General features: G+C 50.1%; 2 protein-coding genes across 5 annotated transcripts; one reads left to right on the forward strand and one right to left on the reverse strand.

The window, feature by feature from the left end:
• The first annotated feature begins 2050 nt into the window (after window positions 1–2050).
• LOC147092873 (5'-3' exonuclease PLD3-like) lies at window positions 2051–52669 on the forward strand. Of its 3 annotated transcripts, XM_085976142.1 has the most exons (14): window positions 2051–3196; window positions 4376–4567; window positions 8628–8741; window positions 9470–9592; window positions 15615–15817; window positions 16910–17093; window positions 18246–18360; window positions 20433–20560; window positions 22032–22232; window positions 24284–24423; window positions 25631–25796; window positions 27051–27150; window positions 27519–27754; window positions 52312–52669. In XM_085976142.1, the coding sequence occupies exons 1-13, from the start codon at window positions 3131–3133 to the stop codon at window positions 27722–27724; spliced, it is 1938 nt and encodes a 645-aa protein (XP_085832268.1). In that variant the 5' UTR covers window positions 2051–3130; the 3' UTR covers window positions 27725–27754; window positions 52312–52669. The 3 variants fall into 3 exon arrangements, with proteins under 3 accessions (XP_085832268.1, XP_085832267.1, XP_085832269.1); XM_085976141.1 differs by lacking the exon at window positions 52312–52669 and having other exon boundaries at window positions 27519–31889; XM_085976143.1 differs by lacking the exons at window positions 2051–3196; window positions 52312–52669 and adding an exon at window positions 3198–3436 and having other exon boundaries at window positions 27519–31889.
• polr2g (RNA polymerase II subunit G) lies at window positions 35404–52799 on the reverse strand. Of its 2 annotated transcripts, none has more exons than XM_085976149.1 (8): window positions 52649–52799; window positions 49367–49476; window positions 43978–44137; window positions 42384–42434; window positions 39765–39830; window positions 37883–37954; window positions 37098–37131; window positions 35404–35787 (listed from the first exon to the last, which is right to left on the reverse strand). In XM_085976149.1, the coding sequence occupies exons 1-8, from the start codon at window positions 52658–52660 to the stop codon at window positions 35774–35776; spliced, it is 519 nt and encodes a 172-aa protein (XP_085832275.1). In that variant the 5' UTR covers window positions 52661–52799; the 3' UTR covers window positions 35404–35773. The 2 variants fall into 2 exon arrangements, with proteins under 2 accessions (XP_085832275.1, XP_085832274.1); XM_085976148.1 differs by lacking the exon at window positions 52649–52799 and adding an exon at window positions 51784–51945.
• Between the last annotated feature and the right edge of the window lie 8149 nt (window positions 52800–60948).

Raw genomic sequence — 60948 nt, forward strand, 5'->3', positions numbered from 1 at the left:
CTTTCTTAACTGCCTGCTGCACCTGCATGCTTACCTTCAGCGACTGGTGCACATGGACACCCAGGTCTCGTCGCACTTCCCCTTCTCCCAATCTATTGCCGTTCAGATAATAATCTGCCTTCCTGTTTTTGCCACCAAAGTGGATAACCTCGCATTTATCCACATTATACTGCATCTGCCATGCTTCTGCCCAATCACCCAACCTGTCCAAATCATACTGGAGTTTCTCGGCATCCTCCTCACAGCACACACGCCCACCCAGCTTTGTGTCGTCTGCAAACTTGGAGATATTACATCTAGTTCCCTCGTCTAGATCATTTATATATATTGTGAATAGCTGGGGTCCTAGGACCGATCCCTGCGGTACCACACTAGTCACTGCCTGCCACTCGGAAAAAGACCCGTTTATTCCAACTCTTTGCTTCCTGTCTGCCAACCAGTTCTCTATCCAAGTCAGTAACTTGCCCCCAATCCCATGTGCCTTAACTTTACACGCTAATCTCTTATGCGGGACCTTATCGAAAGCCTTCTGAAAGTCCAAATACACCACATCCACTGGTTCTCCCTTATCTATTCTACCAGTTACATCCTCAAAAAATTCCAGTAGATTAGTCAAGCACGATTTACCTTTTGTAAATCCATGTTGACTTTGTCTGATCCTGTCACTGTTTTCCAAGTGCTCTGCTATTACATTTCTTATAATGGACTCTAGCATTTTCCCCACTACCGATGTCAGGCTTACCGGTCTATAATTCCCCGTTTTCTCTCTACCACCTTTTTTGAATAGTGGGGTAACATTAGCTACCCTCCAATCCATGGGAACTGTTCCAGAGTCTATCGAATTTTGGAAGATGACCAGCAATGCATCTACTATTTCTAGGGCCACTTCCTTAAGTACCCTAGGATGTAGATTATCAGGCCCTGGGGATTTATCGGCCTTCAGGCCCTGGGGATTTATCGGCCTTCAATCCCGTCAATTTCCCTAACACCATTTCCCTACAAATACTGATTTCTTGTGTTCGCCTTTGTGAAGACAGAACCAAAGTATGTATTTAATTGGTCAGCCATTTCTTTGTTCCCCATTATAAATTCTCCTGATTTTGACTGCAAGGGACCTACGCTTGACTTCACCAATCTTTTTCTCTTCACATATCTATAAAAGCTTTTAGTCAGTTTTTAAGTTCCCTGCAAGCTTACTCTCATACTTTATTTTCCCCCTCTTAATTAATCCCTTTGTCCTCCTTTGCTGAATCCTAAACTGCTCCCAATCCTCAGGTTTACTGCTTTTTCTGGCCAATTTATATGTCCTCTCCTTGGATCTTATGCTATCCCTAATTTCCCTTGTTAGCCACAGTTGAGTCACCTTTTTTGTTTTATTTTTATGCCAAACAGGGATGAACAAATTCTGTAATTCATCCATGCGATCTTTGAATGTTTGCCATTGCCTATCCACCGTCAACCCTTTGAGTAATATTCCCCAATCAATCCTACCCAACTCGCGCCTCATACCATCGTAGTTTCCTTTATTTAAATTCAGGACCCTAGTCTCTGAGTCAACTACTTCACTCTCCATCTTAATGAAGAATTCTATCATATTATGATCGCACCGACCCAAGGGGCCTCGCACAACAAGATTGCTAATTAATCCTTTCTCATTACATAATACCCAGTCTAAGATGGCCTGATCTCTAGTTGGTTCCTCGACATATTAGTCCAGGAAACCATCCCGTATACACTCCAGGAATTCCTCCTCCACATTATTGTTACTAATTTGGTTAGCCCAATCTATATGTAGATTAAAGTCACCCATGATAACTGCTGTGCCCTTATTGCACGCTTCTCTAATTTCCTGTTTAATGCCATCCCCAACCTCTGCATTACTGTTTGGAGGTCTGTATACCACTCCTACTAACGTTTTCTGCCCCATGGTATTTCTCAGTTCTACCCATACAGATTCCACATCATCAGAGCTAATATCCTTCCTTTCAATTGTGTTAATCCCCTCTTTAACCAGCAATGCTACCCCACCTCTTTCCTTTTTGCCTATCTTTCCAGAATATTGAATACCCCTGGATGTTGAGTTCCCAGCCTTGGTCACCCTGGAGCCATGTTTCCGTAATCCCAATCATATCATATCCGTTTACCTCTATTTGCATAGCTAATTCATCCACCTTATTACGAATGCTCCTTGCATTAAGACACAAGGCCTTCAGGCTTGTTTTTTTAACACTCTTACACCTTTTAGAATTATTATTTACTGTGGCCATGTTTTATTTAAATCCTTGATTTCTCTGACTGCCACTTTTGTTTTTCCCCTTCCTGTCTTTTGCTTCTATCCTTGTTTCCCTTTCCTCTGTCTCCCTGCTCAGGTTCCCAACCCCCTGCCATTTTAGTTTAAACCCTCCCCCAGAGCACTAGCAAACACTCCCCCTAGGACACTCTCTCGTCAAACACTCCCAGGGCAGGTACAGCACGGGTTAGATACAGAGTAAAGCTCCCTCTACACTGGCCCATCCAACACTCCCAGGGCAGGTACAGTACGGGTTAGATACAGAGTAAAGCTCCCTCTACACTGCCCCAGCAAACACTCCCAGGGCAGGTACAGCACGGGTTAGATACAGAGTAAAGCTCCCACTACACTGTCCCATCAAACACTCCCAGGGCAGGTACAGCACGGGTTAGATACAGAGTAAAGCTCCCTCTACACTGTCCCAGCAAACACTCCCAGGGCAGGTACAGCACGGGTTAGATACAGAGTAAAGCTCCCTCTACACTGTCCTATCAAACACTCCCAGGGCAGGTACAGCACGGGTTAGATGGGGGACCATTGGTGATATACAGGGACAATCTGGGCAGTGTGGAGTCGCCACTGGGGGGCAGCCTTTCGCCCCTCAGCAGACACGAAAGCACAAACCCGCTCTAACTGACAACTGTTTGAATTCAAACTTTGCATCGTTGTTGGTTGACATTTTACGAGCAAGAAAAGTTTTGGTTTAAAAAAAAGGGGGCGGGATTTTCGCTCCGTGCATTGGGCTTTCTTGCAAAAAGCAGGTGCAAAGTTTACAAGGAAAACAATCGGCAACGGAGAGGGGGTGGGCCAAGATTTATTGTGGGTTGTTTTTTTATTGCAATGCCAAGAAAGGGCCTGGAACCCCGCAGGAGGTCGAAACGTCTCAAGGACCAGGAGCAGGAGCAGGTATGAGGTGGCGGAACTGATCCGGAGACAGAAAAGTCAAGGGAGGGTTAAAAAAAAGAGACATTGCGGTTGGGATGCACCCCTTCTAGAAATGCCTTTTACTTTGAGACCAAGCTGCAAGAATCTTTTTTGGAAATAACATCGGCAGCTGGTGGGTGACTTGTTTACTCTGTCCTGTTGGAAACACGACCGTCCACCTTCTCTCTGGGACCAGCTACTGACCCCAAGATGAAATGCGTGGTGAGGGCACTTAGCAATAATTTACAATTCATTTTAGTTGACAATATTTAATACTTTAAATACTTTATCGTGCATCACTTGCCCCCCTGTCCTCCAATTTGCAACAATTTAACTGTGTTAACCGGGGCGAAGTTTTGCAATTTAAAGTGCTCGTTGCTTTAAAATACATATTCGAAAGTATTTGTTACATTAATAGAGACAGCAAGACATTTTTGTTTGTGGGTGGGTGGGCATCCCCAACGCAAAACTGTTATCAATTCGCGCGTCTGCATTTTGGGGTTAAATAATGTGCGAGATGTTTTATAACCTGCTCTCCGCACCCAGGGGTTGGGCTGCAAGTGCCGGAACTGAATGCTGAATTAATAGGGATTTCACAGATTCAGTTTCCGAGCACTTTTGGCGCCGAAACGTGAACCGCAAATTTCCCCCCTTTTTGCGAAGTAAAAAGCGACTTGAAATTATTCAGATGTTGCGTTTAATTAATTCTTAATGTTGCATTATTCAAATGTTGCATTTAATTAATTCTTCATGTTGCATTATTCAAATGTTGCATGTAATTAATTCTTCATGTTGCACAGACCAGAAACTGTTACAGTTGAGCTACCGGGGTTGCAATTTTTAAGTTATTTTGTGCTCCTCTAATTCTGCCCTCTTGACCATCCCTGATTATAATCGCTCCACCATTGGTGGCCGTGCCTTCTGTTGCCTGGGCCCTAAGCTCTGGAATTCGCTCCCTAAACCTCTCCACCTCGCTACCTCTCTTTCCTCCTTTAAGACGCTCCTTAAAATCTACCTCTTTGACCAAGCTTTTGGTCACCTGCCCTAATTTATTCTTATGTGGCTCGGTGTCTCCTGTGTAGCGCCTTGGGACATTTTACTACGTTAAAGGCGCAATATAAATACACAAGTTGTTGTTGATGATGATGTTTTGGGTTGCAGGTTGTCAACCCAGAGTCGGTGGTTTCCAAGGAAGCTGTGGAGATGGAGCCCTTAGAGGAGGAGGAGGAGGAGAGGCAGGACTCTCAGTTCAAGGGATTCCTGATCCTGACTCCCAGGACTCCGATCCGCGGACAATCCCGCATCCCCAGGAGCAGCGTGGCCGGGAGGGTGGAGGAGGAGGAGGAGCCGCCGGTGAGTGCAAGGTGGGGGTGGGGAGAGACAGGGAGTTAGAATCATAGAATGGTTACAGCACAGAAGGAGGCCATTCGGCCCGTCGAGCCCATGCCAGCTCTCTGCAAGAGCACTTCAGCCAGTCTCACTCCCCCCGCCCTTTCCCCGTAGCCCTGCAAATATTTTTCCTTCAGGCACTTACCCAACTCCCTTTTGAAAGCCACGATTGAGTCTGCCTCCACCACCCTCTCAGGCCGTGCATTCCAGATCCGAACCACTCGCTGCATAAAAAAGAAAGTTTTTCCTCAGGTCGCCTTTGGTTCTAATGCCAATCACCTTAAATCTGTGTCCTCTGGTTCTCGACCCTTCCGCCAATGGGAACAGTTTCTCTCTATCTACTCTGTCCAGACCCCTCATGATTTTGAACACCTCTATCAAACCTTCTCTCAATCTTCCCTGCTCTAAGGAGAACAAGCCCAGCTTCTCCAGTCTATCCACGTAACTGAAGTCCCTCATCCCCTGGAACCATTCTGGTAAATCTTTTCTGCACCCTCTCTAAGGCCTTCACATCCTTCCTAAAGTACGGTGCTCAGAATTGGACACAATACTCCCGTTGAGGCCGGACCAGTGTTTTATACAGGTTCATTATAACCTCCTTGCTTTTGTACTCTGTCTCTATTTATGAAGCCCAGGATCCCATAAGCTTTATTAACCACTTTCTCAACCTGCCCTGCCACCTTTAACAATTTGTTCACACATACCCCCTGGTCTCTCTGTTCCTGCACCCCCTTTAGGATTGTACCCTTTAGTTTATATTTCCTCTCATTCTTTCTACCAAAATGTATCACTTTGCACTTTTCTGCATTAAATTTCATCTGCCACGTGTCCGCCCATTCCACCAGCCTGTCTATGTCTTCCTGAAGTTTATCACTCTCCTCCTCACTGTTCACTATACTTCCAAGTTTTGTGTCCTCTGCAAATTTTGAAATTATGCCCTGTACACCCACGTCCAAGTCATTAATATATATCGAGAAAAGCAGTGGTCCTAGAACCGACCCCTGGGGAACACCACTGTGTACCTTCCACCAGTCCGAAAAACAACCGTTCACCACTACTCTCTGTTTCCTGTCACTTAACCAATTTCGTATCCATGCTGTCACTGTCCCTTTTATTCCATGGGCTTCAACTTTGCTGGCAAGCCGATTATGTGGCACTTTATCAAACGCCTTTTAGAAGTCCATGTACACTACGTCAACCGCAGTGCCCTCATCAACCCTCTCTGATACCTCATCAAAAAACTCGATCAAGTTAGTTTATTGCATTTGCAGCCGCTTGGTGCTTTTAAGCCATTGCAAAGTGTCTGTTGCAGCAAAAAAGAAACACAAACACACACACACAACAAATTCGTCGTGAAATTACCGGGAATGGCTGGTGCCTGGGATGGCAGGAATGACATATGAGGAGAGATTGGGTCGATTAGGCTTATATTCGCTAGAGTTTAGAAGAATGAGAGGGGATCTGATTGAAACTTATAAAATTCTAACAGGACTAGATGCAGGAAGGATCTTCCCGATGGCGGGGGAGTCCAGAACCAGGGGTCACAGTCTAAGGATAAGGGGTAAGCCATTTAGGACAGAGATGAGGCATTTCTTCACCCAGAGAGTGGTGAACCTGTGGAATTCTCTACCACAGAAGGCAGTTGAGGCCAACTTATTAAATATATTCAAGAAGGAGTTAGATATATTTAAGGCTAAAGGGATATGGGGAGAAGGCAGGGACAGGGTACTGAATTTGGATGATCAGCCATGATCTCAATAAATGGCGGAACAGGCTCGAGGGGCCGAATGGCCTACGCCTGCTCCTATCTTTTTTTAAAGAGGGAAGTGTTGCCGATGAAGGCCCTGAAATTCCAGAGGTTTAAAAAGAAAGACTTGCATTTCTCCAGCGTCTTTCACGACCAGCGGACGTCCCAAAGCGCTTTACAGCCAATGAAGTACTTTTTGAAGAGCAGTCACTGTTGTAATGTAGGAAACGCAGCAGACAAAATGCAAACCGCAACGTGATAATGACCAGATGTTTTACTGATGTTGATTTGAGGGATAAATATTGTCCAAGACACTGGGGACAACGTCCCTGCTCTTCTTTGAAATATTGGCCGTGGAATCTTTTACGTCCACGGATGAAGTTGAATGAGGGTCTTGCAATTTTGATGGACTCTGTGCTGAACATGTCCAACCAATGCAGAGCGGCAATCAGCCACGCCACCAGAATATTGAACTACCCTATCTCCGTCGTCGCCTCCTCCAGCCCTACAATCCTCAGATCTCTGCGCTCCGCTAATTCTGGCCTCTTGAGCATCCCCCTGATTTTAATCGCTCCACCATTGGTGGCCGTGCCTTCAGCTGCCTGGGCCCTGAACTCTGGAATTCCCTCCCTAAACCTCTCCGCTCCTTTTTAAAACCTACCTCACCTGTCCTGATAGCTCCTGATGTGGCTCGGTGTCAGAGTTTGTGTGACTTGCGCTCCGGTGAGGTGCCTTGGGATGTTTCACGGTGTTAAAGGCCCTGTATAAATGCAATACTGTGCGTGGCTTTTTCCGTTCCGTAACATTCTCCGAATCTGTTCCTCTCTCACTTTAATATTGGCCCAGAAATTCGGGTCCCAGCGCGTGAGTACGCACGGGGTACTCGCGCGTAGGCCCAACGAACGTGCCGGTTTCGTGCATGCACTGCGAATGCGCGGGAAACCGGCACTTCAGTTCCCCTGAACGAAGGGGTTAAGAGGTGGAACGCGTGTGCCGGAGAAGCCTGCTTTTAACAAGGTAAGTGGTGAATTAATTAAAATTAAAACATTTTTTCCACAAGTTTATTATTTTTAAATACTTTAAAGAAAGGTAAGTTTATTTTTAGCCCCGTTAGAAAATGTAATTAATTTTTTCAAAAATTTAAATTATTGTTTAAAATAGTTATGTCATGTAATTTATAGTTATTTTAAAAATGTGATTTTTTTTTTTTAAATTGAGGTTTTAGTGATGTTTTGGGGCTTATAGTATTCATGGATTTGACAGCTCTTCCTGTCAAACTTATGAATGAAGCATTCCCTGCTCCGATTGGCTCCCCGTGGCCCACGTGATCCCAGGGGACGCATCGCACTAACTACGCCCCTGGGATACGCAAGCACTGCGCGCCGGCAGCTGGACCAGGCCCAGGATCGGAATCCCACACGGGGGCCCACAGCTCAACGGCCGGCGCGCTAGGTAAGTGCAGGTCGGAGGCTTGCACTCGCGGGAAGCCCCCGACCCGAATTTCTGGGGCCATTGTATCTCTTGAGAAGCGTCCTTTGTGAGCAGTGGGGGGGAGACAGTGCCACCTGCTGGATCGCCGCTGCAGCGCCGCCACTCGCCCGGGACCTGCTGCAATGTGTGGAAGGTGCCCTCTGCTGGTCTTTCGAGGTGTTGCTATCCTAAGAAAAGTGACAGATTCACCTCCCGACCGAGTCAGACGGCCGTGGGTTCAAGCCCCACTCCAGAGACTTGAGCCCATAATCCAAGCTGACGCACACCGTGCCAGCGCTGAGCGAGCGCCGCACTTTGTCGGAGGTGCCGCTTTCGGATGAGAAATTTTAAACCGCGGTCTCGGGTGGACGTAAAAGATCCCGCGGCCACTATTGGAAAGAAGAGCAGGGGGAGTTCTCCCCAGTGTCCCGGGGCCAATCTTTATCCCTGAACCAACATCGCTAAAACAGATTATCTGGTCGTTCTCTCCTTGTTGTTTGTGGGAGCTTGCTGTGCGCAAATCGGCTGCCGTGTTACAACAGCGACCACACTTCAAGAAGTACTTTGTTGGCTGTAAAGCACTTTGGGGGCGTCCCGAGGCCGTGATAGACGCTGTAGAACTTTGTCCAATCCCCCATTGGAGCCCAGAGTTTGGGGGTAGGAGAGGGGTGAGCTCGATGGGTTGACTGCTCCCTTCTGAGCCTTGACATTTTTCCCTGTATTCTGTTGTCCTGGGGTGGCGGGTTGTAAACGGAGAGAGAATTGTGGTCCTGGAGGCTGATTTCGGAATACGCCTTGTTTTATCAGATTAACGTGAAGCCGGTTCAGGTGATGCTGCGGAAAATGAAGGTAGAGCTGCCTCCAAAGCAGGAGGAGGAGACCGACACGCCCAGGAGCATCACACCCCCTCCAGTGGCCAAAGTTAGTACCACATCTACTGAATAAGAGCCGTGTGTTGGATTGAAGGGCGGATCCTGGACGGGAGAGGGGACTGGTTTTATTCACGTTCCGAGAGGGTTGTTATTAAGGCCAGGGCTTGTGCGTGGGGTGGGGGGCAGTAACTAGCGGAGTCCCGCGGGGGAATCTGTTAGAAATGTTGCCCTTGTAAATCAATAATGATCCAAACCTCTGCTGCCCCGTGTCCTAACTCGCACCAAGTCCCGTTCGCCCGTCATCCCACTGTGCTCGCTGACCTACATTGGCTCCCGGGCCGGCAACCCCTCGATTTTTAAAATTCTCATCCATGTTTTCGAATCCCTCCACGGCCCTCGCGGCTTCCAATCTCTGTAACCTCCTCCAGCCCCTACAACTCTCCAAGATCTCTGCGCTCCTCCAATTCTGGCCTCTTGATTATCCCCTGATTATAATCGCTCCACCATTGGCGGCCGTGCCTTCAGCTGCCTGGGCCCTAAGCTCTGGAATTCCCTCCCTAAACCTCTCCGCCTCTCTCCTCCTTTAAGACGCTCCTTAAAACTGACCTCTCTGACCAAGCTTTTGGTCACCTGTCCTAATATCTCCTTATGTGGCTCGGGGTCAAATTGTTTGATAATCGCTCCTGTGAAGCACCCTGGGATGTTTTACTACGTTAAAGGCGCTATATAAATGCATGTTGTTGCTGATGGTTTTTCCCCTCTTTTATTCCTGATCAGGAGGACCTGAGACCAGCGATGTCGAGCCTTCGGAAGCTGAGAGAGAGAATTTCAGAGGAGCCAAGGAAAAAGATTACACGGAGAGAAGTCGCAATGATCCCAACAGTGCGACCCGCACAGCAGGTTTCTCATTACTGTTCATTCTCCCTGTTGTTATGGAGGGGGCATCTCACCCGAACCGCTCCTTGTTAGATACAGAGCAAAGCTCCCTCTACACTGTCCCACCAAACACTCCCAGGGCAGGTACAGCACGGGTTAGATACAGAGTAAAGCTCCCTCTACACTGTCCCATCAAACACTCCCAGGGCAGGTACAGCATGGGTTAGATACAGAGTAAATCTCCCTCTACACTGTCCCATCAAACACTCCCAGGGCAGGTACAGCACGGGTTAGATACAGAGTGATGCACTATCAATTGCTACAAAAGACTGGAGATTGAGAAAGTAATAAACAGGCTTTTATTACCAAAGAACAGAGCATGCCTCTTGTGGTTGCCTGGTATCCAAAAGGGCCGGAGGCTTCTGAGCAGCGACCTTTATACCCAGCCATGAGGGTGGAGCCAGGGGCGGAGTCAGCTGAGGCATGCACAGACAAGTACAACAATATGCAAGAGTGAACAACAGTACTAACAGTGAACAACAATACTAACAACAGTGGTTTACCACATTCACCCCTTGTTTAGAATTGAGTCCGGCGGGGTGAAGTGCACTAAAAATTCGTGTACTGAAGTCTATCAGGAGGCCTTGTAAGCCGTCCTGAGCGTCGCAGCAGCGGCGGTGATGGTGCAGCATCCAACGGTGAACCCGGTGTCTCGTTCAGAGGAGGTGTAGCAGGTGGCGGACCCTGGGGCTGCTGCATGCCGTCTACAGGGGTCAGAGCATGGGTAATGGGAGGTAGCGATGGTGGTCTCTCAGAGGCACCCGAAGGTGCGAGGTCTCGTGCGGGGACTGTGTCCTGGGGGTAGGCAGGAGTAGCGGTGGGTGGCGAAGAGGGTGTTTCAGGAGCACCTGCAGGTGCGAGGTCTCGAATGGAGACTGTGTCCTCCCGCCCGTCCGGGTACACCACGTAAGCATACTGCGGGTTGGCGTGGAGGAGGCTCACCCTCTCGACCAGGGGGTCCGCCTTATGGGTCCTCACGTGCTTCCGCAGTAGGACGGGACCTGGAGAAGTCAGCCATGTTGGTAGCGAAATCCCCGACGTGGACTTCCTGGGGAAGGAGAACATTCTCTCGTGAGGAGTGGCATTGGTGGGTGTACAGAGCAGCGACCGAATGGAATGGAGCGCCGCAGGGAGGACCTCCTGCCAGCGGGAGGTCGGAAGGCCCTTAGATTTTAAGTTTAAAAGGACTGCCTTCCAGACTGTCGCATTCTCCCTTTCCACCTGGCCGTTACCCCGGGGGTTGTAGCTGGTGGTCCTGCTTGTAGCAATGCCTCTCGCGAGCAGGTACTGCCGAAGTTCGTCGCTCATAAAAGATGAGCCCCTGTCGCTATGGATATAGCTAGGGAAACCGAACAAGGCGAAGAGGTCATTCAGACATTTAATGACCGTGGTACTGGTCATGTCCGAGCAAGGGATGGCAAACGGGAAACGGGAGTACTCATCAATTATATTGAGGAAGTACACATTGCGGTCAGAGGAGGGGAGGGGCCCTTTAAAATCGATGCTCAGCCGCTCGAAGGGGCGCGTGGCTTTGATCAGGCTCGCTCTGTCTGGCCTATAAAAATGCGGCTTGCACTCGGCACAGATCTGGCAGTTCCTGGTCATGGTCCTGACCTCCTCGATGGAGTAGGGCAGGTTACGGGATTTGATAAAATGGAAGAACCTGGTGACCCCCGGGTGGCAGAGGTCATTGTGGAGGGTCTGTAGCCTATCAACCTGCGCGTTGGCGCACGTACCACGTGATAGGGCATCTGGGGGCTCATTGAGTTTCCCGGGCCGGTACAAGATATCGTAATTGTAGGTGGAGAGTTCGATTCTCCACCTTAAGATCTTGTCATTCTTGATTTTGCCCCGCTGCTTATTATGAAACATAAAAGCCACTGAACGCTGGTCAGTGAGCAGGGTAAATCGTTTTCCGGCCAGGTAATGCCGCCAATGTCGCACGGCTTCCACAATGGCCTGGGCCTCCTTTTCGACAGAGGAGTGTCGAATCTCGGGGCCCTGGAGGGTCCTTGAGAAAAAGGCCACGGGTCTCCCCGCCTGGTTAAGGGTTGCAGCTAGGGCAAAGTCGGATGCGTCGCTCTCCACTTGAAAAGGAAGGGACTCATCCACAGCGTGCATTGTGGCCTTCGCAATGTCTCCTTTTATGAGAGTGAAGGCTGCACAGGCCTCTGCTGTCAGGGGGAAGGAGGCGGACTTGATGAGGGGTCGGGCTTTATCCGCATAGTTGGGCACCCACTGAGCATAGTAAGAGAAAAACCCCAGGCATCTCTTCAGTGCTTTCTGGCAGTGGGGGAGGGGGAGCTCCATAAGGGGGCGCATTCTATCGGGGTCTGGGCCGATGACTCCGTTCTCCACTACGCAGCCAAGAATAGCAAGGCGCGTAGTACGAAACATACATTTGTCTTTGTTGTATGTGAGATTCAGCCGCTGGGCCGTCCGGAGGAATTTCTCTAGATTAACGTCGTGGTCCTGCTGGTCGTGGCCGCAGATGGTGACGTTGTCTAGATATGGGAAAGTGGCCTGGAGCGCGTTCTGGTCAACCATCCGGTCCATCTCCCGTTGGAAGACAGAAACTCCGTTGGTGACGCCGAAGGGAACTCTGAGAAAGTGATAGAGCCGACCGTCAGCTTCAAAAGCTGTGTACTGGCGGTCCTCAGCCCTGATGGGGAGCTGGTGGTATGCCGACTTCAGATCAATCGTCGAGAACACCCGGTATTGTGCTATCTGATTGACCATGTCAGATATGCGGGGGAGTGGGTATGCATCTAGTTGGGTGTAGCGATTGATCGTCTGGCTGTAGTCAATAACTAGGCGCTGTTTTTCGCCAGTCTTCACTACCACCACTTGTGCTCGCCATGGGCTGGTGCTACTTTCAATAATCCCTTCCTTCAGGAGTCTCGCTACCTCAGATTTAATGAAGCTCCTATCCCCAACACTGTAACGCCTGCTTTTGGTAGCGATGGGCTTACAGTCGCGGGTGAGGTTAGCGAACAAGGAGGGGGGGGGGACTTTAAGGGTGGAGAGGCTGCAAATGGTGCACGGCGGGCGATTTAAAAGCTGCTGGCTGCAGACTGTGAGTGGGGGGAGGGGTCCGTCATACGCTAATGTGACACTCTTAAGGTGGCACTGAAAATCCAACCCCAGTAGAACGGCAGCGCAGAGATGGGGCAGGACCAGAAGTTTAAAATTTTTGTATTCTGTGCCCCTTACTGAAAGGGTCACTACACAGTAGCCACCGACGTCCGCTGACTGGGCTTTGGAAGCCAAAGAGATCCGATGGCGCGTCGGCAGGACCGGGAGAGAGTAACTGCGCACCGTGTCGGGGTGGATAAAGCTCTCCGTGCTCCCGCTGTCAAAAAGGCAGGTAGTGGCGCGGCCGTTTACCGTAATATCCATCATGGACCTGGACAGTTGATGAGGGAGAGATTGGTCCAGCGTCACGGAGGCCAGCGTATGGTCGAGCGAGTCGATGTGGTCGTCAGATGAGGCGGTGGTTGAGTCCGGGTCCCCCGTGGTTGAAGTCGGAGGCGTCCAAGATGGCGGACAAAATGGCGGCGCCCACGGTCCCAATCCCCACGCGGCTGGGGGAGCCCAAGATGGCGGACAAGATGGCTGCGCCCACGGTTCGCACGCAGCGCTGCTGGCGTTAGCGGTCTTCCCTTTGCAGGCGCTAACGTAGTGACCTTTCTTCCCGCAGCCGGAGCAGGTAGCATTCTTCGCGGGGCAGCGTGCTCTAGGGTGTTTAGCTTGGCCACAAAAATAGCATTTTTGTGCCTTGGACATCGCTGCAGCAGTCGGAGGTGGCGGTCCCATGGCCCAAGATTGCGGCGTCCACGGCGCGGGGCGATGAGGGGAAAAAGCGTCCATATTTCTGTGGGCCGCGTCGAGCGAGAGCGCGAGGGACACTGCCTTTGTCAGGTCTATTTCACCCTTCTCCAGCAGCCTCTGCCGGGAGTAGTCGGACCTTAGACCCGCAACGAAAGCGTCTCGTATCAGTCCCTCCGCATGTGCCGCGGCCGATACTTCCTTGCAGTCGCAGCCGCGTCCGAGTACCCGCAGTGCCCGTAGGAAGGCTTCCACCGATTCCCCGGGCTGCTGTCTGCGAGATCTTAAAAGGTGCCTGGCATAGACCGTGTTAACCGGGCGTGCATACTGCCCTTTCAGTAGGTCGATAGCCGCCGCGTAGGTCGTCGCATCTTGGATTAAAGTATAGACTTGGTGGCTCACCTTCGAGGCCAGGATTTTCAGTTTATTTTCATCAAGAGTCACGGTCGAGGCTTCCAGATACGCCTCAAAGCAACGCAGCCATTGTGCGAATTTAGTCGACGAACCCGCTTCTTGGGGGTCTAGGTCCAGGCATGTTGGTCTGAGGGCTCGCAGCAGCGCCTGCTGCTCAGCGTTTTGCGCCATCGGTTGATCAGCATCCGCAGCCAACATTTAACTTTGGTAATAAAATTGATGCACTATCAATTGCTACAAAAGACTGGAGATTGAGAAAGTAATAAACAGGCTTTTATTACCAAAGAACAGAGCATGCCTCTTGTGGTTGCCTGGTATCCAAAAGGGCCGGAGGCTTCTGAGCAGCGACCTTTATACCCAGCCATGAGGGTGGAGCCAGGGGCGGAGTCAGCTGAGGCATGCACAGACAAGTACAACAATATGCAAGAGTGAACAACAGTACTAACAGTGAACAACAATACTAACAACAGTGGTTTACCACACAGAGTAAAGCTCCCTCTGCACTGTCCCATCAAACACTCCCAGGGCAGGTACAGCACGGGTTACAGAGTAAAGCTCCCTCTACACTGTCCCCATCAAACACTCCCAGGGCAGGTACAGCACGGGTTAGATACAGAGTAAAGCTCCCTCTACACTGTCCCATCAAACACTCCCAGGGCAGGTGCAGCACGGGTTAGATACAGAGTAAAGCTCCCTCTACACTGTCCCATCAAACACTCCCAGGGCAGGTGCAGCACGGGTTAGATACAGAGTAAAGCTCCCTCTACACTGTCCTAAGAGACTGTTGAAACACTTTGCACACAGGCCCCCTACAGTAGACAGAGGAGACTTTCCTGCCATCAGTCTGGTGCGGATTTGAGCCCAGAGATGACTGGCCAGTGTTCAACCCACCGAGTCACTCGCACCCTCCCAGTCATTTCTTTTAAACCGGTTATGTTGGATCCTTCGGGACAGTTCCATCCGGCGTGCTTGTGACAGAATTTTGCCGATCGATAAATCTGCCCCAATGTCGTGTCTCTGGTGCGGGAACGCAATAGAAATAACCTGCTCAGAGCCCAAAACAAAACAGAAAAATGTGGCAATCCGATGATCTCATGACCCCCCCTTGGCTTCCCCTCATGGAACCCCTTGGGCCTGGAGATGCAGGTTTGAAAACCTGTTGTTTTACATGGAAACTAAAGCACAGAAACAGGCCATTCGGCCCAACTGGTCCGTGCCGGTGTTTCTGCTCCACACCAGCCTCCTCCCACCCCTCTTCATCTAACTCAATGTTTGAAACTCCTAAAGCCCTGGTTCCCTCCCATGGCTCATTGGCTAAAAGCACCGACAGATGTGGGCACTGAGCCATGCGAGACTGGGGAAATCCCAGATTGGATCCCCCCCCCCCCCCCCCCCCCCCTGCTTCGCCCCTGCCCCGTCTGCGATGTTAGCTCTTCAATTGGCCTCAGTACCCACGATTAACGGGAGGGGGATTAAAATCAGTCCCTGCTCCTCAATCCCCATCCAGTCGTTCCCCCCTGGTGGATAGCGTGTTTGGGAGAGGCGCGGGATCAGGCTTGGCTGTGACGCCTCTGATGGTGGAAGTGCCCGCTGTCCTGCGATGCGGTGCGGAACAACTTCTCCTACTTTGTCCGCTGAGGCCGTTTCTTGGGCTGATGTCGGATCTGGCCGGTACCCCGCAGTACCACCGCCCGTGATATTCGTGGTCAGTGGGTTACAGAGTTCGTTCGTTCTCTCCTCGCAGGGAGCCCGAGGCCTGAGCGGTCCCTGCTGCCGCACGGTGCTCTGTTACCTCATCCCCGTCGCGCTGATCCTCACTCTCGGGAGCTGGTACCTCCTGGCCTCCAGACAGGTGGCTCTGACCTCGGGCCCAGTCAGGGAGCTGAAGATGGACTGGATTTACAGCTTGTTACCGTGGCAAGAGGAGGAATGCCAGGACCACTGCAGGTAGGCGTGGGGGGGGATCGGGGGTGAGGGAGGAGGGGTCCGGGTCGGGGGTGGTTGTGGGGGGGGGGGTATGGGGGTCAGGGAGGAAGTGGGGGGGTATGGGGGTCAGGGAGGAAGTGGGGGGCAGGGGGCAGGGAATCAAGGAGGAAGTGGGGGGGGTCGGGGAGGAAGTGGGGGGGGTCGGGGAGGAAGTGGGGGGGTGGCCGGGGGTCAGGGAGGAAGTGCGGGGGCGGGGATCAGGGAGGAAGTGGGGGGCAGGGAATCAAGGAGGAAGTGGGGGGGGTCGGGGAGGAAGTGGGGGGGTGGCCGGGGGTCAGGGAGCAAGTGGGTCGGGGAGGAAGTGGGGGGGTGGCTGGGGAGGAAGTGGGGGGGCGGGCGGGGATCGGGGAGGAAGTGGGGGGTCGGGGAGGAGGTGGGGGGGGCAGGCGGGGGTCGGGGTGGAGGTGGGGGGCGGGCAGGGGTCAGGGAGGAGGTGGGGGGCGGGCAGGGGTCAGGGAGGAAGTGGGGGGGGCGGGGATTAGGGAGGAAGTGGGGGGGGGGGTCGGGGAGGATGTGAGGGCTGGGTCGGGGGGAAGGGGTGGTCAGGGTTAGGGACGCAGAGGGGCCGGGATCAGAGATGCAGAGGGCCAGGGTCGGTGGTGGGTGGGGGAGCTCAGGGAGAGGGTGCCAGGATCAGGGAGGCGTAGGGGATCCGGGTCAAGGAGGTGGGAAGACAGCGGGCAGGTTGAGAGGAAGAACAAGAGGGAGCAAGAGGCCAGAATTGGAGGAGCGCAGAGATCTCGGCGGGGGGTGGGGGGGAGGGGTGGTTACAGAGATGGGGGGGGCGGGGGCATTGCCGGTCTGGGAGCCGATGCGGGTCAGTGAGCACGGGGTGATGGGTGAACGGGACTCGGTGCGAGTTAGGACACGGGGCGGCCGAGTTTTGGATGAGCTGAAGTTTGCGGAGGGAGGAATGTGAGAGACCGGCCGGGAGAGTGTCAGGATAGTCGAGCCCGGAGGGGACAAAGTTGAACAATAAAAACACACGCCCTGTTTTCCGTGCCGTTAATCCGGGCGAATCGCCTGTGGTTTTTTTTGTTTGTGGTGCTGTAGTTTGACGCTGGTGGAGAGTATCCCGATCGGCCTGCTGTACCCGAAAGAAGCCCCGCGCCACGCCTCGATCTACGGGGGCTGGATGAATCTGCTGAGCCAGGCCAACGAGACCGTGCAGATCGCGGCTTTTTACTTCACCCTGCGGGGCAGTGACATGAAGCTCGCGGACCCCTCGGCCTTAGAGGTGACCACTCCGCGCCGGCCTGTCTTCCTTGGGTGCAAAACCGGCGCGTGTCAACTTTTGAATGTTATCGGCGCCGCAGCAAGTTTTAAAACCCCCCGTCTGCCTTGATTCGCGCAAATTTCTCTCTTGCCCCGCCACAGGTGTAATACATTAAAAGTCTTGCACACAGTGCGGGCTGCCTGTGTCATACATACTTCCTGTAAGAACATAGGAAATAGGAGCAGGAGTCGGCCATACGGCCCCTCGAGCCTGCTCCACCATTCAATAAGGTCACGGCTGATCATCGACCTCAACTCCACTTTCCCGCCCGATCCCCATATCCCTCGATTCCCCGAGAGTCAAAAAATCTATCGATCTCCGCCTTGAATATACTCGATGACTGAGCCTCCACAGCCCTCTGGGGTAGAGAATTCCAAAGATTCACCACCCTCTGAGTGAAGAAATTCCTCCTCATCTCAGTCCTAAATGGCCGACCCCTTATCCTGAGACTGTGACCCCTGGTTCTAGACTCTCCAGCCAGGGGGAAACAGCCTCTCCGCATCTACCCTGTCAATCCCCCTCAGAATCTTATATGTTTCAATGAGATCGCCTCTCATTCTTCTAAACTCCAGAGAGTATCGGCCCAATCTCTCCTCATAGGGCAGCCCTCTCATCCCAGGGATCAGTCTAGTGAACCTTCGTTGCACTGCCTCCAAGGCAAGTAACGCTTTCCCCGTCATGAGACCCCTGTTGTTATAAAGTAGCGCAACATCTGTCTATATGAGCAGCACTACAGGACATCTGCCAGTTTTGTGTGTGTATTTTATATACATATTCTAGCGCACTTCTATCGAGCACCAGACGTCACATCAGTGTCACGCTTCCTTACAGATGCAATTACAGTTTTTAAGAGTAGGGCAGTCAGTGACCTGGAGCTTGAAATTTACCACCAGTTACGCCGGCCCTCTGATTAACCCCAGCAGTTTAAAGGCAGCTACAGTTACCTTGGATTTGCCGAATCTAAAGCAGTGGCCTTAAAGGGACGGGCCAGATTAGCAGCGAGACGTCACACAATCATGCTCCATCCTGGAGCAATGCCACGGTAGATCCACTAATGGTTCGCTGCCCCTCTGTCCGATGCGCCTCTCATTTTGAGTTCCGGTTCATGCGCAGGGCGAGATGGTGTTGAAGAGGTTGGCGGAATTGAAATCTCGAGGAATCAGGCTGAAAGTCGCAGTGAACAGCCCCCAGACGTCGGAAGAGGACACGACTTACCTGGAACAGAGTGGTGAGACCCAGGGCTATAATTAACACTTGTTTGGTTCTTTCCATTTTCTTGTTCATCTCCCCTTCCCCGCCCCGAGAAAGCGCTGACTCTCGCTGGGGAACGGTTACACAATGCCCCGGCCAATGTGGCTGTCCTCACCGTGAGTCTTTTCGACCACAGAACAGCATGACAGCTGAGCCCGATTCTGACATCGCCTCCCACACCAAACATACACCTTCCAGCAGGTGCGTCACTGACTCCCCTGGCCAATGGCAGCTACCTCGACTGTCGCCCTGGCCTGGTCTCCGCTAACACCGGACAGGCTCGGAATCGAACCTTCCTGCCCTGTGTAGCCGAGGGTTCCCCCCGCCAGACAGCGCACCCTTTAAGTGAGTTGCTGCGGCATCGTGATTTGCACACTTGCGGTGGGATGCATGGACTCGAGAAAAGAAATGATAGAATCGTGCAGCACAGAAAGGCCATTCGGCCCATCGTGCCTGTGCCGGCTCTTTGAAAGAGCTCTCCAATTAGTCCCGCTATCCCCTGCTTTTTCCTCATAGCTCTGCAAATATTTCCTTTTCAAGTATTTATCCAATTCTCCTTTTTGAAAGTTACTATTGAATCTGCTCCCACCGCCCTTTCAGGCAGCGTATTCCAGATCACAACAACTCGCTGCATAAAAAATTTCTCCTCCTCTTCCCCTCTGGTTCTTTTGCCAATTATTTTAAATCTGTGTGCTCTGGTTACCGACCCTCCTGCCAGTGGAAACAGCTTCCTATTCCTAAATTCTTCCTTTTTAAAAAAAAAAAAAAATTCATTTGAATAAAATTGCAGGAAACTCTCTTTTAACCGGCACCTAAATATCTGGAAATCTCTCTTAACCGGCAAAATTCAGGAGTAGGTTCAGGTAAGTTTTACTATATATTAGTGGCCGTGTAACTGGGATTCATGGATCGGTGGCTGTGTAACCGGGACTCCTGCACAAGTGCCGTGTAACCGGGGCTCCTGCACCTGTGGCTGTGTACGGGGCTCTCGTACCTTGGTAAGTATACCTCTCTGTAATCCGGACTTTTTGATCAACCGGCACCACGCCGGTCCCGTCGGTGCCGGATAAAAAAGAGTTTCCTGTACTTTCATATTCCCGATCTAAATACATTGAAACTTCAGCACGAGGCCATTTGGCCCACAATGTTTGTGCTTCACATTGGACTTCTGTACTGTAATCCCACTCTTTCCCTGCAGCCTCTATTATATTTCCTCTTCATATTTATCTCATTCCCTTTAAATGTTGCTTCAGTAGCCTCTTGTGACCATTTGGTCCAGATTCTACTCACAAGATAAAAAATCTTCTAAACCTCTTCCCTATGCTTTGAGTTTGAATCCTCAGTTTAAGGCTCCTTGTTGCCAGTTGAACTCCCAGTGGAAATCAACTTTACTATTTAGCCCCTTTGACACTTCAAACACTTCTGGTAGGCCCCCTTTAACCTTTCGGTCTTGATTTATCAATTCTCTCATCGTAACGCTATTTCTCATTCCTGGTATCTAGCGATAGAAAACAAAAAATCTTTTGTCTGCACGCATTTCCTTTTTACAAAATCTTGTTTCCTGTTGTCACATCTTTTTGTGTCATCTCTTTTCTCCATTATGAATTCCAACATCTGCATCTAGGCATAGGCAACCGCCTATGTAAACTGTCACGCTGTAATTACACTCTCCCACCAGTGGTGGCCCTGTAGCACCTCAGCCTGTACTGCAGCAGAACCTCTGCACTCCAACCAGCTCTGCTTCCCAAGTTTTGTTCTTGAAATAATGATATAAAATCCCAAGTATTATTTAAAAATGAGGGCAGAATGCGAGAGTTTAAAATGGGGAACCATCCTCGGCTTTCCAACCCTGCTTCGCCAGACATGGTCTCGATTTCCCGGAGGCAAGACCACAGGCGATCATTCCATTGCCCTAGTTGGTCCACGTCACATTATTCCACGGCTCCGAGGCCAACGTGTCCGGGGTCGCTTTGAGAGTCCAGTTCAGCGGCGGAGTGCGTCACGGGACGCGGCTTGTCTGTAACGTGACTGTGCCGTTTCGCTGTGCAGGTGCGGAGGTGAGGCGCGTGGACTTGAAGAATCTCACGGGCGGAATCGTTCACACCAAGCTCTGGGTGGTTGACGGAAGGCACGTCTACATAGGCAGCGCCAACATGGACTGGCGCTCGCTCACCCAGGTAACTGCCAGCGAGCGGACCCCAGTAAAGCTTGTGACTGCCCAAAGCTTTTCCTCCCTTTTATTTTGCTCCCCCATCCCCTCCTCTCCTTAAGGCGCTGATTCATGGTGGGGTGCGGTTACAAACGGGCGCCAGACACCCTCTGGTACCTGGGCCAAAGGGCCGGTCTTCATGCTCAAGATGAAATAGTGGTCCCAGCTGGGTCTCCCTGCTCCTGGGCTGGTTTGAGGGGAGGGGCAGGGGGAAGGGAGGAGGGCTGGGTGGGGAGGGAAATGATCGGTCAGGGCTCTTCCTACAGTTTTTTTTTACTATCCAGTGACTCCTACCGGAAAATGCACCTGTTTAGACATTGAGGACGGGGATCGGGATTGGCCGTGATGCCCCTCCCGTTCGATCAGCTCTGCACGCTCACCTCGGGGGGGTCAGAAGGTTGTGGGTTCACAGTCCCACTCCGGGGACTTGAGCACAAAAATCTAGGCTGACACTCCCAGTGCAGTGCTGAGGGAACACCGCACTGTCGGAGGGGCAGTGCTGAGGGAACGCAGCACTGTCGGAGGGGCAGTACTGAGGGAGTGTCGGAGGGGCGGTACTGAGGGAGCGCCGCACTGTCGGAGGGGCAGTACTGAGGGAGCGCCGCACTGTCGGAGGGGCAGTACCGAGGGAGCGCCGCACTGTCGGAGGGGCAGTACTGAGGGAGTGTCGGAGGGGCGGTACTGAGGGAGCGCCGCACTGTCGGAGGGGCAGTACTGAGGGAGCGCCACACTGTCGGAGGGGCAGTACTGAGGGAGCGCCGCACTGTCGGAGGGGCAGTACTGAGGGAGTGCCGCACTGTCGGAGGGGCAGTACTGAGGGAGTGCCGCACTGTCGGAGGGGCGGTACTGAGGGAGCGCCGCACTGTTGGAGGGGCAGTACTGAGGGAGTGCCGCACTGTCGGAGGGGCGGTACTGAGGGAGCACCGCACTGTCGGAGGGGCAGTACTGAGGGAGTGCCGCACTGTCGGAGGGGCAGTACTGAGGGAGTGCCGCACTGTCGGAGGGGCAGTACTGAGGGAGCGCCGCACTATCGGAGGAGCAGTGCTGAGGGAATGCCGCACTGTCGAAGGTGCCGTCTTTCGGATGAGACATTAAACCGAGGCCCCGTCTGCTCTCTCGGGTGGATGTCAAAGATCCCACGGGCACTATTTCAAAGAAGAGCAGGGGGAGTTCTCCCAGGTGTCCTGGGGCCAATATTTATCCCACAACCAACATCACTAAAACAGATGATCTGGTCATTATCACATTGCTGTTTGTGGGCTCTTGCTGTGCGCAAATTGCTGCGTTTCCTACATTACAACAGTGACCACATGTCAAAAAAAAAGTGCTTCATTGGCTGTAAAGCGCTTTGGGGTGTCCTGAGGTGGTGAAAGGCGCTGGAGAAATGCAAGATCTTTAATTTCTTTGCTGCCGTGACCACTCCCTCCCGCTCTGTCCAGGTGAAGGAGTTGGGAGTCGTGCTGTCTAACTGCAGCTGTCTGGCACGGGACGTGGAGAAGGTCTTCGAGGCGTACTGGCACCTGGGGGAGAAGGGGGCCGCCATCCCAGGACGGTGGCCCAGCCGGTACAACGCTCTGTCCAGCAAGCAGCACCCACTCCGGCTGAAGCTGAACGGCATCGAAGCACAAGTCTACGTGTCGGTGAGTATCCTGATCTCCATCATTACTTTTCTCCCCTTTTCCTGAAAGTCCCGAGTCACATCGGAAAGGGGGGCGGGTGGGGGAGGCTGCCGTTCCACCAGAGCTGGGAACCTGAGAACACAGGAACAGGAGGAGGCCATTCAGCCCCTCGAGCCTGTTCTGCCATTCAATGAGATCATGGCTGATCTGTATCTTAACTGTGGGTTCACAGTCCCACTCCAGGGACTTGAGCACAAAAATCTAGGCTGACACTCCCAGTGCAGTGCTGAGGCTCCATAGCCTTTGATACCCTTGGCCAAGAAAAATCTATCGATCTCCGAGGAGGACTGCGACAAAATACAGGACGACATTAATAAACTTGCAGAATGAGCGTGTAATTGGATAATAAACTTCAATATAGGGAAGTGTGAGGTGGTGCATTTGGTCGGAATACTGCTTGTATAGTAAGAGTCTAAATGGGGTCGAGGTACAGAGGAATTTGGGGATATAGATACACAAATCACTAAAAGTAACAACGCAGGTTAATAAGGCCATAAAAAAAGCAAACTAAGCACTGGGGTTCATTTCCAGAGGGATTGAATTGAAAAGCAGAGAAGTTCTGTTAAACTTGTATCGAACCTCGGTTAGACCACACTTGGAGCACTGTGCACAGTCCTGGTCTCCATATACCTTGGTTAGACCACACTTGGAGCACTGTGCACAGTTCTGGTCTCCACATACCTTGGTTAGACCACACTTGGAGCACTGTGCACAGTCCTGGTCTCCATATACCTCGGTTAGACCACACTTGGAGCACTGTGCACAGTCCTGGTCTCCATATACCTCGGTTAGACCACACTTGGAGCACTGTGCACAGTTCTGGTCTCCATATACCTTGGTTGGACCACACTTGGAGCACTGTGCACAGTCCTGGTCTCCATATACCTTGGTTGGACCACACTTGGAGCACTGTGCACAGTTCTGGTCTCCATATTATAAAAAGGATTATGGAGGCACTGAAGGTGCAAAAAAGATTTACTAGAATGATACCAGAACTGAGAGGTTATAATTATCAGGAAAGATTGAACAGGCCGGGGCTCTTTTCTCTAGAAAAGAGGCTGAGGGGTGACCTGATCGAGGTCTTTAAGATTATGAAGGGGTTCGATAGGGTAGACGTAGAGAAGATGTTTCCGTTTGTGGGTGTGTCCAAAGACTAGGGACCATCAATATAAGATAGACACTGATAAATCCAATTGGGAATTCAGGAGAAACTCCTTTCCCCAGAGTGGTGAGAATGTGGAACTCACCACCAGAGGGAGTGGTTGAGGCGAATAGTATAGATGCATTTAAGGGGAAGCTGGATACACACATGAGGGAGAAAGGAATAGAAGGATATGTTGATAAGGTGAGATGAAGTAGGATGGGAGGAGGCTGGTGTGGAGCATAAACACCGGCACGGAGCAGATGGGCCGAATGGCCTGTGTCTGTGCTGTAAATACTGTGCAATGCCCTATCAATTCCTTTCAAAATCCTAAAATTTTTAGTGTCTGTCAGCTGTGGCTCAGTGGGTAGCGCTCTCCTCCGAGTTAAAAGGTTGTGGGTTCGGTAGCGCTCTCTCCTCCGAGTTAAAAGGTTGTGGGTTCGGTAGCGCTCTCTCCTCCGAGTTAAAAGGTTGTGGGTTCGGTAGCGCTCTCCTCCGAGTTAAAAGGTTGTGGGTTCGGTAGCGCGCTCTCCTCCGAGTTAAAAGGTTGTGGGTTCGAGCCCGCACAAAAAATAAGTTGTCCTCTACTGCGTCAGTGAGAGATTTTCTGTTTCCCCACATTGACCATCCTGCTAATGCCAAGCCCACCAGGAGCAGCAGCTGGACTGCGACTGACCAAACACATTTCATATAGGCCAGTGGACGCAGAGACTTATCGCTGAACCAGCGCCCATGGGAAGTAGCTAACCCACTCTGCCACCCTAGTGTCTCGTGGAAATACGTCGTATTTTTGAATTCCTGTTCTGGATCTGGTGATGGGAGCACTAGACTTGTTTCGAGAGTGACTGTGAGCGTTCTCCGTCTTTCCCAGAGTGCTCCCCCGTCGCTCTGTGCTTCCGGGCGAACCACGGACCTCGATGCCATCCTGAGCGTCATCGACGATGCGAGAGAGTTCGTCTTCATCTCGGTCATGGATTTCCTTCCACTCTGCCGGTACTGCGACCCCCCGAGGTATGTGGACACGCGCAGGGCAGGCTACTGCTGACCCCGAGCATTTAACGCTGCAGATAGGTTCGGAGCCGAAGACGTTGGCTCCGAGGGTGAATCCCCATCTGTGACAAGCCAAGGTTCGATCTCGGGTCTGTGCTGAGTTAGCTGCTCGCGGGGGGAGATAGCTTGCTCTCTTGTGCCTCCTAGTGGCCAGAGCGCGCACAAAATCCAGGCTGACACTCCCAGAACAGCACTGAGGGAGCGCCGCACTGTCGGAGGGGCAGTACTGAGGGAGCGCCGCACTGACGGAGGGGCAGTGCTGAGGGAGCGCCGCACTGTCAGAGGGGCAGTACCGAGGGAGCGCCGCACTGTCGGCGGGGCAGTGCCGAGGGAGCGCCGCACTGTCGGAGGGGCAGTGCCGAGGGAGCGCCGCACTGTCGGAGGAGCAGTGCTGAGGGAGCGCCGCACTGTCGGAGGGGCAGTACTGAGGGAGCGCCGCACTGTCGGAGGGGCAGTACTGAGGGAGCGCCGCACTGTCGGAGGGGCAGTACTGAGGGAGGGGCAGTACTGAGGGAGCGCCGCACTGTCGGAGGGGCAGTACTGAGGGAGTGTCGGAGGGGCAGTGCTGAGGGAGCGCCGCACTGTTGGAGGGGCGGTACTGAGGGAACGCCGCACTGTCGGAGGGGCGGTACTGAGGGAACGCCGCACTGTCGGAGGGGCAGTACTGAGGGAGCGCCGCACTGTCGGAGGGGCGGTGCTGAGGGAGTGCCGCACTGTCGGAGGGGCGGTACTGAGGGAGCACCGCACTGTCGGAGGGGCAGTACTGAGGGAGTGCCGTCTTTTGGATGTGACGTTAAACCGAGGTCCCGTCTGCCCTCAGGTGGACGGGAAAGATCCCACGGCCACTATTGGAAGAGGAGCAGGGGGAGTTCTCCCCGGTGTCCTGGGCCCAATGTTTATCCCTCAACCAACATCACTAAAACAGATGATCTGGTCATTATCACATTGCTGTTTGTGGGAGCTTGCTGTGCGCAATTTGGCTGCTGCGTTTCCCACATTACAACAGTGACCACACTTCAAAAGTACTTCATTGGCTGTAAAGTGCTTTGGGACGTCCTGAGGTGGTGAAAGGCGCGGGAGAAATGGGAGACTTTCTTTAAACAAACGCCGGTTGTTTCTCATTCAGGTTGGGACAATTACTTTTTGTTTTTTCCGTGCACCCCTCCAGACTCTGGCCAGCGATTGAGGACCGGCTCCGCGAGGCGGCCTGCGAGCGGAAGGTGTCGGTCCGCCTGCTGATCAGTTGCTGGGCGCACTCGTACCCCCCCATGTTCATCTATCTGAAGTCGCTGAGCATCCTCGGCGAGGAACCCCTAAGCTGCCCGGTCCAGGTGGTGAGTCATCGGTCTTCAAAAAGTTGTTTTCATCGCTTCCTGCGTTTGGCTACCGCGCCAGTGGCGGCGAGACCAGTTTACCGCCTCGGTGGTGGGGGGGGAACCCCCTTTCAAAAACCGCCCTCCCCCAAGCCAGCCTGGAGTTCCCGCTCCTCATCAGCATCCAGCTGTGTGGTAACGATATCGGCCTCAATTCCGATGCCCACCCACTTGGTGGAATATTAAAACACTCGTTAGGCCACAGCTAGAATACTGTGCACAGTTCCTGTCACCACATTACAGGAAAGATGTGATTGCACTAGAGAGGAGATTTAAATCTCCCCTCAGCCTCCCCTGTTCCAAAGAAAACAACCCCAGCCTATCCAATCTTTCCTCACAGCTAAAAATTCTCCAGTCCTGGCAACATCCTCGCAAATCTAATTGAAGTGTATAAAATTATGAGGGGCCTAGATAGAGTGGATAGGAAGGACCTATTTCCCTTAGCGGCGAAGTCAGGGGGGCATTGATTTAAATTCATTGGTAGGTTTAGAGGGGATTTGAGGGAACATTTCTTCACCCAGAGGATTGTGGGGGTCTGGAACTCACTGCCTGAAAGGGTGGTAGAGGCAGAAACCCTCATCGCATTTAAAAAGTACTTGGATACGCCCTTGTAACCTACAGGGCTACGGACCAAGAGCTGGAAAGTGGGATTAGGCCGGAGAGCTCTTTGTCGGCCAGCGCGGACACAATGGGCCGAATGGCCTCCTTCTGTGCCGTAAATTTCTCTGATTCTGCCAGCACAACATCTGGGCTGACGGATAGAGCGTGGCCAATTTGGGCAGGGCACCAGAGGGTGCGCCCCCCCCACCCCCACCCACACCCACACACCTTTGGGAGCAGAGGTGGGTAACTGTTGAGCAATGAAAGCCGTCACATTTATCTCTGGGGTCACAAGGAAGATCTTGCACCATCAGTGGTGAGAATGTGGAACTCGCCACCACAGGGAGGGGTTGAGGCAAATAGTAAAGACGCATTTAAGGGGAAGCTGGATAAACACATGAGGGAGAAAGGAAGAGAAGGATATGCTGATCAGGTGAGATGAAGAAGGGTGGGAGGAGGCTCGTGTGGAGCATAAACACCGCTTTGAGCAGTTGGGCTGAATGGCCTGTAAAATTCTATGTGATTCTCTTAAGAGGTGCTGCTTTGACACTGACACTAAGATGTTGTTTCAAGAGCCTGTCCCCTTCCATCCACCCCCTTCTTTTCCTCTTGCAGAAGCTCTTTCAGGTTCCGGCCACAGAAGAACAGAAGAGAATTCCCTTCAGCCGAGTCAACCACAACAAGTACATGGTCACCGACCGCATCGCCTACATTGGTGAGTGTTGAGGGGGCGCTCCTGTGTTGGGTAAACTCGGGCCAAACCGGGGAAATCAGCGCAGTCCTTTCCCACACCCTGCTTTTCCTCTCATCCAGCTCTTGTCACTGGATAAAAGCTGCAGGAGGGGTCTAGCACCTCTACTGGTGGGAGGGTGTAATTACAGCGTGACATGATTACATAGGAAATTCCCATTTATAAATGTGGTTCTAGGAACTTGTATTGATGGGAAGTGCATGCAGATGTAACTTTTCTAATATAGCAATAGATGAATATAGATGTGCTGGGGGAGGGGTGAATCTGGAAAGGGGGTTACTGCGCAGTTGCTACAATGAACTAAACCTCCAATTTGCATTCTTTGCTTAAAGGGACATCCAACTGGTCCGAAGACTATTTCATCAGAACGGCTGGAGTGGGGCTGGTCATAAACCAGACCGGGGCTGCGCCTGGCAACCCGGGCACAGCGCAGAGCCAGCTGCGGGCGGTGTTTGAACGCGACTGGAACTCTGACCACGCATCGGATCTTGGCAGCGAAGATGTGAAGCACTGCTACCAGCATAGGGAGGGCGTGTAAGGAGCAGCGAGCATCACTTGCAGCCCGACGGTGCGAGGGGGGAATGGGGGACAACAGAGGCGGCGGGCAGTGGGTGGGGGGGGGGGTGGAAACAAGGAAGCAGTGGAGAGTCTCAGACTCCTTATTTTTGTCTCGACCTCCTTTTTTGTCTCGACTCCCTTTCACTCCTGTTATCACTTTCCCAGAGGTGGAGTGGCTTTTTAAAGTTATATTACCTGTTTTGGAACCCCCACCCCCACCACAAATTGGTTTCACCTTCCCTAACAACAAAAAACATTTCACACTCACAAATGAGGCACCAGGATTTGAGCACAATGTTGTGACGTAGAAACTGCCTGAATTTGCTTTTTTAATGTCGACCTTGTGTGGTATTGGATTTCGATGCTCGACGTTCAGCCCTCGATTTGCGCAGCAGTGTTAGTGTCGAGTACTTAACGAGTGCTCCCAAGTTCCGTCGACCGCCATCTTAATGGAGGCGTGTACCTGCTTTAACACAGCACGTTCCAACATCCACCTCGCAACAAATTCCACAAACACGTTTTAGCCTGTACAGTAGTAAGTGCGCAAGCTGTAGGACTTTAGTTTTTAACCGCCCTTCAGCCTTTATCGGGTACGGTAACATAGTGGTTATGTCACTGGACTAGTGATCCAGAGGCCTGGACTAATGATCTGGAGACTGAGAGTTCAAATCCCACCAATTTAAATTCAGTTAATAAATATATCTGGAATTTAAAAAAAAAAAAAGCTAGTATCAATAATGGTGACCATGAAACTACCGGATTGCTGTAAAAACCCACCTGGTTCACTAATGTCCTTTTTAGGGAAGGAAATCTGCCGCCCTTACCCGGTCTGGCCGATATGTGACTCCAGACCCACAGCAATGTGGTTGTCTCTTAACTGCCCTCTGAAATGGCCTAGCAAAGTCACTCAGTTGTATAAGGCAGCTCACCACCACCTTCTCTAGGGCAATTAGGAATGGGCAATAAATGCTGGCCTTGCTGGCGACGCCCACATCCCGTGAACAAATTTTAAAAAAAGCCTGTTTGCAGTTGTTGTTCCTCCTGGTAACATCGGAGATGGAAACCTGAAACTCGAGGGGGGGGCGGCGGTTGAGGTAGAACGAACAAGGACTGAGAAAAGGCTGGTATTTGGGGTGAGTTCAGCAACGTTACGTTTTTACACCTTCCATCTGACAGCAAGGTTAGAATCATACCGCGCAGAAGGAAATCGTCCGACCTGTCGTGCTGGAGTAGATTTCGGTCTAGTTTTCGTCCCATGGGTAACCCGTCCCCCTGACGGAGTAGATTTCGGTCTAGTTTTCGTCCCCTGATCTATTTGTGAAAGTCACTCGGAAAGCCGGCTTTGAATTTTAACCATCAGTCCCTGAAAAGCCCACACAAGGGCTAGCCTACCCCGCCTCGGAAAGGTGAATTAAGAACAGGATCAGGAAGCGCAGGGTCCCTGGTTCGAGATGCAAGCTCATCAGACTGGTCTTAACATAAATGCAACACCTCACATTAAACACCTCACTTTCTTCATCGCGACGTTCTTTTCTGCCGCCCCCCCCACCCCACAGAGGGGATTTTTAACAAAAAACTACAGTGGCTTTCCTGACCTCTGGATGTCCCAAAGCGCTTTACAGCCAATGAAGTACTTTTTGAAGTGTGGTCACTGTTGTAATGTAGGAAACGCGGCAGCCGATTTGCGCACAGCAAGCTCCCACAAACAGCAATGTGATGATGACCAGATCATCTGTTTTAGTGATGTTGGTTGAGGGATAAATATTGGCCCCAGGACATCGGGGGAGAACTCCCCCTGCTCTTCTTCCAAAAGTGCCCGTGGGATCTTTTCTGTCCACCCGAGGTGGGGGGAAAGACGGGACCTCGGTTTAAATGTCTCATCCGAGAGATGACAAATTGCTGAAATTACAGACCATCCGACGTCATGTTATACAGGCTTCCCTGGTGGTCCATTTGTACTGCTCAAAGTTGCTTCAACCCCCCTGTCGTCTGCAGTTAACCGATGACAGCTGGAGTGATGGAACAATTGGGAGCAACGTCCCTGGGCTTGGGGGGGGGGGGACCTGATCGCTATCTAGCCACCTCTGCTGGGGAGTCCCCATGTGCCGACATAAACAGGCCCCCTCCCCTCCCCCTCCAAACAGCTGCCACCTGTCGCATTGTCTGTGTTGACTCAAAGAATGGGTATGTGGGTGAGGTACAGGAGTGGGGGGGGGGGGTCAGTGCCAGTGTTCCTTTTAAGCTGCGCAGCTGTCTGGAGATCCCGCGCAGGGCGCTTGCCGGCTTTAGGATAACCCCTGCTTGCGCGGGGATTTGAATGGGCCGTGCAACCCGTTAAAGGGGCCGCCCATCCAAACAAAAAAAAATTAAAGGGAACATTGGTCAGCGCCCCATGGAACTCTACCCCGGCAAGAATCACTGGCTTTTGGAGGATCAGCCATAGCGGAGCAGGCCCGAGGGGCTGAATGGCCTCCTACTGTTCCTAGAAGAGAGAATTTAAAAAAAAAATGATGTATATTTTGTTATAATTCTATTTTTGACTTAATCTTTTGTACTGAAATGTAGCATTTATTTAGCTTGGAGATGGGATGATTATGCTTTGAGTCATCATTCTAAACATTTTTACGGGTTAAAGCGTCGTATTTTACGAGGACGAGTCCGTCTCCCACGTCGCTGAAGACGAGCGAGTCGAGTGCAGTCTTCCGGTGCAGTGGGGTTTGAAGGCGGAGAATATTGGGATCAGAGCGAGCTGCTGTAATAGAGCCCTCGTTTCAGTCCTGCATTCCGTCCTTCTTTCCATTATAAACTGCAATGTCCCCCATTTAAAATGGAAACTTGGCAGGCACTTCCGTCTCGGTGCAGCATTTCTACCAGTGGTGGGGCTTTATCTGGCAGGAGGGCTTAATGGCAGCGTGACAAGTTGACATAGCCAGTTTCCATTATAAATGGGGACATAATTTACAATGGGGAAAAAAGTTTGACAGGAAGTGTATGCGGGTATAATTGTTAATTTTCCACCCTCTCTTCCGTCACCTTTTTCCAGTATCAATTCCTATGGACGGATAATGCTCCTCTCTGACCAGGAAAAACTAAACACTGGAGGAGATTAGCTCCTGCAGCTTTACTCGGGCGCGATTTGCATTTTAAAAAAGCTTAGCAGTTCTTTTTTTTTTAAAAAGGAAGATTCCATATTCAGGAAACTTTGTGCTATCCGGCACCGACGGGACCGAGCTGTTGCCGTCCCATCAAAACTGCCGGACAAACCAGCGCTAATGTTGAAACATACGGAGATTTTGAGCTCCGTATCTGGCAACAAACCCTGTTGCTTAGCAACAGCTTCTAAACAGTCGGCCGTACCTTGCAAGCGTCTCTGTAGCTTAGCAACAGCTTCAGAGAGACCTTGCAGAGCCTGACTGGTGGGAAAAAAAGCAACGAAAAGAAAAAAAAACTAACGAAACGGCTCCTGATTTTTGCCGGTGGCTCGAGCATTCCGGACAGTTAACCTCCGGATAAACCAAAGTTTCCTGTTCTTGCCAAAAAGCGTGCAAAACTCCCAATTAATTTTTCCGGCCTGCTCCCAAGTGCGAGGGGCTCAGTCACGCACCCAACGCCGGCACCTGACGGGTGCCGTTGACTTCCATGCTTGCAGGTGAATTAAAAGCTCAAGAAGCTTCACGCCTCAAAGCCAGTGTGGAAAAAAAGGGTAAAAAAAACCACACGCCCGTACGGGAAACCCACGCAATCGCCCACGCCCGCCCTGGAAACGTGGAGTGTTCTTTATACCCTCACAATGCCCAAAGACTCGAGTGGATATATTGGGTGAGGGGGCAAGGGGTTAGGTGGCTGTGGCAGGTAAGAAATCGGGGAAATAAATCGGCCAGCGGACCCCGCCGTTTGCAGCCTGCAGGTGTGGACTTGAGCGAGGATGGGATTGGAACTGGCCTTTAAAGAAACGCTCGCTCATTGTGCTTTGGGGGGGGGGGGGCAGCAATATTCCCATCTTAACTGGAGAGCGGCTGTGGCAATTTTTCCTTTAAGTAAAAGCAGATACAATACATTAAGCCGCAGTGCAGAAAGCTGTTGAGTGCTTGTAAAAACAGTTTTGCTTCTGTTGAAATAAAATGATTTGAGCTTCTTACACGAAAGTCATAAACAGGTTTTGTTTGGATGATGAAATATTAAATTACAACCAATGTAGCCTCCTCCCAAACCTCTGGACTGGAAGAGAGCAAAGGAGGCAGCGGTGTTGTCTTTATTAGGCTTAATGTATTAATACCAATATACAGCGTACTGCGCCCCCAGTACTGTGCCCAGTGTTATACAGGGACAGACCTGTACCCCCAGTACTGTACCCAGTGTTATACAGTGACAGACCTGTACCCACCAGTACTGTACCCCAGTGTTACACAGTGACAGACCTGTACCCACCAGTACTGTACCAGCGTTATACAATGACAGACCTGTACCCACCAGTACTGTACCCCAGCGTTATACAGTGACAGACCTGTACCCACTAGTACTGTACCCCAGTGTTATACTGTTGACAGACCTGTACCCCACTGTTACACAGTGACATACCTGTACCCGCCAGTACTGTACCAGTGTTATACAATGACAGACCTGTACCCACCAGTACTGTACCCCAGTGTTATACAGTGACAGACCTGTACCCACTAGTACTGTACCCCAGTGTTATACTGTGACAGACCTGCACCCACCAGTACTGTACCCCAGTGTTATACAGTGACAGACTTGTGCCCACTAGTACTGTACCCCAGTGTTATACAGGGACAGACCTGTACCCACCAGTACTGTACCAGCGTTATACAATGACAGACCTGTACCCACCAGTACTGTACCCCAGCGTTATACAGTGACAGACCTGTACCCACTAGTACTGTACCCCAGTGTTATACTGTTGACAGACCTGTACCCCACTGTTACACAGTGACATACCTGTACCCGCCAGTACTGTACCAGTGTTATACAATGACAGACCTGTACCCACCAGTACTGTACCCCAGTGTTATACAGTGACAGACCTGTACCCACTAGTACTGTACCCCAGTGTTATACTGTGACAGACCTGCACCCACCAGTACTGTACCCCAGTGTTATACAGTGACAGACTTGTGCCCACTAGTACTGTACCCCAGTGTTATACAGGGACAGACCTGTACCCACCAGTACTGTACCAGTGTTATACAGTGACAGACCTGTACCCACCAGTACTGTACCCCAGTGTTATAGTGACAGACCTGTACCCACCAGTACTGTACCAGTGTTATACAGGGACAGACCTGTACCCACCAGTACTGTACCCGTGTTATACAGCGACAGACCTGTACCCACCAGTACTGCGCCCCAGTGTTATACAGGGACAGACCTGTACCCACCAGTACTGTACCCGTGTTATACAGTGACAGACCTGCACCCCCAGTGTTATACAGTGACGGGCCTGTACCCACCAGTACTGTACCCGTGTTATACGGTGACAGACCTGTACCCACCAGTACTGTACCCCAGTGTTCTACAGCGACAGACCTGTACCCACCAGTACTGTACCCCGGTGTTATAGTGACAGACCTGTACCTCTGTTATACAGCGACGGGCCTGTACCCACCAGTACTGTACCCCAGTGTTATAGAATGACAGACCTGTACCCACCAGTACTGTACCCCAGTGTTATACAGCGACAGACCTGTACCCACCAGTACTGTACCCGTGTTACAGTGACAGACCTGTACCCTCCAGTACTGTACCCCGGTGTTATACAGTGACAGACCTGTACCCACCAGTACTGTACCCCGGTGTTATACAGTGACAGACCTGTACCCACCAGTACTGTACCCCGGTGTTATACAGTGACAGACCTGTACCCACCAGTACTGTACCCCGGTGTTACAGTGACAGACCTGTACCCACCAGTACTGTACCCCAGTGTTAGTGACAGACCTGTACCCAGCAGTACTGTACCCCAGTGTTAGTGACAGACCTGTACCCACCAGTACTGTACCCCAGTTATACAGTGACAGACCTGTACCCACCAGTACTGTACCCGTGTTATACAGTGACAGACCTGTACCCTCCAGTACTGTACCCCGGTGTTATACAGTGACAGACCTGTACCCACCAGTACTGTACCCGTGTTATACAGTGACAGACCTGTACCCACCAGTACTGTACCCCAGTGTTATACAGCGACAGACCTGTACCCACCACTGTACCCCAGTGTTATAATGTGACACCTGTACCCACCAGTACTGTACCCCAGTGTTATACAGTGACAGACCTGTACCCACCAGTACTGTACCCCAGTGTTGTGACAGATTTGGACCCACCAGTACTGTACCCCAGTGTTATACTGTGACAGACCTATACCCAGCAGTACTGTACCAGTGTTATACAGTGACAGACCTGTACCCACCAGTACTGTACCCCAGTGTTATACAGGGACAGACCTGTACCCCCAGTACTGTACCCAGTGTTATACAGTGACAGACCTGTACCCACCAGTACTGTACCCCAGTGTTATACAGTGACAGACCTGTACCCACTAGTACTGTACCCCAGTGTTATACTGTGACAGACCTGTACCCACCAGTACTGTACCAGTGTTATACAGTGACAGACCTGTACCCACCAGTACTGTACCCCAGTGTTATACAGTGACAGACCTGTACCCACCAGTACTGTACCAGTGTTATACAGTGACAGACCTGTACCCACCAGTACTGTACCCCAGTGTTATAGTGACAGACCTGTACCCATCAGTACTGTACCAGTGTTATACAGGGACAGACCTGTACCCACCAGTACTGTACCCGTGTTACAGTGACAGACCTGTACCCACCAGTACTGTACCCCAGTGTTATACAGCGACAGACCTGTACCCAGCAGTACTGTACCCGTGTTATACAGTGACAGACCTGTACCCTCCAGTACTGTACCCCGTGTTATACAGCGACAGACCTGTACCCACCAGTACTGTACCCCAGTGTTATACAGCGACAGACCTGTACCCAGCAGTACTGTACCCCAGTGTTATACAGTGACAGATCTGTACCCACCAGTACTGTACCCCAGTGTTATACAGCGACAGACCTGTACCCAGCAGTACTGTACCCCAGTGTTATACAGTGACAGACCTATACCCACCAGTGCTGCACTACTCGTGTTTGGAAAGGCAGTGCTGAATGATGTTCTTCTGCAGTTCCAAGTAGACACAATACGAAAGGTTCCTACTGTTTACTTAAGAGTTGCAGTGACAACACAATAGGCCCGAGAGACCCCAGTGAACTCTTGCAAATCTGGACACACTCCTGGGACTAAAAAAAAAAGAAATCTGCATTTTGTTTTGAAGTATACAGCAACAGATGTGACCTGCCAGTAAGTCAACAAATACTGAAATCCGAACCACTGCAGAACTCCTGGTGTATGGGAACCCCCTTCTTGAATAATCACAATTGTTTAATACCCTATTTTCAGCACATTAATATGTTTGTGTTACATTCCTGCTGCACCATTTTAATCAGTTTACTGCAAATGTTTGTTAAACATGACGAAATTTAAACCAACAAGCTTAAAATTGCACGGCAGGAATGAAATCCCTTCTGTGTGCGAGACTTGGGTTTGAAACCAAACACACAACACACTAGGTTTCCGGTTCACCCAGGATTTCTTTATTCAGTAGCAAATGCTTATCTTGTCACATGAGACCTTGCGGCTAGATTATAATATACAAACAAAAAATACAAAGTGAGGATGTTTTTAAACTCGGGGAATCTTCCTGTTGGAAGTGTACCTTGTGGCGCTGTTGTTTCACAGAGCTGCTTAAAATAGGAGCTTCGGCTCGATCCTCAAACACAACCGCACCTGCTGGCCCGGCGCCCGTGACCAGACATGTTGATGTTGAGCAAGTGGAGAGGCAGGGTGGCACAGCAGGACAAGGTATCAGAGAAGAAAGAGATGATCTTTGGGCGCTCTCTTCTCCGCTCCCCACGGGGGCTTTGGACGGCCAACAGTAGCTTTAGCTCACAAGTCCTGTAAGGAAAAAAATTAACCATTAGAGGCCGAGACTTGTAACAAATAACAGAGCCAACCCCCGCCCCCGAGGCTGCTGGCAGTGTTTTGTTGCAAGTTTGCGGCTGTCTCCCGTTCGGTAAAGCTGACCTCTCTACCTGTGCTCACACGCACACACCAATCTTTGTTCACCAGCATTTCAACGCTGGTTCAATGTTGAGAGATTGAGTCAGCTCTTTCCCAACGTGTTGAGTTTTGAAACTTAAAAGGAAACTTAAACTAAAATGAGGAGGAATTTCTTCACCCAGAGAGTGGTGAACCTGTGGAATTCTCTACCACAGAAGGCAGTAGAGGCCAATACATTAAATATATATTCCAGAAGGAGTTAGATATATTTCTTAAGGCTAAAGGGATCAAGGGATATGGGGAGAAGGCAGGGACAGGGTACTGAGTTTGGATGATCAGCCATGATCGCATTGAATGGCGGAGCAGGCTCGAGGGGCCGAATGGCCTACTCCTGCTCCTATCTTCTGTTTCTAAAGGAACTTTTGAAAATTTGCTTCACATCAGCTGCAGTGTTGAATGTACGTTCCCCCACCCACCCCGACCACCTTTAGGGATCAACACCAAGCTATGCACATGACAACATGTGATCCTCAAGCCTACTTCCGAGCTAACCCTTTTACTCGTAGAAACGGTACACAACATAAGAATTAGGAGCAGGAGGAGGTCACACGGCCCCCTCGAGCCTGCTCCGCCATTCAATAAGATCATGGTTGATCATCGACCTCAACTCCACTTTCCCGCCCGATCCCCATATCCCTCGATTCCCCTAGAGTCCAAAAATCTATCGATCTCAGCTTTGAATATACTCAACGACTGAGGATCCACAGCCCTCTGGGGCAGAGAATTCCAAAGATTCACCACCCTCTGAGTGAAGAAATTTCTCATCAGTCCTAAATGGCCGACCCCTTATTCTGAGACTGTCAAGCCCTGTAAGAATTTTGTATGTTTCAATGAGATCACCTCTCATTCTTCTAAATTCTAGGGAATACAGGCCTAGTCTACTCAATCTCTCCTCATAGGACAATCTGCTGGTCCCAGGAATCAGTCACTGCACTCCCTCTAAGGCAAGTATATCCTTCCTTGGGTAATTAGTACAATCGGAACCTATGTTCACACCTAGCGACACAACACGCCTGCTCCCCCTCACACCCACTGCGGTGCCAAGCCTCGGCTATTACTCCTTACTGTGTAACCAGATCTAGCGGAGACATCCGCTGAATAAAACGGGTCTACACTACTGGACAGAGACAAGCAGTCGCACTTACCCAAGTAGTCATCCATCAGAGAGCCAATAGCGAACTGGAAGAGAAATGAGAGTACAGGTTATCAGAGACAACAGACCCCCCCGCCAAACTCAATCCTTGAACAGCAAGAATGGGTGTAAAAAGCCAGATCACCACCCCATGACCCTGACACATGCCACAGCACCAGGGCCCCTCGCCATTCTTCAGACTTGAGTCATGTGGGGAGGCACAGTTAGAATTAGTGCAGATGGTGGCCATTCAGCCCATCGAGCCTGTGCCGGCTCTTTGAAAGAGCTATCCAATTAGACCCACTCCCCCCCTGCTCCTTCCCCATAGCCCTGCAAACATTTTCCTTCTTGAGTATCCATCCAATTCCCTTCTGAAAGTTACTATTGAATCTGCGTCCACCGCCCTTTCAGGCAGTGTGCGCCAGATCATAACTCGCTGCGTAAAAAAAAATAAAAAAATTCTCTTCACTTCCTCCCCCCTCACTTTCCAGATATCCTCCCGCATGTGCACTTTTCCAGCAGAGTTCGACCGGATAGTGATCGGGAACAGGGTACATGGGCCGAGGTATCCCCCTTCCTAGCCCAGGATCACGGAGGCTAACTGTCGTGCCCCTTCCGGTTACTTCATGGGAGACCAGGAATCAAACCTGGGGCGTTCTGTGTGTGTGTGTATGTCTCGGTACATTTACCAACAAAGTTATTGGTGGGGCAAAAAATAAATAAATAAATCACTCGTACAACCCGATACGCCGGCAGCCATTATAAAATAACCCGCTAAGCATCGGGCTGTGTACTCACTATGTCGTTTTTGTCTACTCTGGTTCCGACCACCTTCAGCCGAATTTCATCATCTTGCTGGATGACTATGTCCTGGAAACAGACCCAGAGAGTTAGGAGGCCCTGGTTACATTAGGAGCTCTGCACACCCTTTACAAATATACAAAATCGACTGGCAGGAAAAGACCAGGTGGCGCATCGAGCTGGTAATCTGGGATGGGCAAGAAACCAGAGGGAAAACCCCAGGGCCAATAAGGGATGAAATACTCTGGGGAAAATTCCTCTCTCTCGACCCCCCCCTCTCAGGTGATCAAAACCCAGTCCAGGACCATGAGTTATTTGTAAAACCGCTTCCCTTCTACATGATGCGATCTCTGCCCCAGTCAAGAATCGGTCCAGTTTCCCTCTTGAAGGCATACAGAGATTCAGCAACCACCACACCAGCCGGCAAAGCATTCCGGAGGCCCACTGCTCTTGAAACCAGGAAATCTGTTGGGCGTTCCCACTTCTGGGCACGAGAGATAATCCCCATCAATGTTCCCTGTAATTTTGTTTGGCACCGCGCGGCCCTTTAAGGGGCTGCACGGGCCATTCAAAATCATAGAAAGTTACAGCACGGAAGGAGGCCATTTCGGCCCATCGTGTCCGCGCCGGCCAACAAAGAGCTGTGCAGCCTAATCCCACTTCCCAGCTCTTGGTCCATAGCCCTGCAGGTTACAGCATCCCAAGTGCACATCCAAGTACTTTTTAAATGTGGTTAGGGTTCCTGCCTCTACCACCCTTTCAGGCAGTGAGTTCCAGACCCCCACCACCCTCTGGGTGAAGAAATTTCCCCTCAAATCCCCTCTAAACCTTCCACCAATTACTAAAAATACCGCACATGCAAAGTTTTTCTCACTGAAAAGCCAGCTGCGCAGGGTCTTACAGGGAACATTGATCCCCATCCCATTATAGTAAATTTAGTGGCGGAGAGATCAATTGAGTACATACGAACATACGAATTAGGAGCAGGAGTCGGCCCCTCGAGCCTGCTCCGCCATTCAGTAAGATCACGGCTGGTCTGATTACTCCACATTCCCGCCTACCCCCGATAACCTTTCACCCCCTTGCTGATCAAGAATCTATCTACCTCTGCCTTAAAAATATTCAAAGACTCTGCTTCCACCACCCTCTGAGGAAGAGAGTTCCAAAGACTCATGACCCTCTGTGAGAAAACATTTCTCCTCATCTCCGTCTTGAATGGGCGACCCCTTATTTTTAAACAGTGACCCCCTAGTTCTAGATTCTCCCACAAGAGGAAACATCCTCTCCACATCCACCCTGTCCGGACCCCTCAGGATCTTATATGTTTCAACTTTATGGGTATCAGGAAGCTGTGCTTCTGGAAAGATTCAGTCACAACTCTGCTAAAACATTCTTCAGTATATATTCTTTTCCTTCAAGTTTTTTTTGGCCAAATTTTGCGACCCTCTTCTCAAGGGGTTGGCTCTTGCTGGGATACAGTTCTGTGGGGTGCAATCACCTTCCGCTACCTCATCCACACGTCTATTCTTCAAAGGGTGATGTTAGACGGCAGGTGTCGGAAGACTTTTCAAACATGGGCGGGGTGCATCAACGCGGAGCTCAATCCTTTCTCACCCAACATCCGCACAGACTCACTTTTCAGCAGTAGGGTTACTGGTTAGTGAGCGGAGTGGGGACCCAGTGTAATTCCACCACCTTCCTTGCCCGAGGCCACCTGTAGCATCTCTAATGCTACTTCAGTGGAGGTCAAGTAATTTGCGCACAGACTGAGGGACAAATGTGGGACCTTTCCCGCCGGCAACTACACGTTGCTCGAAGCAACTGAGCCCCGGGCGAAGCTTTCAGTATATGATTCACCACTCGTCAGCCATTTACATACCTCGTCACTGGTCTTGTAACAGGGAGGATTGGAATTGGGATCGAACTCCATTTCTGACGGAATAGACTGGGAAGAAAGAGAACACAGTGAAGGATGAATGACTCAAAGCAGACTCAGCAATTTTACCCCCTCCCAAAAGGTGCTGACTCATGAGGCCTTGAAATCTGCACACGAACAGCCATTCTTTATGCTTCAGCTCAGACAGAAGGTGCCAGCAGGCTATTTGACTGTGGGCAGCGTCATAACTCTCTTCACCTGAAACAGGAACATGTGGATTTCCAATTGGATGGCCATCAAAACCCCATTTTCCCTGCCAGGGGCAGATATACACCTACAGTATCTCCTCTCCACCCAGCATCTCCTGCCATTTTTAATATGGATGTGTCAAGAGATTACATTGAGTGTACAGCACAGAAACAGGCCATTCGGCCCAACTGCTCCGTGCCGGTGTTTCTGCTCCACACGGGCCTCCTCCCACCCCTCTTCATCTCACCCCGTCAGCATATCCTTCTATTCCTTTATCCCTCATGATTGGGTCGATTGGGCTTATACTCGCTGGAGTTTAGAAGAATGAGAGGGGATCTCATTGCAACTTATAAAATTCTAACAGGACTAGACAGACTAGATGCAGGAAGGATGTTCCCGATGGTAGGGGAGTCCAGAACCAGGGGTCACAGTCTAAGGATAAGGGGCAAGCCATTTAGGACAGAGATGAGGAGGAATTTCTTCACCCAGAGAGTGGTGAACCTGTGGAATTCTCTAGCACAGAAGGCAGTTGAGGCCAATTCATTAAATATATTCAAGAAGGAGTTAGATATATTTCTTAAGGCTAAAGCGATCAAGGGATATGGGGAGAAGGCAGGGACAGGGTACTAAATTTGGATGATCAGCCATGATCTCATTGAATGGCGGAGCAGGCTCGAGGGGCCGAATGGCCTACTCCTGCTCCTATCTTCTGTTTCTATGTATTTATCTAGCTTCCCCTTAAATGCATCTCTGCTATTCGCTTCAACCACTCCCTGTGGTAGCGAGTTCCACATTCTCACCACTCTCTGGGTAAAGAGGTTTCAACTGAATTCCCTGTTGGATTTATTAGTGACCATCTTATATTGATGACCTCTAGTTCTGGTCTCCCCCACAAGTGGAAACATTTTCTCTACGCCGAACGGATCGAACCCTTTCATAATTTTTAAAGATCTCTATCAGGTCACCCCTCAGCCCTCTCTTTTTTTTGGAGAAAAGAGCCCCGGCCTGTTCAGTGAACCGGGATCCCAGCAAAGTTTGAGGCCAAGAAGATTAACTCAAAAAAAAGAGCTGGATAAACACATGGTTGAGAGTGTGACTGCTGGCGATGGGTAGAAAAAAGGAAAAAAAAGATAGCGAATGCAGCTTTGTAAAGACAAATGACGGGGTTTATGATTCGGTATGGATCCTCAATCAAGAACTAGTAACTGGAAGATGAGAGAGGTTCGCAGTAGTGCTGAGCAAAAAAAAAAAAGTGGGGGAGGTGGGAGATAGAAGAGAACATGAGACTATCTACCCCGATCACTAGGGCTCCCGTCAGTGAGGGGTTAATGGGTGAAATAGCCAGCAAACAGGCTCTTTGAAAAGCTGGAAAAGGGTGAAAGTGGGCGGGTGATATGAAAAAGTTCCTAAGGTGACCAAACACCCGACATGAGTCAATACACTCTTTATTCATTTATTTATTTATTTAAAGTGTCCCCTGGGGTTTCCCCACAGGTCACTAGTCAGCAGATACAGGAAACTTTCGTTTAACCAGAGGTTAAAAGTCCGGAAAGCTCTATCTACCAGCAAAATTCAGGAGCCGTTTTCTATAAGTTTTTTTACTTCTCGTTGCTTTTTTTTCCCCAGTCAGGCTCTGCAAGGTCTGTAGCTAAGCAACAGCTTCAGCTAGAGACGCTTGCAGCTGCAGCCGACTGTTTTGAAGCTGTTGCTAAGCAACAGGGTTTGTTGATTCTCACGGAGCTGAAAAGCTCTGTATGTTTTAACATTAGCGCTGGTTTATACGGCAGTTTTGATCTAACGGCACCAGCTCGGTCCCGTCAGTGCCGGATACCAGAAAGTTTCCTGTAATAGACACCTCTCAGTCACAACAGCAGCTCACCCCAGGCCACAGGGGTTTTTTTTTTTAAACAGAAAAATAACTCTCTAGATGTGGGTGTCATTAGCGAGACCGGCATTTAGTGCCCACCCCTAGTTGTCCGGAGAAGGTGGCAGTGAGCCCTTCTTCTTGAACCGTTACAAGCGGTTTTGATACAACTGAGTGGCTCACTAGGCCACTTTAGAGAGTAGTTAAGAGTCAACCACGTTATGTGGGACTGGAGTCACGTGTAGTTGGCACCAAGGTTTCCTTCCCTAAAAGATATTACTGAACCAGTTGGGTTGTTACGACAATCCCGACAGCTTCACATTCACTTTTACTGATTTTTTAAATTTAATTTCCAGTTTTATTTTTAAAACCGAATTCAAATTCTCAAACTGCCATGATAGGATTTGAACTCACGTTCTCTGGATTTCGAGTCCAGTACCATAACCACCATAGTACCCTTAATAGACAAGAGCAGGTACAGCTTTAAATGTCAAGAAGTTGCAACTTACATGTCTGGAAATGAAGCAGGACATGGGTCCGATTTCAGTGAAGAGTCCAACCTGTGATATAAAAGGGGACAGAAATCAATAAACAAACAATCAGGAACTCCGTATAGTTACACAGTGAGTGACCCTTACCCTGAATAAACAGTGACTCTGTACAGTTACAGTGAGTGACCCTTACCCTGAATAAACAGTGACTCTGTACAGTTACACAGTGAGTGACCCTTACCCTGAATAAACAGTGACTCTGTACAGTTACAGTGAGTGACCCTTACCCTGAATAAACAGTGACTCTGTACAGTTACAGTGAGTGATCCTTACCCTGAATAAACAGTGACTCTGTACAGTTACACAGTGAGTGACCCTTACCCTGAATAAACAGTGACTCTGTACAGTTACACAGTGAGTGACCCTTACCCTGAATAAACAGTGACTCTGTACAGTTACACAGTGAGTGACCCTTACCCTGAATAAACAGTGACTCTGTACAGTTACACAGTGAGTGACCCTTACCCTGAATAAACAGTGACTCTGTACAGTTACAGTGAGTGACCCTTACCCTGAATAAACAGTGACTCTGTACAGTTACACAGTGAGTGACCCTTACCCTGAATAAACAGTGACTCTGTACAGTTACACGGTGAGTGACCCTTACCCTGCTCTATAACCAGGTACTCTGTACAGTTACAGTAGGTGACCCTTACACTGCTGAATAAAGAGAAACTGCACAGTTACACAGAGTGATCCTTAGCCTGATTTAACAAAGAGGAACTCTGTACCGTTACAGTGAGTAACCGTTACACTGCTCAATATCCAGACACTCCAGTGTAACACAATGTTTGCAACTATACACAGATATCACCGAGGCATGAAAGATTCTATCTGCACTGACAAGGTAGTTACAGTGAATAAGAATTATTATATCTATATTAACAATGAATGAAGTTGCATTTATATAGCACCTGATCATATCCTCAGTATGCCCCAAAGTGTTTCAGAACCAGATATAGATGTTTAAAATGGGGCCTGTTGTTAAGGGAGGAATGTTGGCCAGGCACCAGGAGAACTCCCTGCTCCTCCAATACTGCACTGGGATGCTTATAGTGTCTGAAGCAGATAATCAGGAGCTGGCCCCGTCCCTGGGAAGGCACCTCCGACAATGCAGCAGTTCCTCAGTACTGTATCGGACTGTCAGCTGTTGGATCTTGAGCTCAAACCTCAGTGTGGGGCTTGACCCCATCAACCCATAACCTTCTGGCTTAGGGGCAGGATTATTGCCAACTGAGCTAGGCCGACAGACACCCCCTTACTGTTTAAGGGTAAAACCAAGAATGGCTTCATACGAACATACAAAATCAACCGCAGGAAAAGCCCAGCTGGTCCATCAAGCCTGCCCCAAACCATGATGGCCAGAGCACCATGGCTAAACACTTCTTCCCTCTCCCCCACCTCCCACCCACCCTCTTCCAGTCATGTAATCTTTTGGGAGAGGCAAAAAAACCTGTAAAAACCTACGGCAAACAGGAAAAGAATATTGCATTTAACGGCTTTGTTTAACTGCATACAGGGGCTATGGTGATTAAATATACCCAGACGTTACCTTGTTGACCTGCGTGACCACAGCATCGACCACTTCCCCTTTAAATGGGCGGAAGACTATGGCCTTGTACTTGACAGGGTAGAGCACGAATCCCCGTCCTGGCTGAATTACACCGGCTCCGATGTTGTCTATGGTGGTCACGGCAATCACAAAACCATATCTGCAAGAAACAAGCGAGCATAAAAAGGTTGCCGCTTACAGACCAGAATACAGCCCATGAAACAGTCAGTACCATCACTAGGATCGGAGTAAAGCTCACCATTAATTCCGGGAAGATACTCTTCAATTGTTACAAGTCTGCTTTGATAATCTGCATCAATAGAATCATACAGCACAGAAGGAGGCCATTCGGTTCTTCGTGCCTATGCTGGCTCTCTGCAAGAGCTACCAATTAGTCATAGCGTTTACAGCACAGAAACAGGCCATTCGGCCCAATTGCTCCGTGCCGGTGTTTCTGCTCCACACGAGCCTCCTCCCACCCCTCTTCATCTCACCCCATCACCATATCCTTCTATTCCTTTCTCGCTCATGTGTTTATCCAGCTTCTCCTTAAATGCATCTATACTATTCGCCTCAACCACTCCCTGTGGTAGCGAGTTCCACATTCTCACCAATCTCTAGGTAAAGAAGTTTCTCCTGAATTCCCGATTGGATTTATTAGTGACGATCTTATATTGATGGCCCCTAGTTCTGGTCTCCCCCACAAGGGGAAACATCCTCACTAAGGCCACCGTATCAAACCCCTCCATAACTTTAAAGACCTCTATCAGGTCACCCCCCCGCCTTCTCTTCTCCAGAGGAAAGAGCCCCAGCCTGTTCAATCTTTCCTGATAGGTACAACCTCTCAGTCCTGGTATCATTCTAACAAAGCTTTATTTGCATACTGCCACTCCCCCTGCTCTTTCCCCAAAGCCTAACTGATGGAAAAACTGCAGTATCACTGGATCGCGAGAGGTTTTCTGGTTAAAAAAAGATTTTCTCCCCCAGAATATTTAAGTGCCATAACCACGCAAAAGGCTGGATATATCGCTTCATCGTTTCCTGGGTCAGAATCTGGGAATTTCCTACCCAACACCAACGTGAAAGTACCATTAGCACAAGGCCTGCAAAGTTTCAAGAAGGTCCACCACCGTGCATTAAATGTAGCTCTGCCATCATCTCCCACATTCAGTGAAGACAGTTCTGCTTGGGACGTGGGCGAGGCAGCATTTATTGCCCATCCCTAGTTGCCCTGAGAATCAGCAACATACTGTGGGACTGGAGTCACATAAGAATTAGGAGCAGGAGTCAGCCATTCGGCTCCTCAAGCCTGCTCCACCATTCAATAAGATCACGGCTGATCTTTGACCTCAACTCCACTTTCCCGCTCCGATCCCCATATCCCTTGATTCCCTTAAGAGTCCAAAAATATCTCGATTTTAGCCTTGAATCTACTCAACGACTGAGCCTCCACAGCCCTCTGGGGTAGAGAATTCCAAAGATTCACCACCCTCTGAGTGAAGAAATTCCTCCTCATCTCAGTCCTAAATGGCCGACCCCTTATCCTGAGACTGTGACCCCTGGTTCTAGACTCTCCAGCCAGGGGGAAACATCCTCCTTGCATCTACCCTGTCAATCTCCCTCAGAATCTTGTCAGTTTCAATGAGATCACCTCTCATTCTTCTAAACTCCAGAGAGTATCGACCCAATCTACTCAATCTCTCCTCATAGGACAACCCTCTCATCCCAGGAATCAATCATGTAGGCCAGGCCAGGCCAGGGATGGCAGGTTCCCTTCGCTGGAGGACAGTGACGAACCAGTTGGGGTTTTTACAACAATCCAGCAACTTGCCATGGTCGGATTTGAATTCACAACCTTTGCGCTGCTAGCCCAGTACCATGACCACTAGCCTACCATACCTCTGAACAAACGGAAGCAAGATTGTCTTAGGAATGACACAGATTCAAGCAACAGCAATTTAACAGAATATAGCGCTAAGATCTTATAGATCTCCGAGTTCTTGGACAAGACACCAATAGGCAGCAGCCAGTATGTTTGAGCAATAGATCAAGATTTATTAAGCATACAGCGTAATATGCTTAATATTAGGCGATAGTTTTAACGAGTAGCTCGCAGGCCTAGGTCTCTGGAACCTCTCGGACACAGATGATGTCGTCTTAAGTCTGTTCCTTTGTCCTCGCAGTACGTCCGTGTAAAGTTGCTCTTTGGGTATCGAGGTTTTAACCCTTCTCTTATCAAAAGTTGGTTTGGTCAGTGTCCATATATGGTCTTTAACAAAAATCACCTTTTTTAATTGGTTCTAATGGCCAAAATACCATTGTCACTCAGACTAAGGTAGCATTCCGCCTTTCCAGCATTTTTCCACCAACTTTGCCATGTTCAGTGTTATCTTGTTTATAGTTTTTCACCCCATTGGAATTTACTTTATCGCTTTCATTTCTAGCTTCCCTGGTACAAGGCCTTTCTATACCAAGGGCCCATATCAGCGCTGTTTCACTAGTCTTGAGGTATCCAAACTATCTCACTTTAATCGACCAGATAAATACCTTAACTTCCATGATCTCTCTCATTTTATGTCTTTATTCTAATTATCCTTTAAATATTGTTGCAATTAGTTTTGTTAAGTGAATTCTAATTTCTACTTAGCATCATAGTATGTTATTTAATGATTTAACCTTCACTAGCAGTCTGTGGCTGTTTGTTATCCAAACTGCTTTTGACTGTGCAGCTACATTTTGAACAAGTTTTCTAGTTACCCAGGAGTAATTATGGGTAATATTATTTGGTCAATGGCTACACTTGAAGTTATACATATATGATGCTCGCCTACTAAATATCTTTAAATATCAGCCTTTCGTACAGCTGTTTATTATCGATTTGGAGATGTTACTTTGGAAAGGACAGGGGCATGGTTTGCCAGTATGTACAATGTACAACTGTCATCACCAACAAAACCACCAACAATCCGTGAAGGAGAAAGACCGGGGCACTTCTCACCAGTACACTGCACCACTACCATCACCACCAAAACAGGGAGAGTGTTGTCACTGCGATTTCAATAGAGGTTACTGATGGACACGTGAAACTTTCACGTGGTGCAATTACAGAATCTGCCCTTCCAAAATTTACATAGTATGTACAGCACAGAAGCATCAGCAACAGGGAGCGACAGAAGAATCCCCAAGGAATGTGGTTATGCAAAGCTTGCAGTAGATATCACGTATCGACCTGCATAGTCACCAACGCACCAATCTATCATGAACATTCGGCCCAACTGCTCTGTGCCGGTGTTTCTGCTCCACACGAGCCTCCTCCCACCCCTCTTCATCTCACCCCATCAACATATCCTTCTATTCCTTTCTCCCTCGTGTGTTTATCCAGCTTCTCCATAAATGCATCTGTGCTATTCGCCTCAAGCACTCCCTGTGGTGGCGAGTTCCACATTCTCACCACTCTCTGGGTAAAGAAGTTTCTCCTGAATTCCCTATTGGATTTATTGGTGGCTGTCTTATAGTTATGGCCCCTAGTTTTGGATTAATTTGGGATGTGTGGCGAGGGCACTTGGAGTCAGATAACACTGGGGTGAGCGACTGGTGATGCTGGGGAGCATCACGCAAGCAGGGTATTGCACATCATTGAGGTGCACTGGCTGCAGTGCAATTTTTCTAATTAGTAGCTGCTCTTCCACCGCAACCAGGGAGTCAAGACCAACCGTAGTCATCAGGTGAAGTGAGGGCACGGCATAATTGCGCAGAGGTATTTTAAAGTTAGACATTCTGTCCTGATTTGAACATACTTTGATTTTTTAAAAAATATTTATTCTAAGGATATGGATGTCGCTGGCAAGACCCAGCATTTATTGCCCATCCCTAGTTGCCCTTGAGAAGGTGGTGGTGAGCTGTCTTCTTGAACCGCTGCAGTCCGTGTGGTGAAGGTGCTCCCACAGTGCTGTTAGGGAGTTCCAGGATTCTGACCCAGCGACGATGAAGGAACAGCGATGTTTGTTCAAATTGGGTTGGTGTATGACTTGGAGGGGAACCTGGAAGTCCCCATGCACCCGCTGCCCTTGTCCTTCTAGCTGGAAGAGGTCGCGGGTTTGGGAGGTGCTGTCGAAGAAGCCTTGGCGAGTTGCTGCAGTGCATTTTGTAGATGGTGCACACTGCAGCCACGGTGCGCCGGTGGTGAAGGGAGTGAATGTTTAAGGTGGTGGATGGGGTGCCAATCAAGTGGACTGCTTCGACATGTTTCTATTAAAGGGATCAAGGGATATGGGGAAAAAGCAGGGACAGGGTACTGAATTTGGAAGATCAGCCATGATCTCATTAAATGGTGGAACAGGCTTGAGGGGCCGAATGGCCTACTCCTGCTCCTATCTTCTAGGTTTCTATTATTTATATAGTTAAACAGCAAAACTTAGGGCAATTTGAGCAACAGAGTTGGTTGGAGGACAGGGGTTTTCCTGTAGTCCAGGCTGAGGAGTGGTCATCTTCCGATTAGGCACTTTACAGCCTTCCGGACTCAATATCGAGTTCAACAATTTCAGATCATAACCTCGGCCCCCATTACATTTTTACTTATATTTTTTATCCACACCTTTGTTTTGGCCCTCCCCCCCTTTTTCTCTCTCCCACATGGCAGCTGTCTCCCATTCTGCCAGCGCATTTCACACCTAATCTAGAGCCATCTTTTGTCTCCACTAGTCCTGTCACCATCTCGTCTCGTTTTGAACACCTCTTAATGTCTCTTCACTTCTCTTTTGTTCTCTCCCAGCCTGGCCTTTTAATCTGTTTCATTTCCTGTGCTTTTTCAGTCTTGACAAAGGGTTTCGACCTGTAACGTTGACTCTGTTTCTCTCTCCACGGATGTTGCCTGGCCTGCTGAGTTTTTCCAGCATCTTCTGTTGTTATTTTGGATTTCCAGCATCTGCAGTATTTTGCTATCGTACTGAGGAGTGGAATGACACAAAACTGAGGCAGTACAGCATTGCCACTGGAGGGAGGATGCAATCATTCATCGTCGCTGGGTCAGAACCTTGTAACTCCCTACCGAACAGCACTGTGGGAGCACCTTCACCACACAGACTGCAGCGGTTCAAGGCGGCTCACCACCACCTTCTCGAGGGGCAACTGGGAACGGGCAATTAACGCCGGCCTGGCCAGCGACGGCTACGTCCCAAGAATGAATAAAGAAAAGAAAAATCACAGCAGGACAAGGTTGCATAGGAAATTTTCATGATAATTGTGGACATATAGCAACTTGTAAATGGAGAAAGGTGATGGGAAAGCGTGGAAAAAAGGTGACAGGCTATTGTAGACGAGAAGTGTGCAGACGCAAGTTTTATCACATTTCTTGGATACAGATTTTACATAGGGCGAGTGGGTCACTCACTTTCCAGTGCAGGTTCCCTCCACCTCAGTGAAGAGCTTCTGTTTGACGGTGTTGAGGAGGTTAGGGCCAAAGTACCGAGGATGCAGCAGGATCTCGTGTTCCAAAGAAATCTATTTATATTAAAAAAAGAGAAAAAGATAGATCTTTAAAAATGACGCAAGTATGCTTTTTGTCTATAGTGACTGGGATTTCAGAAGAGCACAAGAACGAGGAGCAGGAGGAGGCCATTCGGCCCCTCGAGCCTGCTCCGCCATTCAATAAGATCATGGCTGATCATCGACCTCAACTCCACTTTCCCGCCCCAAAAATCTATCGATCTCAGTCTTGAATATACTCAACGACTGAGCCTCCACAGCCCTCTGGGGCATAGAATTCCAAAGATTCACCACCCTCTGAGTGAAGAAATTCCTCCTCATCTCAGTCCTCCTAAATGGCCGACCCCTTATCCTGAGACTGTGACCCCTGGTTCGAGACTCTCCAGCCAGGGGGAAAACAGCCTCTCAGCATCTAGTCTGTCAAGCCCTCTAAGAATTTTATACAATTCAATGAGACCACTTCTCATTCTTCTAAACTCCCAGAGAATATAGGTATTTCTACTCAGTCAGTAGGTCGTGGGTTCAAGTCCCGCTCCAGAGACTTGAGCACAATGATCCAGGCCGACATTCCCAGTGCAGCACGGTCGGAGATGCCGTCATTAGGATGAGACGTTAAACGCCTGCTCTCTCGGGTGGATGTAAAAGATCCCACGGCCACTATCGGAAGAGCAGGGGAGTTCTCCCCGGTGTCCCTCAACCAACATCACTAAAAACAGATGATCTGGTCATTATCACATTGCTGTTTGTGGGAGCTTGCTGTGCGCAAATTGGCTGCTGTGTTTCCCACATTACAACAGTGGCCACACTTCAAAAAGTACTTCATTGGCTGTAAAGTGCTTTGAAACGCCTTGAGGTCGTGAAAGGCGCTATAAAAATGCAAGTCTTCCCTTTTGTTCGTTCCCTGCTCCTGCACTTACTTAAAACCTGTTACATCTCTAACTTTTTCCAGTTCTGACGAAAGGTCATCGACCTGAAACGTTAACTCTGTTTCTCTCGTCACAGATGCTGCCCGACCTGCTGAGTGTTTCCAGCATTTTCTGTTTCTATTTCAGACTTTCAGCATCCGCAATCATTTTGCTTTCGTATGAAGAACATTACGGTACTAGGGACGCTATTTCCTCCGCCGCTGCCCCCCAACATGAACCTCCTTTGCCATTGGTGCAAATAGCTGCCAATCATACAAAAAACACCCACCACACACAGTGGATAGGCTGTCACCGCAGTCAATCAAGAGACATCAGCACACAGCACACGGTCAATCACAAGATGTCACCACGTAGCACCAGGTCCATCAATAGATGTCACCACGTAGCACCAGGTCCATCAATAGACGTCACCATGTAGCACCAGGTCCATCAATAGACATCACCACACAGCACCAGGTCCATCAATAGACATCACCACACAGCACCAGGTCCATCAATAGACGTCACCATGTAGCACCAGGTCCATCAATAGACATCACCACACAGCACCAGGTCCATCAACAAACGTCACCACGCAGCACCAGGTCCATCAACAAACGTCACCACACAGCACCAGATCCATCAATAGACGTCACCACACAGCACCAGGTCCATCAATAAACGTCACCACGCAGCACCAGGTCCATCAACAAACGTCACCACACAGCACCAGATCCATCAATAGACATCACCACACAGCACCAGATCCATCAATAGACATCACCACACAGCACCAGATCCATCTAGAGACATCACCACGCAGCACCAGGTCCATCTAGAGACATCACCACGTAGCACCAGGTCCATCAAGAGACATCACCACGCAGCACCAGGTCCATCTAGAGACGTCACCACACAGCACCAGGTCCATCAATAGACATCACCACACAGCACCAGGTCCATCAATAGACATCACCACACAGCACCAGGTCCATCAATAGACATCACCACACAGCACCAGGTCCATCAATAGACGTCACCACACAGCACCAGGTCCATCAATAGACATCACCACACAGCACCAGGTCCATCAATAGACGTCACCACACAGCACCAGGTCCATCAATAGACATCACCACACAGCACCAGGTCCATCAATAGACGTCACCACGCAGCACCAGGTCCATCAATAGACATCACCACACAGCACCAGGTCCATCAATAGACGTCACCACACAGCACCAGGTCCATCAAGAAACATCACCACACAGCAATATGCTATGTTGGCCTTCATTGCAAGAGGATTAGAGTACAGGAGCAAGGATGTCTTACTACAGTTATACAGGGCCTTGGTGAGACCACATCTGGAGTACTGTGTGCAGTTTAGGTCTCCTGACCTAAGAAAGAATATACTTGCCATAGAGGGAGTGCAGCGAAGGTTCACCAGACTGATTCCTGGGATGGCAGGACTGTCGGATGAGGAGCGATTGGGTCGACTAGGCCTGTATTCACTAGCGTTTAGAAGAACGAGAGGAGATTTCATTGAAACGTTTAAAATTCTGGGACACGGCTAGACAGACTGGATGCAGGGAGGATGTTTCCCCTGGCTGGGGGGGGGGGGTCTAGAATGAGGGGTCACAGTCTCAGGATACGGGGTAGGACATTTAGGACTGAGATGAGGAGAAATGTCTTCACTCAGAGGGTGGTGAACCTGTGGAATTCTCTACCACAGAAGGCTGTGGAGGCCAAGTCACTGAATATATTTAAGAAGGAGATAGATAGATTTGTAGACACAAAAGGCATCAAGGGGTATGGGGAGAGAGCGGGAATATAGTATTGAGATAAAGGATCAGCCATGATCATATTGAATGGCAGAGCAGGCTCGAACGGCCGAATGGCCAACTCCTGCTCCTATTTTCAATGTTCTATGTTTTTTTCTGTGCAGCACCAGGTCGATCAAGAGACGTCACCACGTAGCACCAGGTCCACCAAGAGACGTCACCACGTAGCACCAGGTCCACCAAGAGACGTCACCACGTTGCACCAGGTCCACCAAGAGACGTCACCACGTAGCACCAGGTCCACCGAGACGTCACCACGTAGCACCAGGTCCACCAAGAGACGTCACCACGTAGCACCAGGTCCACCAAGAGACGTCACCACGCAGCCAACCAAGAGACGGCAACCGTTTCTCGACAAACCATTTACTTTTAAACTCACCGACTGTTGCCGTCTTTGGCCGCTCTCCCTTGACACTCATTTAAAATAAATAAACTACTCACATGATAAAACATCGCTGCGAGTGATGATTGGCAAACACCGGGAATATTTTAAAAGAAAAAAAGCGTCTTCGGTTAGCACGCCCGCCCGATCCAGACGAGCAATGGACAACCGCCTGGGCCGGGGAGATGGACGTGATGACGCACCACCGTGCGCCGTGACGTCACGGGTGACGGCCAGACCACGCCCTCCGCGTGCGGCAGCCGTTGGTCTTCCCGCCTTTCCCTCCCTCCCCTAGCAGAGCTGTCCGTCGGTCGTCGAGAGGCCTCGAAGATTGCCCCACACACAGAGCTCCGACAACTTGTAGGAAGACCAGAGCATCAATTGACAATGACACCAGCGCAGCACAGTCGGAGGGTCAGTATTGTACGAGCACCGCACTGTTGGAGGGGCGGTACTGAGGGAGCGCCGCACTGTCGGAGGGACGGTACTGAGGGAGCGCCGCACTGTCGGAGGGGCGGTACTGAGGGAGCGCCGCACTGTCGGAGGGACAGTACTGAGGGAGCGCCGCACTGTCGGAGGGGCGGTACTGAGGGAGCGCCGCACTGTCGGAGGGGCGGTACTGAGGGAGCGCCGCACTGTCGGAGGGGCAGTGCTGAGGGAGCGCCGCACTGTCGGAGGGGCTGTACTGAGGGAGCGCCGCACTGTCAGAGGGGCAGTACTGAGGGAGCGCGGCACTGTCGGAGGGGCGGTACTGAGGGAGCGCCGCACTGTCGGAGGGGCGGTACTGAGGGAGCGCCGCACTGTCGGAGGGGCAGTGCTGAGGGAGCGCCGCACTGTCAGAGGGGCAGTACTGAGGGAGCGCCGCACTGTCGGAGGGGCTGCACTGAGGGAGCGCCGCACTGTCGGAGGGGCTGTACTGAGGGAGCACTGCACTGTCGGAGGGGCAGTACTGATGGAGCGCCGCACTGTCTGAAGCGCTTTGGAATTTCCTACAGTCGTGAAAGGCTCTACATTAACGCAAGTGTTTTTCTTTTTTTCGACCCACCAGCAACCATGTCATCTGTGAGAGAGGCAAAAAAAAAGCACCAGATAAAAACCCAAGGTAAAGTAAGAAAACAATCTGGAAAGTTCCTCTCCAACCCTCTCAGAGCTAGTCCAGGAGACCACGTCAACCATGCTTATATTACCTGGTATTCTCCGCCCCAGCTAGCAGCTGGTCCAGCTCCCTTAAAATCACAGAATGATACAACTATTTATAAAGCACATTTAACCTAGTAAACTGTCCCAAGGCGCTTAAGAAGAGCGATAGCAATAACAAACAAGTTTGACACTGAGCCACATAAGGAGATATTAGGGCAGGTGACCAAAAGCTTGGTCAAAGAGGTCGGTTTTAAGGAGCGAATTAAAGGAGGAGAGAGAGGCGGAGAGGTTTAGGGAGGGAATTCCAGAGCTTAGGGCCCAGGCAGCTGAAAGCACTCTCGCTGCACTCTCTCCATGGCAAGAACATCCTTCCTCAGATAAGGCGACCAAAACTGCACACAATACTCAAGGTGTGGTCTCACCAAGGCCCTGTACAACTGCAGCAAGACATCCTTGCTCCTGTACTCGAATCCTCTCGCTATGAAGGCCAACATACCATTTGCCTTCTTAACCACCTGCTGCACCTGCATGCTTACCATCAGCGACTGGTGCACAAGGACACCCAGGTCTCGTTGCACTTCCCCTTTTCCCAATCTATTGCCGTTCAGATAATAAGCTGTCTTCCTGTTTTTGCCACCGAAGTGGATAACCTCACATTTATCCACATTATACTGCATTTGCCATGCATCTGCCCAATCACCCAACCTGTCCAAATCATACTGGAGTTTCTCTGCATCCTCCTGACAGCACACACTCCCACCCAGCTTTGTGTCGTCTGCAAACTTGGAGATATTACATCTAGTTCCCTCGTCTAGATCATTTATATATATTGTGAATAGCTGGGGTCCTAGCACCAATCCCTGCGGTACCCCACTAGTCACTGCCTGCCACTCGGAAAAAGACCTGTTTATTCCAACTCTTTGCTTCCTGTCTGCCAACCAGTTCTCTATCCAAGACAGTACCTTACCCCCAATCCCATGTGCTTTAACTTTGCACGCTAATCTCTTATGCGGGACCTTATCAAAAGCCTTCTGAAAGTCCAAATACACCATATCCACTGGTTCTCCCTTATCTAGTCTACCAGTTACATCCTCAAAAAATTCCAGTAGATTAGTCAAGCATGATTTACCTTTTGTAATTCCATGTTGACTTTGTCCGATCCTGTCACTGTTTTCCAAGTGCTCTGCTATTACATCTTTTATAATGGACTCTAGCATTTCCCCCACTACTGATGTCAGGCTTACCGGTCTATAATTCCCTGTTTTCTCTCTACCACCCTTTTTAAATAGTGGGGTTACATTAGCTATCCTCCAATCCATGGGAACTGTTCCAGAGTCTATCGAATTTTGGAAGATGACCAGCAATGCATCTACTATTTCTCGGGCCACTTCCTTAAGTACCCTAGGATGTAGATTATCAGGCCCTGGGGATTTATCGGCCTTCAATCCCGTCAATTTCCCTAACACCATTTCCCTACAAATACTGATTTCATTCAATTCCTCCCTCTCATTAGACCCTATGTTCCCCGACATCTCTGGGAGGTTATTTGTTTCCTCCTTTGTGATGACAGAACCAAAGTATATATTTAATTGGTCTGCCATTGCTTTGTTCCCCATTATAAATTCCCCTAATTCTGACTGCAAGGGACCTACACTTGACTTCACCAATCTTTTTGTCTTCACATATGTATAGAAGCTTTTACAGTCAGTTTTTATGTTCCCTGCAAGCTTACTCTCGTAATCTATTTTCTCCCTCTTAATTAATCCCTTTGTCCTCCTTTACTGAATCCTAAACTGCTCCCAATCCTCAGGTTTGCTGCTTTTTCTGGCCAAATTATATGTCCTCTCCTTGGATCTTATGCTACCCCTAATTTGCCTCGTTAGCCACGGTTGAGTCACCTTTTTTGTTTTATTTTTATGCCAAACAGGGATGAACAAATTCTGTAGTTCATCCATGCGACCTTTAAATGTTTGCCATTGCCTATCCACCGTCAACCCTTTAAGCAACGTTCCCTAATCCATCCTAGCCAACTCGTGCCTCATACCATCGTAGTTTCCTTTTATTTAAATTCAGGACCGTAGTCTCTGAGTCAACTACTTCACTCTCCATTTTAATGAAGAATTCTATCATATTATGATTGCTCCTCCCCAAGGGGCTTCGCACAACAAGATTGCTAATTAATCCTTTCTCATTGCATAATACCCAGTCTAAGATGGCCTGATCTCTAGTTGGTTCCTCGACATATTGGTCCAGGAAACCATCCCGTATACACTCTAGGAATTCCTCCTCCACAGTATTGTTACTAATTTGGTTAGCCCAATCTATATGTAGATTAAAGTCACCCATGATAATCGCTGTGCCCTTATTGCACGCCGTTCTAATTTCCCGTTTAATGCCATCCCCAACCTCCGCATTACTGTTTGGGGGTCTGTATACAACTCCCACTAACGTTTTCTGCCCCTTGGTATTTCTCAGCTCTGCCCATACAGATTCCACATCATCAGAGCTAATATCCTTCCTTACTATTGTGTTAATCCCTTTAACCAGCAATGCTACCCCACCTCCTTTTCCTTTTTTCCTGTCCTTCCTGAATATTGAATACCCCTGGATGTTGAATTCCCAGTCTTGGTCACCCTGGAGCCATGTCTCCATAATCCCAATTATATCATATCCTTTTACATCTATTTGCACAGCTAATTCATCCACCTTATTACGAATGCTCCTCGCATTAAGACACAAAGGGGGGGATTTTAACTCAGGTGCGGGATGGTGTCGTGTTGTCCAAATTTCGTGTTTCCCACACGAATCTAAATGGATGTGGGAGATTGATGCAATTTTAACTGAATTGGCCAATTGATTTCCAATGTGTGGGAAGCCTTTGCAAATAGGTTTTTCATGACTGAAAGTCGCCTCCGATGACGTCATCATTGCTGCTGCATTTAAGGTCCACAGCAAGCCTTGCTTCTTCTGCAGACTGCCAAGCTTCTTGACTGTGCAGTGTGAGGGAGCTGCAGCAAATATGACAAGCGGGAGGGTCAGATGAGCTCCTCGCTTTGACGAGGTGGCACTGCAGGCATTAGTGGATGGGGCTAGGGCCAACAGGGAGGTGCTCTTCCCTTCATCAGGGAGGAAGAGGCCTCCCACTCAGACCAAGGCAGTGTGGATGCAGGTGGCTGAGGAGGTCAACTCCTTGGGAGTCACCCACAGAACCTGGATACAGTGCAGGAAAAGATTTCATGACCTTCAGCGCACTGGAAAAGTGAGTATGAATTTCCTATCACCCTCAATCTGATCCCCATTGCCTTTCCTCACCAGCATTCAGCTTTAGCAATCTCTTCCTCCACATCCCACTTGACACTGACATCCACGCACCCTTACCCATTCCCCCTCTCTCTATGCTCACATTCACATAACTATTCGACCATGCGGCCCTCACACTCCCTATCACTCTGATGCTTTGAACACATCTGACAACACACAGAGAGGGCCCTTGGTTTTGTAACCTCACTCCATCTTTGTCTCCTTCTAAGTATCTATGCTATGCAATCTCTACACTCACTCCTTCATTCTCACTCAACCTCCACTTGTCTCCCTCATTGCAGGAAAAGAGAGCTCACAACAAAAGAGAGCGAGCCAGGACAGGAGGAGGGACAGCCTCAATAGCCCATCTGACCCCCTGGGAGGAGGCCGTCCTGGAAATGATGGGAACAGAGGATGATTCGCGCATGGGGGACGGACAGACGGGTGTAACACAGCAAGCTGGTGACAGAAAAGTTTCCCATCTCTCTCTTTGACATTGCATGAGTCGCTGATAATGATTGTGAAGCTGTAACAGATGGACTTATGAGCATCTGCAAAAAGCTATGTAGCCTTTGCATCACATCTATGACTCCTTTACTCCCCCACAGGACCATCACAAGCATCCGTCCCCCCTAGCCAGGAAGAAGAGGCTGAGCAGCCAGACTCCTCAGAGGAAGCTGCAACCTCTGAGGGCGCAGCGTCAGCAGAATTCAGCAAACCCAGCACCAGCACAGACACTCACACCTCGGTGGGACTTTCGGGACATAGAGTAGTGTTGTCACCTGGTGTATCACAGCTCACGAGTGAGCATCAGCAGATTGTGGAGACAGTGACAGCAGTGGAGAGTCCTAGTCGGAGGGCGCAGGACTCTGCCAGCTCGGCTCAGCAGCATGTTGACCCTCTGCCTCTAGGTCCATCCATAAGATCAGAGGTGATGGAACTCCAGGCACAGATGCAGGAATCTCTGGCGGGTTTTGTTTCTAGGGTCGCTGCGAGTGTGGAGCGAATGGAGGAGTCCATAGCGAACATGAGCGGAGTCATTGGCGCATGAACGCATCACTACGGAAAGGATGGCTACCTCCGTGGAAACAATTGCTACCTCCGTGGTAAGGCTGGCTACCATAGAGGAGAGGATGGCTACAGTAGAGGAGAGGATGGCAACGGCCATGGAGGAGCTTAGTCGCCAGGGTATGGAAAACATGGTCATTGTTCAGAATAGAATGACATCTCTTGAGGAGCGATGGGCATCTATTGAACAGAAACCAGACCTTCATGGAAGCCCTTCTGAGTAGGACTGCTATTGCAGATACGGGTCCCCAAGGCCCCCCTGATGTGCAGCAAGGTGCTCTCCAGCCACTTGCAGGTGCTGAGGGGGGCCTGACCCATGAGAGGGAGGTTGGTGGCAGACCTCAAGGAAGTGGGGGCTCCTCTCCAAGCGCTCACACTTCCATGCCACTGCAGAGCCCTCGGTCAGAGCCCCACCGGAGTCCACACCCAAGTGAGGTAGACGTCTCAACCCCTGCACAGCCACAGGAGCAGCAGACTGTTGACGAGCCCTCACAGGCTCGCAACCCCAGACGACGCCCGCCAAAGGTGTCGAGACAGGAGCAGCAGGAAAGTGAGCAAGGGGCCTCCACATCTGCTGAAGCCACAGGGGAGGCACCACGTAGGAGCACGCGTAAGAGGAAAATTCTGCACAAATAGTCACAAGGGTAGTCACTTGGGTGCAATTTTGTGTTTATTGTAAAAATGCCATCACGTTGTTATTGAACATAAAAATTCTGATGGCAAATGTTGCAGTTGTGGCGTCTGTCATGTCATTTCGCTATTGGGACTTCCACATTGAGGCCTTAGGAATACTTGCAACTGTCAGTATGGTGGTCAGAGTGCTAGGAATCCTCTGGTTCTTGGCCATTGTCAAAGCTCTGGTAAGAAGCAGCGAGGCAAAAGTGTTTGATTGACTAGGCTAAGCAAATCTGGCCAGGAGGAGTGCGTTCCTTGCATCCCGGGCAGCAATGTTCTCGCGTAATGCTGCCGCTGGTTGATGGACCTCTGCAGGATGTTTGTTTTCGCCCTCCTCCTCCTCCTCATCTAAGGAGGATATGTGAGGAGCCACTTGGTCCTCAGGAATCTGCAAGCCACGACACTGTGCCATGTTGTGAGACCCTGGCTGCTGAGTACTGTAGGGCTCCACCTGATCTATCCAGGCATCTGAAGCGCATCTTCAGCAAACCGGTTTGCTTGATAATGGATCTGGTGGAAATGTGGCTGGAGTTGTAGCACTCCTCAGCTTCGTTGGCTGGCCTCCTCAATGGCGTCATTAGCCACGTCCTCAGGGGATAGCCCTTGTCTCCAAGTAGCCATCCGTTAAGTTGGTCTGGCGGACTGAATAGCGGAGGCGCACTAGACTGGCGCAGTATGAAGGAATCATGGCAACTGCCAGGGTACATGGCACAAACATGCAAAATTTCCTTCTTGTGGTCACACACCAGCTGAACGTTGAGGGAGTGGAAGTCCTTGTGGTTGACAAAAATACCTGGATTGCGATGGGGTGCCCTAAGGGCCACGTGTGCAGTCAACGACGCCCTGCACCCTTGGAAAGCCTGCCAGATGAACTAATCCAACCGCTCGCGCCGTGACACTTGCTCGATCCTTGGTGAAATGGATGTGATTGTGCGTGAGGGCAAAGAGGGCATTGGTTACCTGTGTGATGCAAGTGTGTGCGGCCGCCTGAGAGATGCCGCTGATGTCTGCTGCTGATCCCTGGAATGAGCTGAGGCAAAAAAGTTGATTGCGGTGGTGACTTTGATGGCCACTGGTAATGCTTGTCCACCTGGTCCTCTGAGCTGCAGGTCTTGCTGTAGCATTGCGCAGATGTCAGTCACTACCTCTCGCGAAAGTTGGCGCCGCCTTTGGCACTGCTGCTCAGACATGTTGAGGTAGCTGACTCTGCGTCTGTAGACCCTGTTTGGGGGCTATCTCCTGCGCCGACGAGCTTCTAGGCGCCGGCCCCTTCTGGCCTGTGCAGCTTCAGGTGGGTGAGCAGCAGCCTATTGCTGGTGCTGCTGTTGTTCCTGGTTCTGCTGCTGCTGCTGCCATGGCTGGTGCTCGAGCTCCTCTAATGCCCAGATGGGAAGGAAATAAATGGCTCCCATGCTTCTGGTATATGCCTCCGTTGAGGAAGCGCTGAGTGAAGGTGGCGAGAGGGGTTTCCCAGGAGGCCACACTGGAGATGGGTGTGAGGCTCCAACCTTCCACAGGTGTGGTTAAACCTTCTAAAAGTTGCCCCAGACCTGAGATCACTAAGTCCTGCCACCTGCAAATCATGGCTGATCAAATCTCCTCTTTAATGGTTGACCTGTAGTTGATAGTCAGCAATCCCGTAGTGCTCCCGCCAGGTTTCACATTTGTGTTTCCCACCAGACTTCTTTCACGTGGGAAAAGGGTTAAATTCGCAAGGGCCTTTCAAAATAGGATTATAGAGGCCATTTAGTGGTTTTTAAGGGCCTTAACGACCAGTCCCGCCTGTTGGATGCGACTAAGTTAAAATTGCTCGAAGTCGGGAACCAGGCCGGGGGAGTGGGGGGGTCCGCCCGCCAGTTTTTGCAATTTTAACCCCCCGCACACCTCCAAGCCCGCCTCTACAGCTCAATGAAAATCGAGGCCAAAGCCTTCAGGCTTGATTTTTTATCACTCTTAGTCCTTTAGAATTATTATGTACTGTGGCCCTGTTTGATTTACACCCTTGATTTCTCTGCCTTCCACTTTTGCTTTTCTCCTTCCTGTCTTTTGTTTCTATCCTTGTTTCCCTTTCCTTTGTCTCCCTGCACAGGTTCCCAACCCCCTGCCATTTTAGTTTAAACCCTCCCCAACAGCACTAGCAAGCACTCCCACTAGGACATCAGTTCCGGTCCCGCCC

Source organism: Somniosus microcephalus, unplaced genomic scaffold (assembly GCF_052327205.1).
Source record: "Somniosus microcephalus isolate GS21.2 unplaced genomic scaffold, FLI_Smic_1.0 unresolved_chr2, whole genome shotgun sequence".
Lineage (NCBI taxonomy): Eukaryota > Metazoa > Chordata > Chondrichthyes > Squaliformes > Somniosidae > Somniosus > Somniosus microcephalus.

Bases quoted from the DNA above. Each gene is read 5' to 3' on its own strand.
- polr2g (XM_085976148.1), bottom strand. From the start codon at position 51,909: ATGAAATCTCCTCTCGTTCTTCTAAACGCTAGTGAATACAGGCCTAGT. The intron at 37,955-39,764 runs GTATGTAAATGG...GTCTGTTTCCAG, and splicing joins GTTACAAGACCAGTGACGAG to GACATAGTCATCCAGCAAGA. The intron at 37,132-37,882 runs GTGAGTACACAG...TTTCTCTTCCAG, and splicing joins GAGTAGACAAAAACGACATA to TTCGCTATTGGCTCTCTGAT.
- LOC147092873 (XM_085976142.1), top strand. From the start codon at position 3,131: ATGCCAAGAAAGGGCCTGGAACCCCGCAGGAGGTCGAAACGTCTCAAG. The intron at 8,742-9,469 runs GTTAGTACCACA...ATTCCTGATCAG, and splicing joins CACCCCCTCCAGTGGCCAAA to GAGGACCTGAGACCAGCGAT. The intron at 15,818-16,909 runs GTAGGCGTGGGG...GTGGTGCTGTAG, and splicing joins GAATGCCAGGACCACTGCAG to TTTGACGCTGGTGGAGAGTA.